The 72,089-nt window shown below is 36.4% G+C and overlaps 1 protein-coding gene across 1 annotated transcript; it reads right to left on the bottom strand.

Annotated features, from left to right (window-relative positions):
• Positions 1 to 25,582: 25,582 nt before the first annotated feature.
• LOC126022062 (alpha-2-macroglobulin-like) lies at positions 25,583 to 65,492 on the bottom strand. The gene is given in 40 exon segments (XM_049782928.1): positions 25,583 to 25,704; positions 25,898 to 25,939; positions 26,386 to 26,488; positions 27,565 to 27,633; positions 30,209 to 30,299; positions 31,570 to 31,697; positions 31,853 to 31,966; positions 31,968 to 32,006; positions 32,008 to 32,073; positions 34,082 to 34,305; positions 36,211 to 36,391; positions 37,372 to 37,446; positions 38,375 to 38,531; positions 39,842 to 39,929; positions 40,253 to 40,429; positions 40,686 to 40,769; positions 41,262 to 41,313; positions 41,686 to 41,807; positions 42,160 to 42,286; positions 43,025 to 43,253; positions 43,977 to 44,106; positions 46,587 to 46,695; positions 47,361 to 47,528; positions 48,879 to 49,028; positions 49,725 to 49,867; positions 50,624 to 50,687; positions 51,198 to 51,425; positions 51,945 to 52,031; positions 52,033 to 52,050; positions 52,052 to 52,110; positions 54,796 to 54,906; positions 55,041 to 55,155; positions 55,821 to 55,941; positions 57,477 to 57,561; positions 58,253 to 58,421; positions 58,669 to 58,689; positions 59,916 to 59,968; positions 60,146 to 60,305; positions 62,620 to 62,803; positions 65,152 to 65,492. Coding segments are annotated over 40 exon segments (4,443 nt in total). The 5' UTR covers positions 65,238 to 65,492; the 3' UTR covers positions 25,583 to 25,690.
• Positions 65,493 to 72,089: the final 6,597 nt, after the last annotated feature.

The raw sequence follows: 72,089 nt of genomic DNA, 5'->3' as shown, positions 1-72,089 counted from the left end.
CCATGACATTGAGACTAAAGGCATCTTCAGGGAGGAAACTGCACTCTCCAAGCAAGTAAAAGCAGAGATTAACAGATGAGAATATATTAAGCTGAGAAGCTTTTGCACCTCGAAGGAAATAGTGCCCAGGATACAAGAGCCACCCACTGATTGAGAGAAACTATTCACCCAATACCCATCAGATAAGGGGCTAATATTCAAAATATACACAGTAATGACAGAACTCTACAATAAAAATCATCTAACCCCATCAAAAGATGGGGAGAAGAAATGGACAGACACTTTGATAAAGAAGAAATACAAATGGCCAAAAGGCACATGAAAAATGCTCCACATCAATAATCATCAGAGATATGCAAATCAAAACAACTATGAGGTACCATCTCACACCACAGAGATTGGCTTACATCACAAAGAATGATAACAAGCAGTGTTGGCGGGGATGCAGTGAGAAAGGAACTCTTATCCACTGCTGGTGGGAATGCCTACTCATTCAACCTTTCTGGAGAGCTATATGGAGATTCCTTCAAAACCTGGAAATTGAGCTCCCATATGATCCAGCTATACTACTCCTAGGAATATACCCTAGGAAAACAAATATACAATACAAAAACCCCTTCCTTACACCTATATTTGTTGCAGCACTATATACCATAGCAAGACTCTGAAAACATCCAATATGCCCTTCAACAGATGAATGGCTAAAGAAACTGTTTTACATATACACAGTGGAATATTGCAACCATCAGGAGAGATGAAGTCATGAAATTTTCCTATACATGGATGTACATGGAATCTATTATGCTGAGTGAAATTAGTCAGAGAGAGAGAGAAACACGCAGGATGGTCTCACTCATCTATGGGTTTTAAGAAAAATGAAAGACATTTCTCAACAATTTTCAGAAACAAAAGAGAGGAGGGCTGGACATTACAGCCCACCTCATGAACCTCACCACAAAGAGTGATGAGTTTAGTTAGAGAAATAACTACATTGTGAACTATCCTAACAATGAGAATATATGAGGGAAATAGAAAGCCTGTCTAGAGTACAGGTGGGGGCAGGGAGGGGAGGAGGGATATTTGGGACATTGGTGATGCGAATGTTTCTCTGGTGATTGGAGGTGTCATCTTACATGACTGAAACCCAACCACAATCATGTTTGTAACCAAGGTGTTACAAACAAAATAATATTAAAAAAATAAATGTGATAGCTAAAGTGAGGAATAACTGAGAAATTTCCCTATAAACATAGCAATAATGGGATAAAGTAAAGGGACTTGTTTTTTACAAATGTAGAGAAGTAAGCATGGTTACCATCCAAGGAATCGCTGTGTTTACACTCCAAGTTACAGGAGAATAAAGAAAATACCAGCTCTCATAAACTCTGAAACCAACTTTGAAAATACTTAATAAGTGATCATAACACGATGTCTTTCCCCCCCCCTCTAATCTATGTTTAAGTAAAAATGGATCAATTTTGAAAAAAGAATTTTTTTCTAGAGCAGTGTCTCAGACTTCCCTCAAGACTGGGGAACAAGATTTTTAAAAAAAGAATAAAAAGATATAGAGGTCTGATGTTATCACCCAGGATGGAGCAGAAGTCTTCCATACACCACAAAAGCACCAAGGGGAGAGTAAATGAACCTGAAAGGAGTCTGTAGTTAATCCCATGACAATATACTTCAAGGGTGGAGAAACCCTGTATCTCTTAGGCCAAGGGAATTCCTTTTCAAATGACCCCAACATTTACTGTGCATCTGCAGGAGGGGGGAAAAAAGCACAAAACAATTTTTTTTATTATTATTTACTTATCTATTTTTTGTTGATTGCATTGTTGTAGTTTGGCTATTGAAGTGGATGTCTTCATTTATATTTATTTATTTATTTTCTTCTTTTCTTTTCTTATGTGCTCTGCCACATTTTTTATCTCAAAGCCATGGCTTTTATATGGTTCTTACCCTTTTGTTTTGTTTTGTTTCGTTTGTTTTTTTTTTTTTTGGAATGATCACTGGATATTTTATTTGACAGTTCTTTATGTACTGTACTGTTGTGGTGTTTCACCTTCTTTTTCCCTTTCGTCTCTCAAACCAAGGATAAAAGCCTCTAGAAGGACTCCGCCCATTTCCGGAGTATCTGATTCTTTTTTTTTCTTTTTTTCTCCAGCTTATTACTTTTCTCTTCTTCAAACAAAACCGCATAACTTGAACTATCTAGTCCCGCCTCCCAATTGGGGGAAGGGATAAGGGAGGTACCAAGACCAAATACTTTTAAGACCACTAAGTAGTAAGCTAGGCACAGAGGGGACCAGTTATTCTAGCAGCCCTGGGGGTGAGGGAAGAGGATATGGGAAGAAGGACGGGAACGGAGGTGGAGGGAGGACAATTCGGTGATGGGCATTCCCCTGATTTTATATTAATATGTACCTAAAATATTATTGTCAACGATATGTAAGCCACTATGGTTAAAATAAAATTATATTTAAAAAAAAAGAAATGCAAAAGACAATGGATATCCTGTTAAGTATCTGAATGTGAACTTGAAATGTTGATCTGAACCCCATGCAGATCCCGTAGACAGGGATGAAGGCTTTTCTTGGGGCTTTTAAGTGCAATCTCTGACCACATTTCAGACTAAGGCTAGTACCACCACAAACTAGGTTAAATTCAAGTAACATTATTTTGAGAGCTGGTTCTAGTAGTGAATTTGGTTCCACATCTAGAAGGGTTCAGGACTTATTCCTGTCTCTGTGATCAAAGTTTACTCTTAGACCTATGCTCAAAAATTAGTCCTGGCAGGGTCCAGATGGCCATTTGGGATGCCAGAGATTGAAGATGGGCTGACTGCATTCAAGGTAATCATCCTACAGCTTGTTCTATTCCTCCAGCCCTCAAATAACAGAAATTTAGAGTGTTGCTTCTGGAGGAATGAAGTCTGAAATTCAGGTTATGGCAAGGCCATACATACCCAAAAATGTCATAGGGGCATATTTTTCTTTTATCTTTTTACTCCTGGTGGTCTCAGACACTCATTCCCTGGCCAGTGACACCATAACTCCACTATCTATTTCTGCTGTCACATGATTGTCTTCCCCTGAGTCTGTGTCTTTTACCAAAGTTTTCTCTTCTTATAGAGACACTACTTGTCTTGATCTCAAATAATTCTGTTTCCAAGTATGATCAAGGTTTAAAGTACTAAAGGAAGTTAGAACTTTAGAAGGGTTGAGCTTCAAAATGTCTTTTGAAGGCACACTTAAATCCATAATAGAGTATTTAGATACTCAGATGCAGTTGTGGCTCTTAGGAGTTCAGGCTTAAAAATGAAATAAGATGGGGCCGGGCGGTGGTGCTGGAGGTAAGGTGCCTGCCTTGCCTGCGCTAGCCTAGGACGGACCGCGGTTCGATCCCCCGGTGCCCCATATGGTCCCCCAAGAAGCCAGGAGCAACTTCTGAGCGCATAGCCAGGAGTAACCCCTGAGCGTCACAGGGTGTGGCCCAAAAACCAAAAAAAAAAAATGAAATAAGATAAGAAAAAAAATCAAACAAATTGACACATCTAGCAGCTGTGTACTTCATGGAAGACAAATACTGCAGACTAGCTCAAGGAAATGCACTATACAAGCATGCAGACTAAGAAACAAAAAGCCTGAAGCAGTAATAATACATATAGGGCATCAAAATACATATACATTACACATAATGAGGATTCAAAGTTACCATTATATATATTTATAATATCTAGTTTCAAAATAAAAATTACAAGACCTAAAATAAAACAGGAGAGGACAACCTATTTAAATAGAACAGTAGATAGTTTTGACTGGCCTAGAAGTCAAAATTATTAAGTTTTTAAAAATACCTGTTATAAATATAGTAAAAAAAACCTAAAGGAAACTGTTTAAATAACTAAAAACCATGTTATAATAAAGATGATGAATACAAAATATAAATTGCAAGTTTTAATGAAAACAAATAAAAAATCTGGAGCTGAAAAATACGTCTTAAATATTAGAGGTTTAACAGTAGTTAAAAGAAACAGTAAAGTTAAAGATAAACAGGTGATTTATTATTATGACTAAACTAAAAATAATGAAAAGACATAAATAGAATCTCCAATATTTATGGGACACTGTATATGCCAACATATGCATAAGAGTAATCCCAGAGAGAAAGAGAATAAAGGAGGGGATGAAGAAGATACATTTCAAAACATAGTGGCAAAGTATCTCATATTTTATGGAAAAACATTAATTTTCAGATTCAAGAGTGTCAAGAATAAATCAAGAAATCCACACTTAGCTATAGCATAGTCACAATGTTAAAACTAAAGGCAAAAAATTAAATTTAGTGATCACTAAATCAATAAATTCCTGGCTCAGGGCATAAAGGAAGAGCACAGAAATGGAGTCTTTTGATTAGAATATAAGTAAGACACAAAAATTTAAAAAAAACCAAAATAATTAGAATTTTATTTTAGGAATAAATACAATGGAATATTTAGGAATACTTAGGAATGCATACATAACTACAGAAAATCTAAGAGTGATTATTATGACCAATTTTATGGTGTGTTCGTTGGAGGACTTAAAGCAGTTTAAAGTTAGGGGAACAAATGGAGAAGCTATTGCGATAGTGGTAAAGCACTATTCCTTGATTAGATAACATTCAATAGTGTGTTTACCCTTCAACAATAATTTGTTGATGCATGTATGTTTTGTAGCTGTGTATTATTTCATAGTAAAAAGAACCAAAGTAAAACATTTCTATTACTAAAGCCCATTTAAAAAAATCCAATATCATTTTAATATGGTTAAAATAATTTCATTTTTACTATTGTATACAATTGTCTCTTGAGATGTGTTTCTGTATTTTATCCAGTAAAGTTTGCTATCACTATAGCCCATATTTAGTAGGAGTCTATTTCTCACCTTTAATGTTCCAAAATACTCTTCAAATATTGTTCTTTGATTTTCTAATGTATTCTGGAACAAATAGTTGGTAAAAGTTTTTAGCTGCAACTTCTAACTTCTACATTTTTTGTACCATAAAATGCACCCCCACCCCAAAGTGGATCTTATGAAGCAAATGCGGCCTGGGGCTAAAGCCTGAGTGCAGAGGAGGAGAGCATCTAAAACTATGTGTGTTTTATGGTCAGATATGTCTTTTAGAGCAAAATATATGGTAAATAGTGATGTTAGACAATAAAATTTTTCTTAAATTAAGCATCAAATGACATCCTAGTGTATTGCAAATAAAACATACTTAGATTATCGATTCATAAATAGTCTATGCTCTCATGTTTAATTTACAGATCTAGTCTTAATAAACATCCTATATTATCTTGTTTTTAGTACTCAATTTAGCACAGTTCATTTATAATTATTAGAAACAAATCAATATAGAGTGCAAAAAGCCATCAATTATGAGGTTTTGTCTTTTAAGAGTTAAAAAAATACTAAGAGTATTTTAAATTCATTTCCATCTGAAAATAGAGAAAATGTGGGAACTAAAAAGAAAAGTATGTATAAGTGCTAACCAAAATAGCAAAATAATTCATCGTGTGTATGTTTGTAAACATCATGGTAGACATAAAAATTTCATGTTTTGTTTCTAGTATTTAATATACTATTTAATAAAAATATTAATAAAGGCAGCTTTGCAACATTACTTTATGGGGGAAAATACTCAATCCAGGACTGCTTGACCCATAGCAAAATCCTTTTCTGGAACATGTTTTAGGTCTTAGAAGTAAAACAAAGATGAAGACATCTTTCTATTTTTCTCTGTTGTTTCTATTGTGTTATAGAGAACTCTCAAAACAGACTTTTCTATGGTACATCTTTGTGATAATAATCAAGGTCAATAATCTTTCCACTACTGTGGTCCACAGCAAATCAAAATGAATCTCCTAAAGTCAGCTAAATTGTTGAATATTAAACCACTTTATGTCATGAACTGGCTGCAAATATTTGAAGAGGTTATGTAATATTTAATAATTTCTTGCTAGGATGAACCAGTGAGCAAGTGGAACGCTTTTTTTGGCAGTTTGTACAGCAGAAAACCTGCTTTGAAAGCAGCTTACTCATGAAGGGAAAAACCCTAGAACAAAAACTAAAGGACAAATACTGTTAATGGCTGATTGGACTTCACCAGGGCTATAGGAGAGGAATGTTTTAGAGAGGGGTTTGCTCATTTACTCATAATCAGAAAATAAAAACTTCAAGGACTAATGTACTGGTGGGAGTAAGGAGAAGGGCAAGAAGGACTGGGTTGTTGGAGGGAGAAACAATAGTGAATCTAATCTGCTCAACCTGTTTCATGCTTTGATTAAACCTACAGCCTGGTTAGAAAAGGAAAACAAAGGCCAGTTTTTGAGGAACTGAGGAAAGAGATTGGATAGCAATTGTTCATTCGATGAAGAAAGCAATTGACCATTCACTAGCTTGCTTCAAGAGTTAAATATTTCAGTATTAGCCTTTTTAAATATTAACCTTTGTGAGTTTAGCTATATTTTGAAAGTGTATATTACATAAGAATTTGGAAGCTGTATGGTGATAATTATATTGTATGGGAAGGGTCTTCTAGACAAATCAGTGCTCAAGGAGGGAGCATGCTTTGTCTTGTGTTTGAAGAACAGGAAGAGGCCAGAGGATTGAGTGAAGAAAGCAGATAATGTATGTTTATTTTGTGTGTGTTCCATGTGTTAAAAACACATGTATTGGGGGGAATTTGGGAGTTGTGGAGACAGAGAAGCAAGTAGGGTCATATCAGAGTTGAGTATAGTCAATCCTGTGGATCTTGCAGGTCATTATCAGGACTAAGCTTTTTCCCTGAGAGAAGTAAGAAGCCACAAAATGGTTTTGACTAAAACTATATCCTAAAGATTAAAGATTATATTCCTCCCTCCCTACCTCTCTCCCTCCCTCCCTCCCTCCCTTCTACCCTCCCTCCCTCCCTCCCTCCCTCCCTCCCTCCCTCCCTCCTTCCTTCCTTCCTTCCTTCCTTCCTTCCTTCCTTCCTTCCTTCCTTCCTTCCTTCCTTCCTTCCTTCCTTCCTTCCTTCCTTCCTTCCTTCCTTCCTTCCTTCCTTCCTTCCTTCCTTCCTTCCTTCCTTCCTTCCTTCCTTCCTTCCTTCCCTCCTTCCTTCCCCTTTTTTTTGGGGTCACACCTGACAGCACTTAGGACTTTCTCCTAGCTTTGAGCTTAGAAATTTATCCTAGCAGACTTGGAGTATCATATGGGGTGTTGGGGATTGAACCCAGGTCAGCCATGTGCAAAGCAAATGCCCTACCCACTTTGCTATTGCTCCAGCCCTTGTAAAATTTTTGTTTGTTTGTTTTTGGGCCACACCTGGCACTTCTCAGGGGTTACTCATGGCTCTGCCCTCAAAAACATTCCTGGTGGGCTATGGGGACCATATAGGATGCCTGGTATTGATCTTGGGTCAACTGCAGGCAAAGAAAGTGCCTTGCCCACTGTGCTATTCCTTTGGCTCCTTTTGTCATTTCTAGAATGTCTCTCATACTGAGCTGTCCTGAGCACAGTGAGAATGTTTTATATCCTTGCCACTAACATTTCCTGAAGTGATCAGATTCTGGCCACCTTATAGCATCTAGATCTGGATCTCCTCTTTCTAGCACTAAAGCATAGGGAGCATAGGACAGTTGGGCCTTCTTAGGAAAAATGGCCCTAGAATGGGAAGCAGTTGTGACTTGATACACTGAATGAAGATCTAAGCCATTAATTACCAAAATAAACTATGTCTTATTTCAAGCTAATTAAAGGACACATGAATTTGTTGAATTTATAATACCTCGTGTCTTTGGAAACTTGTCTGATGACTAAAAGACCTGATTATGCTGCCCAGCATAACAAAAATTTACATTTGGTACTCATTAAACAATAGTGTACTCTCTTCTACACTTTTTTCTTCTGAATATCAGTCTTCAAAGAATATAATTTTTAGCTGAAAGTGCAAGAATTTCTGTGAAATCACCCATGTGCTAAATTTCCAACTGCAAGTGAATGGGTCTGAAGCATTGTAGCCACAAAGAATTAATAAGCCAAGCCAGTCAGAAGAGAATCATGGAGTTGAGTTGGCTTCTCACCTCATGGTCTCTCAGCCAACCCAAACCCAAACCTTTTTATTTCCCAACCAAAAGGAGGAGGGTCAAATGAGATCAAGGTGAAGTTTTACGAGCAAGGACTTGGTGAAAAGAAAATTGGGGAACCACCTTTGTTTTGAGAAGAAACAGGGTGTGGCCTAACAATTCACCCTTTTCTGTTCAAAAAATATTTTTGACACAAGATACATAAGTTTTATTCTAATGCCACCAGATATAAAATAAATTCCCAGAGTGGCTTTTAATTTGCATAGGCACAGTGAAAGTTGGGGAAATGAAAAGAAAACAATCAGTAAATAAAGTGATAAGGAAATTTTCTAATTCCTAGAAATCACTGCTAAGAATAGACTTGGTTGTATAAAATGTCATAGTTAGATTGTATACATCATTCTCAAGACAATCAGCTTTTTTCATATTCTTGTCTTATACCTATTACCTATTACAATTTTTTCATAGACTTCTCTGAACATAAACATTAGAACCTATCTGCAGATATACTTAATTTGAAAACAAGTTCTTAAACAGTCTTATACAGAGCACTGTAAGACAAGTCTAGAGGGGCCCGGAGAGATAGAACAGCGGTGTTTGCCTTGCAAGCAGCCGATCCAGGACCAAAGGTGGTTGGTTCGAATCCCGGTGTCCCATATGGTCCCTTGTGCCTGCCAGGAGCTATTTCCGAGCAGACAGCCAGGAGTAACCCCTGAGCAACGCCGGGTGTGGCCCAAACACCAAAAAAAAAAGACAAGTCTAGAGCATATAAGTTCCTTTTACATAAACTTCTCTAAACAAAATTAAAAGAACATCTCTGCAAATATCTAAACAATTTGAAAATAAGTTTGCTAGAACATTCTTATAATGAGCACTGTAATGTGTCTATAGTATCCAAGTTCCTTTTCCATAGACTTCTGTGGACAAAGACATTAGAAAATATTTTCAGACATAATTTGGGAATAAGTTGCTAAATAATACTTATAATGAAGCATCACAGCAATTGTGAAACATTTACTAGGATAGCTGAAAACCATTAAAAATCTAACAACATTATGCATTTCCTCAGAACTATACAAACTAATATTAAACAGCTAGAGTTGGATACAAAATTATGTTTGTAGTGGGGCATAGTAAAAAGAATACTTATTAAGATCTATAAGGTAGAATACAAAGTTTAACCAGCAATATAGTGACTGATGCAAATAGGGTCAAGAGATTAACCTAGAAGAAAGTTAATTTTTTGGTGGTTCAGGATGTTCTGAAGGTAGCTTTTCCTTAGTTGGGCTTTGGCTAGGCTTGAATTAATCATTTTCACCTTCGTAAGTAGGCTATTGAGGTCACCTGGGATAGAAAGGCCTTTGGTACCTGGGCCATAATCTGGTGGAGAGACCTGTTCTCCTTGTTGTTGGTCCCCCTCCAATGGGCCTGTCTCTTTGGTTTCTAGCTTTTCAGTGTTACAAGTTGGGGGGCAGAGATAGTCACACAAAGCACCTTTGGTAGAAGAAAGATGGTGGGTATCGGCCTTTAGATGTAGGACTTGTTACCACCGGGAAAGTACTCTTCCCCTCTTAGGGCATGTATAACATTCAGAGTGAGAAATGCAGATATGTGGACAAGAGCAACATGAAACCATTCATAAGGGTGACCATGTACACTGATATTCAGTCTAGCTCAGGAGAGAGGGCATAATGGTGATTATCCACCAGAAAGTTAAGTCACTCACTATCATTGGGATCTCAGTCCTTGGGTTACTGTTCAGGCTCCAGTTGTGAAATCACCCCACACACTGTATTTCCAACCCCAGGGGAAAGGGTCTGAAGCAGGGTAGCCATGAAGAATTAATAATAATAAAAAAAAGCCAGTCAGGAAAAAAATCATGGAGTAAGGTCGGCTTCTCACCATGTGGTCTCTCTCAGTGCACACCAAGCCAAACTGAAACCCCTTTATTTCCCAACCAGGAGGTGGGAGGGTTGAGTGAGATCCAGATGGACTTCTACAAGTTAAAAGACTTGGTGACAAAAAAAGAAGTTAGGGGAACCACCTTTGTTTTGGGTAAAATCAGGGTGTGATCTAACAAAGTTTCATATTTTTTAAAATTTTAAACATTTTTAAATTTTTTATAAATAATATTTATTGTGACCAAAAGTGAATAACAAATCTTTCACAGTAATATTTAAGCTACATAGTGACAATGAACCAGGGCCATTCCCACCACCTGGCTTATCCTCCCTTCACCCCTTTTCCCAGCATGTGTCCCATATCTCCCTCCTTTGCCTCCCTCCCACCCCCGGAGTGCTAGTGTAACTGTTCCCTTCTGTGTATAGCTTGTTGTAGATAGGATATAGATTCTGTTGTTGTTGACTTTGGGTTTGGTATTTAAGTCTGATCATTTTTTTTTTATTTTCCCTCAATGTTCATATGGCTTTTTAGTCCTGGTACCATTCATTTTTATTTTCCCCCTCAATTCATGAGGCAGAACAAGATGATTCAAGTTGTATCTTATTGTCTTAGAGACTCATAATTAGTGGGTACCAATGTCTATTGAAAATTGCACCTATTATAAATGAGTAAGTAACCAGTGTGGGAAGGAAAGATGACATCAGGCGGGCAGCATGAACAAAAGGGAAGTAGGGCATTAACAGCAATGAAAGAAATTTTTGTCCTCTATTTTGATGGGGTTCATTTTGGTATAACAATAGTACAGTTTTAAAAGACAAGCTAGAGTTCAAAACAGGTCTATGGGAGAGTTTACCAGAAATGATAGACATTAGAAAAACAAACTCTAAATTGAGTGTGTCTGTTCATGTATATTCATGTATATGTGCTAGAGACAGACAGACAGCATTAGAGAAAGAGAGATAACTTGTATTTGAATACCAGTTCAGAAAGGCAACTTCTTTCTTTTTCTTCATAAAGTCAAATTTTGGAATTGATCTGACTTCAGTCATATCTTCTTTCCTGCCCACAATTAAAATTCAGAGAGATGTTGCAGAGATATCACTTAAGTTTCTGAAGAGGGTTGATTTGAATGTTTTTAAAATAATTTCTTTATTTAAGCATCGTGGCTACAAAAATGCTCATAGTTGTGTTTCAATCACTGAATGCACACCACCCTCACAGTGCAACTTTTCTGCCATCAATGTTCTCCATTTACATCCTCCCTCCTTGTCTCTCTTTAGTTAAGGCATCTATTTCTGCCTCTCACTATTAATGTTAAGTAGATTTTAGTGCAGCTCTTTCTATAACTGTGTTCACTGATCCTTGTAGTAAGCTATATATCATGGGCTGATCCTTCTGGCCTGTTATGTCTATTGTCTTTGGCTATTATTATCATATTATCTTTTATTTTTATTAAATACCACTGATGAGACAGACTATTTTGTGTCTTTTTCCCTCCCTCTGATTCATTTCCATGATCATCCATGTGTAGGGAAATGTCATGGCTTCATTTTTCCTAACAGCTGCATCACTTGTTGTTGAGCACCTGAGTTGTTTCCATATTTTGGCTATTGTAAATAGCACTGCGTTGAACATAGGTATGCAGAGGGCACTTTTGTATTGTGTTTTTGTGTTACTAGGGTGTATCTTTAGGAGTGGTAATGCTGGATCATATAGGAAGTCAATTTCCAGTTTTTTTGAGAAATATTCATATTGTTTTTCAGAAAGACTGGACTAGATGGCATTCTATCCAGCAGTGAATGAGAGAGTTCCTTTCTCCCTGCATCCATGCCAGAATTGGTTGCTCTTATTCTTTGTATGTGTGCCAGTCTCTGTGCCATGAGATGATACCTCATTGTTTTGATTTGTATCTCCCTTATGACTAATGATGTGGAGCATTATTTTTTGCCATTTGTATTTCTCCTTTGAGGAAATTTCTGTTCATTTCTTCTCCCAATTTTTTGATGGGGTTAGATGATTTTTTTTTGTTAAGTTCTTTCAGTAACTGTATATCTTAGATATTAGCCCTTTATCTTATGGGTATTGGGTGAATAGTTTTTTCCATTCCATGAGTGGCCTTTGTATTCTAGTTATTGTTGTTTTTGAGGCACAGAAGCTTCTAAACTTAATGTAGTCCCATTTGTTTATCTATGTTTGCACTTGTTTGTACAATGATGTTTTCTCCTTAAAGATGCCTTTTGGGCCCGGAGAGATAGCACAGCTGTGTTTGTCTTGCAAGCAGCAGATCCAGGACCTAAGGTGGTTGGTTCGAATCCCAGTGTCCCATATGGTCCCCCGTGCCTGCCAGGAGCTATTTCTGAGCAGACAGCCAGGAGTAACCCCTGAGCATTGCCGGGTGTGCCCCCCCCCAAAAAAAAGATGCCTTTCATCTTAATGTCATGGAGAGTTTTGTTTATGTTTTCTTCTATATGCCTTAGCAGCTAGGCAAGAAAAATATTTCAAGGGCATCCAGATAAGAAAGGAAGAAGTCAAGTTCTCACTGTTTGCAGATGACATATCATATTTAGAAAATTCTAAAGACTTTATCAAAAAGCTTCTAGAAACAATAGATTTGTATAGCAAAGTGACAGGCTACAAAATTAACATGCAAATATCAATGGCCTTCTTATACACAAATGATGATACAGAAGAAGTAGACATTAAAAATTCAATTCTGATTTTTCAGGGAGGGACTTCAGAGCATAAAAACCGGCTAACCTTTGCAAAAGCTGGCTCCCTGTGTGTGACACCAGGCGGGGAAAATCCGCGAAAGTACACCGGCCCAGTGGGGCTCAGCTGTGAAAGACTGTGAGTGTGACCTGTCTATGTCTGTCTACTGTCCTCTTGCGTGAAACTCTTGCGAGTGGGGCAAAAAGAGGCTCAGAGGAGCACGGCGGCTCCACTTCGCTACGCGGCCGTGCACTCTTTCTAAGGAAAGAACTCCATTGCAACAAGAAGGAAAAATCACACTAAGAACGGCGCTATATCACAGAAGCAAACATTTCTCTCCAGACTGTCTTCTCTACTGCGTGCTCGGGCCTAAGATTTGACCCAGTGTGAGGCTTCATCCACAGAGGACTCCCCTCCCTTAGAGGCAAGTCAGCCCATCCAGAAAGGGAGGAGCCAGAGGAGTGTGCTGCCTACATCATATAGACAATGAATACCACTACAACACGTAGAAAAACCCACAATACAAGTGTGACAATGGGGAAACAACGCAGGCCAGCATCAGACATAGAGAATGAAGATGACAATTCTGAGGACCAGATAATGACTGAACAACTAATCAACCTCTCAGATAAGGACTTTAGACTAGCAATATGGAAGGTGCTCAACAGACTCCAAGAAACCATGGATCGAGTTGAACAGAACACTAATAAGAACCAAGAAAATATGAAGGCAGAAATGACAAAACTCCAAACTGAAATAACATGTCAACTAACAGGACTGAAAAAGTCAGTAAACGAAGTGAATGACAAAATGGATAAGCTCTGGGACAGGGTATCAGAAGCTGAGAATAGACTTGGTGCTGTGGAAGATGAGATACATAACAATTCCATACAGCAGGAGAGATTGGACAAAAAACTTAAAGCAAATGAGCAGACAATGGAAAAATTAGTCAAAGAATGGGAACAGACGAAAATAGAAGTCTATGATAAGATCAACAGAAACAACTTAAGAATCATTGGAGTCCCAGAGACCCAGGAAGAAAATTTCCAGGAAGAATCAATGGTCAAGAACATCATTAAAGAGAAACTTCCAGAGCTAAAGAATATATGTGATCAAATCCTGCATGCCCGAAGAGTACCAACCAAAAGAGACCACAGAAAAACCACCCCAAGACACATCCTAGTCACAATGACAAATCCCACAGATAGAGACAGAATTCTGAAAACAGCAAGATCAAAAGGGGAAATCATGTTCAAGCAAGCTTCCCTGAGATTTACAGCAGACCTGTCACCAGAAACGCTCAATGCCAGAAAGCAGTGGTGGGATATTGTGACAAGACTGAATGAAATGAATGCTTCACCCAGAATACTATACCCAGCAAAACTCACTTTCCGGTTTGATGGAAGAATACATGGTTTCACAGACAAAAAACAGCTCAGAAACTTCACAGACACAAAACCAGTCTTAAGAGAAAAACTGAAAGACCTAATCTAAGACAAGACTACCCAAAAGACACACCAAATTTTGAAATAAAGATGGCGTTAAATCCCAGGACAATTCTTTCTCTCAACGTCAATGGACTAAATGCACCAGTTAAGAGACACAGAGTGGCTAAATGGATCAAAAAACTCAATCCAACCTTCTGCTGCCTACAAGAAACGCACCTGAATAGTCAGAACAAACATAGACTCAAAATAAAAGGCTGGAGAAAAGTTATCCAAGCAAACAACACCCATAAAAAAGCTGGAGTGGCCATACTAATATCAGATAATGCAAACTTTATACTCAGGAAGGTTGTAAGGGACAAAGACGGACATTTTATATTAATCAAGGGGTACGTAGAGCAGGAAGAATTCACTCTCCTAAACATATATGCACCGAATGAGGGGCCAGCAAAATATTTAATACAACTGTTGACAAATCTGAAAAATAATATCAACAACAACACAATAATTGTGCGGGATCTTAACACGGCTTTGTCAACACTGGACAGGTCAACCAGACTGAAACCCAACAAGAATATACTAGACCTGAGGAGAGAAATGGAAGAAAGAGGCCTAGTGGATATATATAGGACACTCCATCCCCAGAAACCTGGATACACATTCTTCTCCAATGTACATGGGACATTCTCCAGGATAGACTACATGCTGGCACATAAAACATACCTCCATAAGATCAAGAGGATAGAAATTTTGCAGACTACCTTCGCTGACCACAAGGCTCTGAAATTATTTGTGAACTCCAAAGGGACTCAGAAGAAACACTTTAACACCTGGAAGTTAAACAGCCTCATGCTCAATTACCAGTGGGTCCGAGATGAAATCAAGGAGGAAATAAAAAGGTTCCTGGAAACAAATGACAATAAAGACACAAACTCTCAGAACTTATGGGACACAGCAAAAGCAGTACTGAGAAGAAAATTTGTAGCTTTGCAAGCACACATCAGGAAGGAAGAAGGAGCTTACCTGAGTAGCTTAATGACACAGCTAATAGAACTAGAAAATGCTCAACAAAAGGACCCAAGAATAGGAAGACAGAAGGAAATAACAAAGCTGAGAGCAGAAATCAATGAAGTGGAAACTCAAAAAACAATCCGAAAGATCAACGAAAGCAGAAGTTGGTTCTTTGAAAAAATAAACAAGATTGATAGACCACTGGCAAACCTAACAAAGAAAGAGAGAGAGAGAAACTTGATAACTCGTATCAGGAATGAAAAAGGAGAGATCACTACTGATATGACAGAGATTCAAAGGGTAATCAGAAACTACTTTGAAAAACTCTACGCCACTAAAAATGAGAACGTGGAAGAAATGGATAAATTCTTGGACTCTTATAATCTTCCACGGTTGAAGGAAGAGGATGTAGCATATCTAAACACCCCCATCACCATTGATGAAATTAAAACAGTAATCAAATGTCTGCCGAAAAACAAAAGCCCAGGTCCAGATGGATTCACTAATGAATTCTATCAAACTTTCCAAGAGGAACTACTGCCAATCTTGGCAAGACTCTTTCATGAAATTGAACAAACAGAAACACTTCCAAATAGCTTTTATGAAGCCAACATCACCTTGATACCTAAACCAGACAGAACGCTACCAAAAAAGAAAATTACAGACCAATATCACTGATGAATGCAGATGCAAAGATCCTCAACAAAATCCTGGCAAATAGGATTCAATGCCTCGTTAAGAAGATCATCCACTATGATCAAGTAGGTTTCATCCCAGGAATGCAAGGCTGGTTTAACATCCGTAAATCTATCAACATAATGCACAACATCAATAACAAGAAAAATAAAAACCACATGATCATATCAATAGATGCAGAGAAAGCATTTGATAAGGTCCAACACCCATTCTTGATCAAAACTCTCAGCAAGATGGGAATGGAGGGAACCTTTCTCAATATAGTGAAGGCCATCTACCACAAGCCAGTGGCAAATATTATCCTCAATGGAGAAAAACTAAAAGCCTTCCCTCTAAATTCTGGCACAAGACAAGGCTGTCCTCTCTCACCACTCCTATTCAACATAGCACTGGAAGTACTTGCTATAGCGATTAGGCAAGAAAAGGATATCAAGGGAATCCAGATAGGAAAGGAAGAAGTCAAGCTCTCACTGTTTGCAGATGACATGATACTCTACTTAGAAAACCCTAAAGACTCTATCAAAAAGCTTCTAGAAACAATAGACTCATATAGCAAGGTGGCAGGCTACAAAATTAACACACAAAAATCAATGGCCTTTCTATATACCAATAGTAATAAGGATGAAATGGACATTAAGAAAACAACCCCATTCACAATAGCACCACACAAACTCAAATATCTTGGAATCAACTTGACTAAATATGTGAAGGACCTATACAAAGAAAACTATAAAACTCTGCTCCAAGAAATAAGAGAGGACACACGGAAATGGAAACACATACCCTGCTCATGGATTGGCAGGATTAACATCATCAAAATGTCAATACTCCCCAAGGCATTATACAGATTTAATGCCATCCCTCTAAAGATACCCATGACATTCTTCAAAGAAGTGGATCAGACACTTTTGAAATTCATTTGGAACAATAAACACCCTCGAATAGCTAAAGCAATCATTGGGAAAAAGAATATGGGAGGAATTACTTTTCCCAACTTTAAACTGTACTACAAAGCAACAGTTATCAAAACAGCATGTTATTGGAATAAGGATAGGTCCTCAGATCAGTGGAATAGGCTTGAATACTCAGAAAATGTTCCCCAAAGATACAACCATCTAATTTTTGATAAAGGAGCAGGAAATCCTAAATGGAGCAGGGAAAGCCTCTTCAACAAGTGGTGTTGGCACAATTGGATAGCCACTTGCAAAAAATTAAACTTAGACCCCCAGCTAACATCATGTACAAAGGTAAAATCCAAATGGATTAAAGACCTCGATATCAGCCCCAAAACCATAAGATATATAGAACAGCACATAGGCAAAACACTACAGGACATTACAGGCATCTTCAAGGAGGAAACTGCACTCTCCAAGCAAGTGAAAGCAGAGATTAACAGATGGGAATATATTAAGCTGAGAAGCTTCTGCACCTCAAAGGAAATAGTGCCCAGGATACAAGAGCCACCCACTGAGTGGGAGAAACTATTCACCCAATACCCATCAGATAAGGGGCTAATCTCCAAAATATACAAGACACTGACAGAACTTTACAAGAAAAAAACATCTAACCCCATCAAAAAATGGGGAGAAGAAATGAACAGACACTTTGACAAAGAAGAAATACGCATGGCCAAAAGACACATGAAAAAATGTTCCACATCACTAATCATCAGGGAGATGCAAATCAAAACAACGATGAGATACCACCTCACACCCCAGAGAATGGCACACATCACAAAGAATGAGAATAAACAGTGTTGGCGGGAATGTGGAGAGAAAGGAACTCTTATCCACTGCTGGTGGGAATGCCGTCTAGTTCAACCTTTATGGAAAGCGATATGGAGATTCCTCCAAAAACTGGAAATCGAGCTCCCATACGATCCAGCTATACCACTCCTAGGAATATACCCTAGGAACATAAAAATACAATACAAAAACCCCTTCCTTACACCTATATTCATTGCAGCTCTATTTACCATAGCAAGACTCTGGAAACAACCAAGATGCCCTTCAACAGACGAATGGCTAAAGAAACTGTGGTACATATACACAATGGAATATTATGCAGCTGTCAGGAGAGATGAAGTCATGAAATTTTCCTATACATGGATGTACATGGAATCTATTATGCTGAGTGAAATAAGTCAGAGAGAGAGAGAAAAACGCAGAATGGTCTCACTCATCTATGGGTTTTAAGAAAAATGAAAGACACCCTTGTAATAATAATTTTCAGACACAAAAGAGAAAAGAGCTGGAAGTTCCAGCTCACCTCAGGAAGCTCACCACAAAGAGTGATGAGTTTAGTTAGAGAAATAACTACATTTTGAACTGTCCTAATATTGAGAATGTATGAGGGAAATGTAGAGCCTGTTTAGGGTACAGGCGGGGGTTGGGTGGGGAGGAGGGAGATTTGGGACTTGGGTGATGGGAATGTTGCACTGTTGATGGGTGGTGTTCCTTTTATGACTGAAACCCAAACACAATCATGTATGTAATCAAGGTGTTTAAATAAAAAAAAATTAAAAAAAAAATAAAATAAAATAAAAATTCAATTCTATTCATAATTGTACCACAGAAACTCAAATACCTTGGAGTCAACTTAACTAAAGAGGTAAAGAATCATATACAAAAAATACCCTCAAAATACTGCTTTAAGAAATAAAAGAGGGGGCCAGAGAGATAGCATGGAGGTAAGGCGTTTGCCTTTCATGCAGGAGGTCATCAGTTCAAATCCCGGCACCCCATATGGTCCCCTGTGCCTGCCAGGAGCAATTTCTGAGCCTGTAGCCAGAAATAACCCCTGAGCACTGCCAGGTGTGACCCAAAATTCACAAAAAAAAAAAGAAATAAAAGAGGACACAAGGAAATGAAGACATATACCCTGTTAAGGAATTGGGAGGATTAACATAATTAAAGTTGCAATAATTCCCAAAGCACTTTACAGAGTTAATGCAATCCCTCTAAAGATACTCATGACATTCTTCAAAGAAGTGGATCAAAGACTCCTGAAATTTATTTGGAACAGTAAGTGCCCAAATAACTGAAGCAATCATTTGGAAAAAGAAGATGGGAGGCACCACTTCTCCCAACTTTAAATTTTACTACAAAGCAATAGTCATAAAAACAGCATGATATTGGAATCAAGATATACTCTTAAATCAATTGAATATACTTGAGGATGCAGAGAATGACCTTCAGACATACAATCAATTAATATTTGATAAAAGGGGCAAGAAACACAAAATGAAGCAAGGAAAACCTCTTCAACAAGTGATGTTGGGGCAACTAGTCAGTCATATGCAAAAAAGCAAACTCAGATCTGTATCTAACATGATGCACAAAGGTCAAATCAAAAGAATTAAAGACCTTGATATCATATCTAAAACTATAACTATGTTGATTAAATTATTACCTAATTTCTAAGAGAGCTATTGCTGGAAATAATCTGATTTAAAAAAGGAGACCAAGAGCTGGTAGGGGACAGCTTACTCAGTGTTCCAATCTGAATCCACCCTCAAATGATTCTTTCTCTAGCCACTTTGTCATTCTTGAGGTATTTAATGACTATGGCTCTGTGGAGAGCTTACCTGGGTATCTGTTTTTCGTGGGTAAGGCTGTCAACTATTTGAGTATGCTGTGAAGCCCCCCAAAATTTGTTTATCCTATTCCCTCACACAGTCATCTTTTCAAACCCTTTATATTTCTGTGACTTTGTTAGTGATACTCCTTCCCAGAATACTTCCCTCCCAGTCTGCTGTGCTGGTATCTACATCTGTTGCTCATCCTTCTATATGAAATTCTTTGTCCTTTCCTAGTAGAATAAACTATTTTTCTGTCTCCATAAAAACTCTTCTCTTTACTTCTTAAATTATACATCATTGTTTATATATTGGTCTCCCTATAGAGACAGAATTCTGTAGTTGACAGAATCTGTATTACTTTTTACAAACACAGTTTGGAAGGAAACCTGAAAATACTATTAGATGCATAAATTAACGATACAATAAATTAACAAATGAGAACGTACCTGCATATAGTTTTAAAAAAAATATTAAAAAGTTCCAGGGCAGAAAAATCAATGCCATTAAAGTAAAACTATGAGAAATATGAGGTAGGAGAGGGCTGGAAGCTAATATGGATTGATAGTGAATTGCAGAAAAATGCTTCATTTTACTGCCAGGGAAAGAGCTATTTGTATAATACTAAAATTAATATAATAATGATCATTATCCTCATCATTTCCAAAGCACTAGAGAGCCTCAAAATGGCTTGTGATTAAAGGGCTATGCTTCAGAAGATAACAAAAACCATTAGAGAAAGTTCTTACTTTGCATTTCACTAAAACATAAAATTCCTACTTGAAAATACCCCGTTTAATGACTCATAAGACTCCTAAACTAAAAAATTTTACATTAGTGTTAATACTGCTTTTCCTTTAATTTCCAGCACCCAACTAATTGTCTAGGCTTAGTACTATCGGGCCAGAAATATCTCTTGAATCTAACAGCTACTGGTCCAGCACACTGAATCCTGGTAAGAAAGTCATCCTTCCTCACTGAGATGTTTTTGACATAATCCTTAACTAGCCTGGCCTAAATCCTTCCATTCCAATCTATCACCCATAGCCAAATTATCCTGCCTAAGCAAAAGTGGCCATAAAATACAGATGTATTTTGACACTCCCCAAGTGAAAACTTTGACTTGTCTAAAATAATGAAGCCCAAATTCCCTGGAATTACAACAAAGAACTCTTATGACCTAGACTTTGCCACAGCTTTACCTCATTCCTCACGACTAATAGCAATGCTGGATATTAGCCCCAGTCTTAGCCTTTCCAACTGGATCTATTTCCTTTTAAAAAGACTCAAACTTTTCCATGATTGGAAGCATATAAACTGTTAATATAAACTCCACTTAGAGGTCAAATTAGAGTCCTTTCAGACCCAACTCTGAGAAGTGACTATATTGATTTCTGTTTCACTGCCATGTCCTGTTGTATATTATTTATTTTCTTATTCCTGCTTTTTCCAAATTTCTTTTATAAACATTAATAGGTTCTATTGAAATTATCTTGATCTATGCTATATTGATTAATAGTAACTTAAAGAGGGTCTAAATTTATGGCATCTTGGTAATCTTCCTTCCTGGTATAGAAATAAAATAAAGCGAATGTTTAAAGCATGCCAATAAAATTATTGCATAAATACTGAAAATTAATGGAAAAATAGTAACATAAAAGGAGTTAGGTTTTACTAATCTCTGAAGTTCAAGTTAGCTATTGCTTACTATTTTTTTTAATTTCCCAGTGATTTTTATTTGTATAAAATAGTATAAAAGGGGCTGTGGGTAGAATGTTTGCCTTACACACCCAGGTTAAATTCCCAGCATTCCATATGGTCCCCAGAGCCTGCAAGGAGTAATTTCTGAATACATAACTTGGAGTATCCCTTGGTTGCAGACAGGTATGTCCCTAAAACAAAAAAGTACAAAAACTCTTCAAGTACCTTTTAGCATGATTTACCAACTATTAACATTTTGTTTGGGGGGCACATTGGGCGGTTCTCAGAAGTCACTCCTGGCTCTGTGCTCAGAAATTACTTATAGCAGGCTCAGGAAACATATGGAATGTTAGAAATAGAACCCAGGTGGGCCTAGTGCAAGGCAAATGTGCTACCCACTGTACTACTGTTCCCCAAATACTGGTAACTTTTACACAACTCTCCATCTTTGTTCTTTTGAAGTTTATATTTTAGTGAGTGAAAGAAAGTCACAAATATATAAATACAAAGTGTTTGAACTTTAAGGATAATAAAAGTGAGTGATAAAACAGTTTATATATCTTTCAGAATTTGTATTTCAAATAATTAAACTTTGCAAGAGGGATGAATTAACCACAACTAATTTTAAAATTCACTGTAAAGTCTAATGAAATAGGTTTTGGTCAAGCTTATCAAGAAATTCCAGAGCCACAATGAAAAATAGTGTGATAAGTTTGGAGATTCCAGTACCATATTTTAATGTAGCAATATAGACACGGCCTACTTTCATTACATTCAGCCTTAGAACTAGGGTGGAATAAATCAAACTAGGGAGTTTCATTTTCAGACTATTATACATGGAGAAGATTATTGAAAGATTGAGAAGTATCCTTAAGAAAGGAGAAGGCATTCATTGAAACCTGATTAAATTTTATGACTTTCATTTCAGCTTTTGTATTCAAGTTTTCCTTTCCTGCCAACTTGAATACTTGAGTATGTATAAATTAAATTAAAAAAATCCTTTAAAAAGTCTATGTTTTTAACAATCCGCATTGGAATATTAACTTTAGGTCACCAACTTTATATAGCAAGATGCAAAAGAAAACATGTGCAAAGCATAGGAAAAGAGAATATATGATCCAACATCCCAAAACTAAAAACCCCATTATATACCCAATTATCTCTTCTTTACATCTTCCATTTCTCGTCTTTGTTGGTATTTTGTGTGTGTGTGTGTGTGTGTGTGTGTGTGTGTGTGTGTGTGTGTGGTGGTAGTGGGTACACTTGTCAATGCTCAGAGATAACTCCTGGCTCTGCAGTCAGGAATTATTCATATCAGGCTCTGGGGACTCGATGGGATGCAGGAATTAAATCTGCATGCAAGCAAACTCCCTACCTGCTGTACCATTCTCCCAGCTCCTCTTGGTTGTTTTTTGATAGTTCTTATCTGCTATCTCACTGTCTCTCAGAACTGACAGGTATATAGATAGCAGATGGAATTTATATAATAATTTACTTTCCTCAAGCTCTTCAGAGTCACAGACCATAATGGTACAGTCAGAGCACTCAGTGGTTATTTTTTAAATTGAAATCAAACATGGGGTCATGTATGGAATAGGTCAATTTTTATTTTTATTCCAATGACTCATTTAACTCTATTTTGCTCATAAATGCAAACTCCATATTACATTTCAATTATGATTCAGTTGATAAAATTTCTTTTACACACACTATGTGAGTTAACAATAATAGCCTGTATCTATAGTTTTTAATTATAATCTGACTCTATCTTAAAATCACTTGAGAATCTTTCAGACCCCACAACGCCCCAGGAACATACTAATATGATGCATAAAGAATATTTGGAGGTGCAAGTCAACACCAACTTTTTAAACCTTTCCAGAAACTTCTATTACACCTTCAAAATTTGAGAGACACTTTCAATCAGAACTTTTGTGTTTACATTCGGAAGAGAAACACTTCCCTATTAACTCTTTATCCACAAGCATCCTTCTTGTAGGAATCTGGCATACAGGCCTCCCAATTTCCACAAGTCTTTGAGGGAGTCAGTGTCCCCTTGAGAAGATGGAAGTTGGATGGCACAAGGGTGACATCTAGTGGTATAAATACATTTATTTTTCAAACCATTGTTTTATACATGTTAAAATTGGAGAGTTAGAGATTCAGGCTAGGTCCAAGCCGCTAGGATCAACAGTCATTCATTTTGTGACTGACTGGGATTACTTAGTGGCATTCAGCTTGGCTGAGCTGAGATGGGGAGAAATGTTGACCAACAAGTTCAAATCATCTTCTTTGTCATCATTTTTAAAATACCATAGTTTATAAACCTGTAGCTTAGGGCAACATGGTTACAGTAGTGTTAGCTTTCTTGGTGTATAATGTAAAATTTACTTACCAACAAAGTGCTCCTGACCAGTACTGCTATCCTCAAGTCACTTCTCATCTATCTTTTCCTCTCTTTCCTCAACTCTTCCATAATATTTTGTGATTTCCTGACCACATATTTGTCACATCACTTGTGACTGTTTATTCCCTTATTTTATTTCTCCAGGTATGACAGATGTATGAGATCATTTAGTGTTTGGTTTTCTCCCGCCGTCCTGATTCAGCTGCATGCAAGGCAAATGCCTTACCACTGTGCTATCTCTCCGGCCCTACGAACAGAATTTATTAAGTTTTGACAAATGTATCTACTTGTGAATTCTCACCATAACCATAGTATATTAAATTTCCATTAAGGAAATTTGATGTCTTTTGCCATTCCATTCTTCCTCTCTTGACTGTACCTATTCCCTAATCCTCATATACTTTCCAATTCATTTTCTGTCTCTTAGAAGTGTTATCATCTTTGAAGCTAAAGAGATAGTACAGCAGGTAGGGATACTTGCCTTTACCCAGTATATCTGGGTTTAATTCCCAGCACCATATTTGATCTCTGAAGCCTGCCAGGAGTAGTCCCTGAGCACAGAACAGAAGTAGGCCCTGACCACCACCAGGTATGTTCCCTAAACCAAAATAAATAAATGGGCAAAATGTTTAAAAGTTTTATTGTCACTTAGCTTGAACTTTACCTCCTCCTTTGATTCAGTTTAGTAATTTTGAAATTCATCTATGTTATTGTGTGTACCAACAATTTGCTCCTTTTTATTGACATTGTTTTTTTATATCAATATGCTACAGTTTTCATTCATTCATTTGTTAGGTATTTAGGCTGTTGAAATTAAAGCTGGTACATGCATTTAGTTATAGATTTTCATAGATTATATATTGTGTATTGTATATTATATGTACAAGAAACAGTTAAAATTTAAAAAAATGTTAGACATTGTGGCTTCATAATGTTAAATTAATGTTAAACCATTAATGGTAAGATTTCATACATAGAATATTTCAGTATACCTTACACCAATGTGTCAGCTCCACTTCCCTCAACCATTGTCCTAGCACCTGTGCCGTGTAAGCTTCCATCTGAGGACCAATTCTCAGTTCCATCTGGGCATTTGTATCCCAACTATGTTTCTTTACATTCTGTTTATGCGAGAGATCATTTTGTGCCTGTACTTCTTTTTTTGACTAACTTCACTCAGCATGATACTCTCCAGATTCATCCATTAGCTGAAAATTACATGATTTTATCTTTTCTTACAGTATTCCAATGTGTATATATGTACCATAGTTTCAAAGTCCTTTTGCATTCTTTACTTTTATCATGCTGGCTGTTGCCAGATAAACTCAATGAACATTGAGACTTTTAAAATAGTCTATAGACTGTCTTGATATATTTCTGAAGGTACTATCACTCTCTCTATTCAACAGATAATTTCAAGATAGTATAAAAACTCTAAGTTCTGTAGTTGACTGTTTCCTATCGCTTATGTTTTATCCTTTGACTTTGGTGCAGAGTTGTAGAAAAAAATAGATGTTCCAATCTAACATTTTGTTTCAGTGTTTAATTTCTTCATGAGAACTGTACATTATTACCCATTCTCTTACATATTCAGTTTATCAGCCTTTATTGAACCTTGGTTAATTAATCAAGTGTTCTGTTCAGTCAGTGATAGATTTGGTTCTGAGGACACATTTCAGGACAAGTACTAATTAATTATGTGATCCCCCAGTGTAACCTATTCAACTGTGAGTTTTCCCTTTAATGTGGAAAGTCTTTTATAGTCAAGTCAGGTTTTAATTTTGACATATATTTCACTCATTTTTTCCTTGGAGCTTTCCCATAACAAAACATATTACAGTCTCCTAGCACATAATATAATTATTTCTTTCTCCTGAAAATCACAGGACACTTACTCAGATTAATATAACTAAGATATTTTTCATTTCTAAATTCTATTATCTATTGATTGTGATAAATTTTATGTAAACCATTGAAAAACATATGGAAATATAACATTTTTTGTTAACTGAATGAAGAAATGGTAATAGAGATTAGCCAAAAATGATTTATTCATGAAAAATTCAGAGATACAAAAAATCTCTTCTGTGAAGTTCTGAATTTGTGGCACAAAGACTCCAGGTACGCCATGGCCTTTAAGCATTTCCATCTGTGGGAATGGAAAGAAAATAAAATTTTTATTAATTTTAGTGCTGTTTACTATAGCCAAAATGTGAAAACAATTCAAGTGTCCAGAGATAATGGAGTGGATAAAGAAAATGTAGTATCTATACACAATGGAATACTATTCAGCTCTAATGAATGAATTATCAATGCAGTTGGGAGAAGTATAGATTGCTTACCTTTGCTGCAAGGAACACTGTACTCGGCAACTGCAAACTCATCTGCATAAAAAATCAGAACGTTTTCATTAGGAAAGAAACATCTTTGGGATATAGGTCAGTGAAATAATATTATAGGAAGAATTGTATTAGACACATCAGCATCACTCACTTTGTGTGTTTCTTGCTTATATTATCTTTTCTAGTTCATAAAATGTATCTTAAATATTTGAAATACATTTCAGATGTTATGCTTAATTACATTCCACTGTTGTACAGTTGACTATATGAAGACAAGGGAGCTAAAGATTCTATGAGTGCTTTTGATTAGTACTTGATACATTTATACAAACTATAGGTGGCTTCTATATTGAGTGTATGAAACATAGAACAGATTCAGAAGGAGACAAAATGAAGTAAAAACAATAGTTAGACAAATAGCCCCTGAACATTCTCTAAATTTCTGCAGGTACGAATTTTATTTTTTTGGTGAAGTTGCTCACACTCACCTGTCTCATAGTAATCATAAACTTTCACGATGGCTGGTTTCAGATCTCTGACTGGAATGTCTTGCACAACGGTGAAGGAAAAGCTTAGCGTCTGATTAGTTACCTGAATAATAAAGGCAAATAAAATGACCCTCCAGAGTCAATTTCTGTCTTTTGTCTTTCTTTAATTAAATCCAAGAATTCATGCTGTTAGGTTTTATTCTTTTTTTAATTTTCATAAGATCAACTACAAGGGTTCTAATTTATTTAGAAAGATCTCAGAATGGATGGAAATGCCCCCAAATATTAAATAAACTAAAACAGTTCACAGACTTTTCTTATAAAGGCCAGTACATGGTCTTTTTATGAGGTATGTTTGGTATATAAACTTTTTGGAGTTAATGAGCAACTAGATCTCTTTTTTATTCTGATTTATAATAAATTTCAAATGTATAATATTTTAAATATAAAATTTATACTTTATAAATTTGTATGTTATATTTATATTTTATAAATATAATATTTATATTGGAAGTACTCATGCCACTAGTTTAGTACCAAGGTTATGGTGCTGGTGGCCATATGATGCTAGTGATTTAACTCAGTGATTCAATTAAACATGACAGGTATGGGTTCTTCATAAATATGTGTATCTGGAAATGTGATGAAGTCTTATTTCTCTGCTGCCGAGTAAATTTGTGTTTACTTAGATAGCAACATAAACGATTGATCATCACATCCTGTATCCTGTTTGTTTTGTAAAGTTTATAAACAATAACACCCATAATGTGTAAGTGAATAAAATATTAGTGGGATGATTTTCTATTGTATGGTCAAAATCCTTTTTGAGATGTTTGTAGATTGTGGGTATGATTTTGACAGAACAATAGACTAGTGTTATTGCTCACTTCCATATATTATTCGATACTCTCAAAATAGCTTGTGGACTTCGTACATACTTTTTGAGAAGAAATATTCCATTGGGGAAGGGGTTTCTAGAAATACTACTATTTCAGTATTTCAATAAGCTCTTTCCTTAGTTCCAGATGAAATAAAGGGAAAAAGAACATTTACTAACATAAAATTGAAATTTTCATTTTCCAAGCATGGTCATATCACTAAAATGCTTTCATTAATTTTCAACACAGTTATCTTAAATAATAAACTTGACTTATGAAAGCTCCAGTGACAAGTTCTTACCTTATCAAGGTAAATTAGAACATGATTGTTGCTGATTTCTGTTCGGCTCACGTGACTAGATCTTTCAAGCTGAAGAAAATGAAGACATCACAAACATTAATTAACAGATTAACTCCCTTATAGAAACCAGAGAAAAAAATCTTTATTTTATTTTAAGATAAATTTGAATGCTATTACCAAATAAAGCCTGAGATTAACTTTTTTTCAGATGCTTCTTGAAAATAAGACAATAATGTGGTAAATAAAAATGGAAAGACAAGTAGGATGCAGAGTTTAATACTCGGTGACATGGGATCTTATGTATAAATTGATTTTCATTGGAAAAGACTCAGGTGCATTGGTGGAGTAAAAAGAGACAGAATTAAATATCCAAGCCAAAATCAACAACAATGAAATCAAGAGACCCAAGCATTAACCATCTAAACTTAAAATGGGCCTGCTGTACTGGCAGGCTAAGGGGTAAGGGATAATGGTATGAAATGTACTCTGGGAACATTGGTGGAAGGAGGTCGACACTAATGGTGGGATTGCTCTGATTCATTGTATATCTAAACACCAATCACGAAGAACTTTGTAAATCATAATGGTTTCGATAAAATAATTTTTTTAGAAAAAAAAAGAAGGAAGTTAATTCTTAAACTTGGAACTGCCATATTTTCATCTTGAGCTCACATTCAATTCCTTCATAATTAAAGTAGGTTTTCATTCTAACCTTTTCTGTTTTGCTTGTTTTTACAATAAGTTCATTTTTTTTTAGAACTTTAATATCTATTGTCTAAAAAACAGTCATTTTCATGTCTTTTGTGATCTAATTTTGGGGGGGTTGGGTCACACCTTTCAGCACTCAGGGTTACTCCTGGCTGTGTGCTCAGAAATTGCTCCTGGCAGGCTAGGGACCATATGAAATAACAGGAATCAAACCGGGGTCCATCCAGGGGTGATCACATGCAAGGCAAGTGCCCTACCGCTGTACTATCACTCTGGCCCCTGTCCTCTCTCATTTTTATCTCGAGTCTAAAAGATCCATGACCATAAGAACTGTTGATGCCTTTCTCTGGTAGGACAATATCCTAAAGGAAGGTTGGTTATCTAGCACAGGAAACAAAAGGCTGCTGGAGTTGCTGGAGTGGCCAGTAGTCAGTTTATAAAGCTCGAAAAGCTAAATGACTATTATCCTCCAGACCTGCTCTCCAGTATTAAAAAGTAGTGGAAGAACCATTTCAGAACTGTAGATCTCAATCAGACATCTAAGTTTAGTACTAAGAATGAGAAAGGTAACAATCATAAAACTTTTTGAAAAGAAAGACGTTTTGTAGACCACTCACTTTTGGATGTAGCGATTAGCTCTTATAATAGGTTTGAGTTTTTGGTTTTGTTTTTGGCCATACCCAGAAGTGCTCAGGGATCACAACTTGTAGTATTCAAGAGACCATATGTGATCCAGGAATTGAAACAGAGGCAGCCATGTGTAAGGCAAATGCTTTAACTACAGTAATCTCTGATTTTTATAATGAGTATGTTTTGTGTGTATTTTCTGAGGCCACCCACAGTGATGGTCAAGGATTCCTTTATACTCTGCACTCAGAGACCCATGGACCACTTCTGGTAAAACTTGAAGGACCATATGGAGTGCCTGAGATTGAATCCTGGGCTGACAATGTGCAATGCAAGTACCTCAGTCAATACTATCTTTCTGTTACTTGACACAAGGACTGGAATATGCCATATAGATACTCACTACTTGAGTCATATCTATGGGTCATATCTGAGCCATATCTTCGGGTCTGTGGTTTCATATGGTAACCTTGATCTCAGCGTGTGATAAGCATCTCTAGTATTTTTTGTTTGTTTTGTTTGGGGGCCACATCTGGTGACACTCAGGGGATACTCCTGACTATGTGCTCAGAAATTGCTCCTGGATTGGGGAACCATATGGGACGCCGAGGATCGAACCAGGTCCTTCCTGGATCAGTTGTGTGCAAGGCAAATGCCCTACTGCTGTGCTATCACTCGGGCCCCATCTCTAGTATTTTTTTTTTTTTTTGGTTTTTATGTCAAAGAACTTTAAGACCTTTTGTGACAAAGTTTAATGAGAAGGAGGAAAAAGTTGAGTCTGGAGAATGTACAGATATTCTTAGACTATATGGTAATTTAGTTTATGAGTCTTTTTGACTGTATATGGTGTGAAAGGTGGACACATTGAGGAAAAATACTTCTGAATTAGGTTTTCAAACTTTTTCTGGGATAGTAATATAGAGAAAAAGGCACTCTTGTAAGAATGGGTGCTAGCAACTAACCTCAGAGCCCAGTAAGCCACATAATCACAAGAGAAAACAATTGGCCTGTACTTTGCCTTCACTACAGGATAAGCAAATAATATACCAATACTTCATAATAAATTACGTTTGTGCTTGGTGGTTTTACCAGACTGTAGGTTAATGAAACTGTAAAATTAAGCAAGTTGGTGTATTAAGTGAATTTTTAGTCTTTTCATCTTATGTTGGATTTGTTAGATGCAACCCTATTATAAATAAAGGAGGCTATAATAGATCTTCGGTAGAGATTGATTATAATATAGATGTTATTTCCATCTGGAGATTCATAGGCCATTGAATAAAACAGTGTGTCTTTGGCTGAAACTTACCATTTTTACTGTTGGCTTTAGTGGAATAAAGCCAGAGACCATCTTCACATCAGCGATTGCCATATTGGAGGCAGGACGGCTCCCTGTGTAACTGAAGATCAAGAAAAGAAATAAATTTTTTTATTATTATTAACTACTCTCTTTATTCATGTTCACAGAAAACTTTCAACAGCTCTGAAAGGTACACAATACTCCTCCTATATATACTACCCAGTAGTAGCATTAGTATTGTTAGGGAGCTTATTAAATCCAGAGAGACCAGGTCAACTGTAATCAGATGAAACAGAATTCCTCTGATCTATATTTTAAGAAAGTTTTATGCATAAATACTTAACTGGACTTGAAACCTCAAATGCGATCAGTTACTTTTACACATATTTTTTCTTTTTTGTTTTTTGTTTTTTTTTTGTTTGCTTGTTTTTTGGGTCACACCCGGCAACGCTCAGGGGTTACTCCTGGCTCTATGCTCAGAAATATCTCCTGGCAGGCTCGGGAGACCATACAGGATGCTGGGATTTGAACCAATGACCTTCTGCATGAAAGGCAAACGCCTTACCTCCATGCTATCTCTCTGGCCCCCACATACTTTTTCTTAACTTTATTCCTGACTAGAAGCCCCAACTAGGTTATAACATTCCTGTGTACAGGAATGGTAAGCTCTTAGCTATTAAGTTTTGTTTCCCAAAATTATTTTATATATACTATGAGATTGTTTATTGGTTTTGGGCTTCTAACTAGAGAGATACTATTTCCTTTACATCATACTTTTCTTTTTTTTTTATTTTATTTTATTTTTTTTTTTTTTGGTTTTTTGGGCCACACCCGGTAATGCTCAGGGATTACTCCTGGCTATGCGCTCAGAAGTTGCTCCTGGCTTGGGGGACCATATGGGACACCGGGGGATCGAACCGCGGTCCGTCCAAGGTTAGCGCAGGCAAGGCAGGCACCTTACCTGTAGCGCCACCGCCCGGCCCCTACATCATACTTTTCAATAATTCTTCATCTTTATTCTGGGCAGAGCAAAAAATGATATGCAGGATTTCAATACAACAGAATGAAATAAAGATTAATTATTTTATTAGAAATTTAGGCCAGAGACTGGGGAGTAAATGTAATTTTTATCAATTATTATTAAGGGGGATGAAGAATACTTAAATAATAAAACTTGATAATAATGGATTCTAGAGGCAGAGAATGTACAATGTAAGACCCAACTTTAATAAATTGTTTCAACATAAGAACACATTGCTTTCTCATTAAATGTGTAATCAAATATTACTGTTACATTCCTCAACGTAAGAATTTCCTGTAATAAGATTAGTTTCTGTACTAAAATTAGTTGATATAGTCAGAGATCTTACCTGACATTCACTGATATCTGGAAGTTGGAATGGGCCTTGGATCCATCACAAGTTTTGGGCAGAGTATTTACCTCCAGATCAAATGGGAAATTTTCCTTCTCTGGGAGAGTATTGTATTTTAAGGATGTCTGTGGAAAAGCAAAGATAATAAGGATAATAAGGATATCTGTGTTTCTCTTACTTCAGTTCTTTTTAAGATTTGCTTGTTTGAGACATGGAGGTTTTTTCAGTGAGAATGGTTACACATAGAAACTCTGACCCCCTCTAGTTTTGGCAGTCTCACCTTAAGATAGACACATCTTTCTCCTGTGACAGTCATGCTGTATTCTTCAGGCACTTTTGGCAATGAAATCTGCTGTAGTAATAAGCGGTTGTCGTTGTCCACTTGGAACTTTGTGAGAAAATGCCTTTGAAGATTGAATAGTCACTTGTGCAGACCTTCCCTGTCCTGGTGAAAGTGGCAGTGCCATATTTGGACAGAGCCTGAAGAGCAACCACTGTGTCCTGAAGTAAGCAAGTGAGAGAAACTGTTAGGTATAATAAGTCTCACAAGACTTACGTTAACTGCCACAAATGGGCACTGGTCCCTCAATACTTAAAATAACGAAGTTCTATAAGTGTATAGCATCTATGATCAGAAAAGCAGTACTTCTCTCTCAATATATGTTGAAATGGCAGTAAATATGGAAATATTTATCAATAGGGATCATTTATTAGCATTAGTTTCTTGCTTAAGATGTTTTACCTTGACAAACTGTGCTTGTATCTGCCACCACCCTACCTAAATTTTATCTGGCGCTCTAAAAGCTAAGTTCTTTTCTGCTAAAATCAGAAATTCAAGAGTCCTCCTTTTACCAATGCTTCAATATCTCCTGAGGAAATTAGGCCAAAAATATAATATCTTTTGTATTTAGCCCTCCCCTTTACATTGGAAGTCTGGATTTCCCCTGATACAAGGCATAGCCACAAATTTCACCAACACTGAATCCAGATAAAAATCTCTTAAAATTAGATCTCTAAAACAATAAATACTAAATACCTGATCAAAATTATGTTTTCTATTTATATGGAAATGATGAGATTCATACAATAGAAAAAGGACAGGATGTCATTTTGCTCTCGTTTTATCTTCTCTTCGAGTGTATATGCTAATTTCTAAAATTTGGACAATGAATCTTCCTGCTGTACACAGATTAGCAAACTGTTAGATTTCAGATAATTGAGTTAGGATCTGGAGATGGGGTGAATTAAGAAAGTTCCTTCTATTCCAAATGAATAAATGCTTTTGTTTGAAAAAGCGGAGAAAGGAAATAATATTAATTTTAAAAGAAATCAGATGAAGGGGACTCAAGAACTTAAAATTTGTGTAGTGCTTTTAGGAACAGTCTAAAAGGAACTTCAGAATTTCCAGAAGAACAGCAGATGTCAAAGTTCATTCTGTTGAGGGCAATGAATTTCTTTTGTGTCCATGCCTGGAGTGTGTGTGGTAGAATTGTCACAGGGATTAAATGTAAGTCACATTTATTTATTTATTTATTTTTGGTTGTTTTAGATTTTAATTTTCCTTCATATTTTTGTGAAACTCTCCAAGAAGGATTGAGGACCGAGGGGCCACTTCAAGTGGGCTCTAGTCAGCCAGAATGGTAGGGAAGGCATGAGGCATTAGGGATCACTCCAAGGATCCTGTGCACACAAAGCATATGCTTTAATTCTTTTAGCAATCTCCCTTCCTGTTGGCTACCGTGACTGACTCAGTGGTTACTTTTGCAAAAACTCCCTGCCATTTTTTCAGTGCTAAGTGCTGTTTGCTATAAGCCCATATACCAAACAGTAAAAAGGCAACCTTCAAGTAATAAGTAACTTCTCAGCCTAGGGAGGAAGACACTGCCTGATACCATGGAGCCAAGTCTCCCCCTTAAACTTACATTCCTGAGTTAAAAGCTAAAAGCAACATAAGCTTGCCCCACCATCAAACTGCTGAGAGTTCCGGAAAGTGAGCTACAGACCCTACTTTAGGTCATAGGCAATTCCTTGAAAGCTGCTGACTTGGAATGATTGTAAGAATTGTCACTGCTTCTCCCTCCCCTCTGGAAGATGATTTACTGCCTTTGTCTCATGGCTTTCGCGCCAAAGTGTATGATTGACACCAACTTTTGCCTGCCCCTTTTTCCTCCTCTATATAAGAGATGCTGGACCCCAATAAAGACACCTTAGACCGGTCTGATCGCCTAAGGTCATTATTATTAACCTCTCTTAGATTTTTTACAGGTGTGGTTGTTCTTCTAGCCCTGCTAAATAAAGGTGCGGTTGTCCGTGAGCCTCTCAGCTGATTCCCGCTGGCCGGGCCCCTCCGGGGGGCTTGCAGGACCCCGCACCTTCCTAATTTCAAACCCTCTCTGTCTGCTGCTAATACTTTCCCTCAGTTCAAGTTATTTTCATCTTTTTCATGTACATGTTTTAGATGTCTTGTTCAAACATTTTTGTCAGCTAAACGTTCTGGCAATCCACCAACCTGAGTAGAGGAGAAGCCCCCTTGGGAATTCTGTTGCTTTGTGATCCAATTCACGATGTGGCTTGCAGTTGTCAGCTCTTCTGGGGTGGGGGCAGGTTGGGCTGTGAGGTAAGCCTGGAGCACATAGGAAGTCATCTCCACCTCAGCTGAAGGAGCCTGGGGTTGGTAAAACTGATCCATTTGTACCTTGGGTTTCTCAGGTCGTTCCCAGTGGATAGAGTTGTCTACAGATCAGAAAAGATTTATACATGATAATATATTTATGTTCAATTTTAAGTGAAAATACTAAAGTCAGCAGTGAAATATAGATTACAAATATATATATAATATATATTAACATTTTTCCACACGATGTAACCCAAGATGATTCCTGTGTTCAGGCTGACCCCTGGCATTACTTGAAGGTCCTACTTGGTACTGGGGACTTGAAGTAGTGTCTGAAGCACATACTTGAGGTATTTTCCTCCTGTAATATTTATCTAGACCTCAATGATATTGTCTTGTTATTATTTGGTTTGTTTCTGTCAGGCTAAGGCAGATAATGTTTCTGGATTTAGAAGATGACTTTTCAAATGACTACTGTAGTTGAATAATGGGGAAGGAGAAACAACACAGCAAATTCTCTGATGGCTTGTGGGAATCTGTTATATTTGATGTTATCCAGACTTTATCTAGGGTCTGTGAAAGTATCTGAAGAATTTTCTCTTAGAGATTTCTTGAGAAGAATACAGAAGAGTGAGATCATGGGTTTATTTTCATTATATATGAAAAACAGAATCATCCTTAAAATTTCAAAAACTTGCAATGGTATGAAATGATGGAAAGTGATTTGACAGTGTTGTGGGTAGAAAACTGCTTAGTGGAGAGGAATTTGGTAATATCTCATCAGCAATTATACTTCTCCAAGTGTATAACTTAGACACACTTGCACATTCACATGCCATGGGGATGCAGATATTACTATTCACCAAAGTTGGTTTGCAATAGCAAAACATCCAAAAGATCCACAAAGAAAGACATCACATAAAGGAAAACATATTTATATATTATAAAATGCAGTGAACAGTTCTCAACTGAAACTCTTGGCACCTATGTAGGTAATTCAAATCAAGATGGAGAAATTATCAAAGTATTATATTGTTTATCTAAAGATGAAAATATGCATTAGAGTATTCTTTAGGGATACATATGCAGTTAAAATACAAAGAATTCAAATTCTTGGCCATATTTGTGATAAATTAAGGATAATGATTATTTTGGGGTGATAGGAGTGATACAAAGGAATTTTTTTGCATTAATGCTATTTTCATGCATCCATGAGAGGTATAAATTGATTGTTAATTCATTTTTTGAATATTAATATATTTATTTCCCAGTACATATTGAGGATAAATAACAGAAGATACTGCCAAGTTAGAAGACAGAAAATGCCTTAGTGGACATATTATTACCATTTGTATTTTTTTTCTAGGCCTGTAACTCTTGGATATGTGGAATAAGTGTGTGAATAAGAAAAGGCAGATCAGGGATGGGTTGTGGACATTGTATGGTTAAAAGTCAATAATGAACAATTTTGTAACTGTGCATCTCGTGATGATTCAATTAAAGAATTTATTTTATAAAAATATAGGCAAAAAGAAGAGGAAGGTGAATATTATCAGTCTCATAAAAATAAGACATAAAATATCAGAATTTATTCACATAATTATTTTCTTTAGTTTTCTTTTACCTTTCTGATTATATGATAATATACCAGATAAATATTAGATATATATTAAGAATTGTTATCTTAATCACACTAGCTAGTGTTTATAGTATAATATAAAAATAAAAATTATTGAATAATGAAAAGAATTTTTTAAAATTATTTTGGCTTTTGAACCACACCTGGAAGTGATCAGGCTCTAATCCTGGCTCTTTTTTCATGGATCACTACTGATAGGGTTTTGGGGACCATTTGGAGAGGTGGGGATCAAATTCAGATTGGTTATGTGCAATCTGTACACTCTACCCATTGCATTGTTTGACCCACTTTATTTATCTACTGGGAATTAGATATTATTTACTATCAGGTAGATACTATTATTATCCCTACAGGCACTTTTAGGATATCTTGAGTATGCTCTCACCTGCCTTCACAGCTTCTGATTCAAGTGATGTGAGAACTTCTTTCTTCTTGTCCTGGTTACCTGCCAGGGCAAATGCATAGGCCAGTAGTGCCTTGGTGTAGACATGACTTCCATGGGACCCTTCCTTTGTTGATTTCCAGGCTGAATCCAGACAGAACAGGGCATTACGAACAACAGGGTGCTGTGAAGGGAGTGTAAAAAAGGGACTGAGTTTTGGGAACAGTTGAAACTGACATCCAAAGGCAGCACAAATCCCATAACACAGTAGGTAAAAAAGTTTTGCAAATCCATTCATCCAACTATGCTCAATTGTATATGAAAATAGTAATGTTATTTGATGCTATTATCTGTAATATTGTGTGTATAGTTATGTGTGTTATGAATAAATAACCTAGGCATACTACTGAGGAAACAAAAATTTTCCTTAATAGATTTACAAAAAAAAATCTCTATTTATATGCAAAGTATTGATTTTATACAGAAGGATGGCTGAAGGCCAGATAGATAGTACAGTGTGAAATCACCCTCATGTGCCATATATCCAAATCCTGGGAATGGGTCTAAATCAGGGTAGCCATAAAGAATTAACAAACCAAGCCAGTCAGGAGAGAATCATGGAGTTGGTTGGCTTTTTGCCTCAGGGTCCCACTCTGCCCACCAAGCCAAACTGAAACCTCTTTATTAGCCAATCAGGAGGGGGAGGGTCAAGTGAGATCTAGATTCTTTTTAAAAGTCAAAGGGCTTGGTGAAAAGGAAGAGGAAGCTAGGGGAATGATTTTGTTTTGGGTAAAAGCAGGGTGCGACCTAAAGTACAGGAGTCTAAGCACTTGATATGCATATGCCCAAACCAGTTGCTGCTCAATTCCATATGGTTTCTGGAAAATGAATGTTACTTGGTATAGCTCTGAAAGCCCTTGAGTCCCTATCTGGTAACCCTCTAACACAGTTTCTGAGCTATACACACCCTGGGCCCTGGCATTGCATCATAGCATTGCTTGGCCAAGAATCACCAGGATGAGTTCTAAGAACTGCTTGGGAGCTCTCACCCTGGCAACAAAAGCTGACCTTATCTGGGTCTTACTGTGGATTATTTCAAACAAAAGGCAGCAGAGTCACTGCGAACAGAGTTGTATCTCCATAAGGGACTGAGATGATACTTACAGTGACTGGAAGAGGAATCTCCAGGAGGGCGATGGCAATATAAGCAGAAAGTGTCACTTCATCATCTACTCCTCCCTGTAAGAAAGCAGAGGGGAGAGGAAAAGAAGGTGAGATTGAGGGGCAGTTGAGAGAGAGGGAGAGAGCAAGAGAGGAAGAGTAGAAACAGAGAAAGAGAAGCTTTGTAGTTTCTGGAACCATTCCATTCTGAATTCTGCTATCACAGGATTTATCCTTATTCATATTCATCCCATGTGACAAAGTATCATAACCAACCTAAGATTCATGCTCCCTTCCTTACTACTATCCAAATTTTATTTTCTTCTGATACTATCAGGTACAATTATCACTTATAAAAATTTAGAGAGCTTTAGTTATTTGATATCAAATGCATATATTACATAAATGTCATGCCTCTTAAAATAGATCATCACACTGCATCCACCACTAAGCTGCCAGTAAGTTCTCTCCCATAGTCACAAAATATCTCTTTTACTCTAGTAACCATAACTCCAGGTTTGAGTCCACATTTTTATTTCCTTTTTATTGTCTGTTCACATTGATGTTTTGTTTCTCTATAGCCGTCATTATGAGTGAGATCATCTAATACTTTCTTTCTCATTCAGACTTACTTTACTTAACATGACCCTCTCCAGTCATATGTTGTCACAAATGAGTAATTTAATTTTATTCTGATGGTTGTTTAAATCTATTATGCATATATACACTACATTTTCTTTATCTGCTCACTTATTATTTGGTACTTGGCTTGATTACTGTGAAAAGTGCCTTAGTGAATATGAGTGTATATATTTTCTTTTAAATCTAGTGTTTTTGTGACTTTTGAACAGGTACTTTGGAAATGTTGGATTATATGAATACCACATTTAAAAATACCTTAAGCGTTTACCACACAATTTTATCTGATGTTAGATCAATCAATTTCTCTATTTTCTTGCAGATAATGCAATGAACAATTCAAAACTAACTCCCAAGAGCATTTTACCTTAATGGCATTGTTGAGCAGTGATCCAGAACTTCTGAAACAGCCATTGTCTTTCTGCTTCTGGGAGAGCCAGGTAAGTGCTTGGTTAATGTGTACTTCATCGATGAAAATGTAAGTTCGAGCTTGGGCAAAAGTCTTCAACACAAAGGCTGTGAGCCTGAGCAGGGGAGAAAGTGATGATATTTATATCCCTACAATGGTTTTAGGACTCCTTTCTAGCAATAAGTTTTATGTGGCATTTCTTAAATCAGTGTGAGTTATCCAACAGGTGTTCCTGTATGTTAATTAGCACTCCAATCTTCTTTAGGATATGTGAGGAGTCTGCTAGATATAGCATTTCTTTTCTGACTCATTTTATATTTGCCATAGAGATTTTTAAGCACTCTAAACTTACTTCAAATTTTTTATTTGAGTAAGATTTCAAACTTTTTTTTAAATGTTTGATCTTTCTTTGATAATATCATAAGTATCCTTGTAGGGATTACATTAAGTCTATACAATGCTTTAGGGAGTATTACCATTTTGATTTTTTTTATAATTTCTTTATTTAAACACCTTGATTACAAACGTGTTCATAGTTGGGTTTCAGTCATAAAAAGTACATAAAAGTACACCCCCCTTCACCAGTGCAAACTTTTCTTTAGTAATTTTCTTCTGAACAAGAGATTTTTTAAAAAATATATTTACATAAAATAATGTTCTAAAGGAGCTTTTTTTGGCGATTTAAAGCATTCTATTTTATAAGGGTTTTGTTATTTTTATTGTTTTGGGGGCCACAATCAGAGATAATCAGAGCTAACTCCTAGCTCTGCGGTCAGAAATCACTCCTAGCAGGCTCAGATGATCATAAAAGAAGCTGCAGATTGAATCTGATGCAACAAGTACTTTGTCCACTGAACTATCTCTCTAGTCTCTTCAAGACATTTTTTAATAAACTGCTCTTATTTCTTTACTTCTATCACTGAATTTATTTTTTGCCCAAATGAACATCATCTAAAGTAGTTTTGGTCAACCTTTGCGTATTTGTGGACTGGAACCTGTCAACATACTGGATCACAGAGCAGCAGTTACTGTGGTAGACCATTTGCTTTCAACCTTTCTTCACCTGTGTACAAGCCTTTATCCCTGGACTGGTGGTTAAAGATAACTGATCTAAAACCCACTTTTATGGTTTCTCTAGGCATTATATATGTCCACAGGTCATCTCATTAAAAAAGACATGGTTCAGAAGACACTTAGAAAAAGGTAAATATTTTAGAAAAAGTGCCTGGGTATATAATTCTAGGAAAACTTTTGGGGCTAAAACTAACTTATGTGTGTTAGAATCTCAATTTTTTTCTGCTTGTTATCTTGATTATCTCAACCCGGTTTAGTAATGCTTATGTGTTAGAGTTTCTGGAACGCTAACTATATATCAAAAAAGCTGGCAAAAAAGAATAGGAGCTCCCCAAAGTGCCCTTCCCTTACCAGGTGTTTCCCACACTTCTGGTGTGTTGGAGTCCAAAGGTGCTGTAGGAACCATCAAAATGCTTGTAGTTTAGTTGTCTCTGGTAACCTGGAATTCAAAGTTCATGAAACAGCATGGCAAAGTATTTTTGAGACTGCCAGAGAGATAGATGCCTACATTATCTTGTTGTTTCTTGTGGTATTTCCTAATCTATGTTGCCTTATGTTAGACTATTAAATGAACTAAGTCTTACATGATTTATTGAAGGTTAGAGACTGAACAATTTCCATTGAAATAACTGTCACAATGTCCTCATCATAGTAACTATCATGGCAGGATAAGCTAATGTATCATAGAATTGAGAGTTAATTCAAGTCCCCTTCGAAACCTGATCTGTTCTTAAAATAACATTTAAGTTTTCTGTCACTCACCAGTGTTGAGGTAGCCAATGGCCTTGGACTTGACCTCTGGAGTCAGCTGCTGTGTTTCATTTAGATAATTTAGAACATAGATGTTAGGAGCAAAGAGGACCATATTCTGTTCTCCACAGCCAAAGGGCATTTTGAGGAGATTTTGTGTGTTCTGCATGGCAGAGCCCAGGATATCCCCTAGAGAACAGAGAGATGGGAAGTCAGAAAAACTGGTCTTATTCAAATTATTAAGAAGAAATGAATAATCAGCTGAAGTAAAGAATTGAGAATATTGGAGAAGGGTAAGTTTTCCAGGAATAGACATATGTTTGGAACCAATAACCAAATAAAGAGAAAAAAATTGAAATCAGTTACTATTCTGAGTGTTCATGGAACATAAATATACTATAAACTGTCAATAGAGTAGAATGTTGAACTAGGACAGGACACTCACCCAAAACTGAAAAAGAGGCTCTAGCAGAGTCTTCTACCACATTTTGAGGCAACTTTAGAGCTAATTTTTCAGACACTTCGGCACCTAGAAGAAGACACAAATGCTTATACAAAATGTTATTTCTCGATATCTTTCTGAGGATATCAAAGACCCAGAAGTCATAACTAACATTGAATCTAAAGCTTTTCTAAAAATGTGTCCCTCTTAATGCTCCATATTTTTAAAGCATAGGCTTAAGAAAATCAAATAAATTTTGGGTTCTTAGGAATTTGTCTTACAGGGAAAGTATAGGATTAAATAAAAAAATCAGTTTGAGGGGCCAGAGCAATAGCACAGCGGTAAGGCATTTGCCATGCAGGCAGCTGATACAGGACGAACCTGGGTTCAGTCATCAGGAGTCCCATATGCTTCCTTCAACCAGGAGCAATTTCTGAGCCCATAGCCAGGAGTAATCCCTGAGCATTACTGGGTGTGGCCCAAAACCAAAAACCAAAAACAAACAAACAGAAAAAAAAAGTTTGAGCTTCAAACGTTTGAACAAAATTTAGTTCTGTGTTAATTTAGGTAATCACTTACCTGATGTACAGAGCAGGGAGTTAAATGTTGTTTCTCTCTCTAGACCTTCAGGCTTAGATGGAAAGAAAAAAATGTGGTTAGAAGGAGAATGGACTGACTTCTAACACATGAAGACTGACAGGGTAACCACACACTTCTAATAGTTGAGAGAATTGGAACTGATTTCCCAGTGTATTGAGTAAAGATTCTATGGATCAAGCAGTAAGACAAAGGTGGAAAATGAGAAAGTGAGGGGACAATTAAAAAGAGAGAGAAAGATAGTGACAGGGATTGATATTGTGAAACATTTGTTCATCATATTATTTAACTTTCCTATCAATAACTTGTCTGGATCTATCAGGGTATTTTTTGTTTTGTCTTTTTTGTTTGTTTGTTTGTTTGTTTGTTTACTTACTTCAATCTATCAAATGCATAGATTGCTTACCTCAACCAGCAGGGGCTTGACAATTGTATCTTTATGCCCATATTCGGGGACTACAGCCTCTTCAGTCCCACATGGTTGTTCAGACTTTATGGCCTCTGCACTCACAGTGAAATTCACACTTCCTGAAAAAAAAAAAAAAAAAAAAAGACCCAAGAGATGAGCACCATTCCTCTTTCCTCTCTGCCACGGGGATCCCAACATTTATAGATGATCCATGTTCTGTAGCTTGTATTTCTCGTTCTTGAAAAATGTATGGGATTAGTTATGGGGCAGTTTAAACTAGAAGCTAATGCAACTGAATATCTAAGATGGAAAAGAAGGGAATGAATGAAGGCATAACCTTCTGGAATTTCTGAAACAAAAATCTTGCCATCTGAGGGGATCTTGGCCTAAGGAAGTGGCACTGTTCATAAGGGTCCCACAGACATAGAGAATATTTAAATTGAGAACTGTTCCCAAGAGTATGTGCCCCACCTAATAATTTTGGGGTTACCGCCCAGGACACGGTTTGCCGGCCATTTGCACAGATGCAGTCAGACTCTTGCTCCTTCTCATTCAGAACGGCGAGGAATGCAGGGGAATCCTGTAGTTGCACGCTGACCTAAAACCAGGCATAGGGCAGAGAGATCAGGGGGAAGGGTCCAAGAGAAGAGTGGATTGAAATAAAGTACAATGGAGGATTGATTAGATTACAGGTTGCTGGATATTGAAGGTGGTATAAGCAAAAACTGATCAAGTTTGGGCTCACGACTTCTATGAGTGCCATAAAAGCTGATTTACATGTTATCTATTGGTATGGTTTCAGTGGAGAATATAATAACCTAAATAAGGCTTTTTATAATCAGTGATCAATGAAAAGTTAAATATATGAAAATGTTGAAGACACTACATGTGAGAATAAGGTGTATTGACTTTTGATTTATTTTAGAAACTTTTCACACAACACAAGCTTCCTAACCTTTAAGGGAAGAATGTGTCAGCAATTTGTTTTATCTTATTTTTTGTTTTTGTTTGTGAAGCCACACCTGGTAGTGCTCAGGGGTTATTCCTAGCTCTGCACTCAGAAGTTACTCCTGGCAAACTCAGGGGACTGGGATATCACGGATTGAATCCAGGTTGGCTGCATGCAAGTCAAATGCCTTATCCACTGTGCTATGGCTACAGCCCCCAGAAACTTGTTTTAAATTGCGATCTGGTATATGGAAATAACATCGACAAAAGCTTATATAACATATTAGCATCTTTAACAGTGTATCTTATACATCAAGAATTTATATTCCTAGGAATACAAATTTTGCTTTATTCATTTATACTTAATTTAGGAAATTGAGATTCTTACCCTGATGCAATTGGGAAGGTAGTTTAGGACAGTGGCCTTGAGAGTGAAGGCCTCACCACGGACCACTGAGTAAGGCATTGTGAGTTCCACAAAGAAGGGTTGGAAGGCTTTCATAGTGGCTGGGAGGGAGATACCAAGTCCAGTATCCTGGGAAAGGCAGAGGGCACCTGCCTTCCACTCAGTGATGGTGTCAGGCACTGTTAGTCCTACTTCAGCTACTCCTGATGAGCTAGGGAAAGAAGCAATATAAAAAACAAACAGTAATCAAGTAAATAAATTCTTCCAGGTACGGAAAGCCTCAATATTTTGATGCTAACGTGTGCCACTGGTGATTCATACTTAAATGTGGCATAGTTAACAGCTCAATTCAAGATCTGCAGCACTAGTGTCAGTGGGCTCAACATTCTGTCCTTATGAATTGAGTGCATGTGCAGAAAGAGTATAAAGGCATGAGATGAAAAAATATGTCCCTTGCTTTTAACTCTCTCCTCAATTCTAGTTTATATTGCATCTCTTATACATACAATGTAATTATTACCTATATAGTTATAACCCATATAAATGATTGAAAATGGTTGTAACAACTTCCTCTCGGTGCTTCTTTGAGGACAGAGCACAGTTTTCAGTTTTAATACTGTATATAGTTGGCTTTACTTTATTTGTTATTTACTCATGAAGTGATGAATCATTTTTATAAGTATTGGTCTGTGCATTATTTGATTATATTTAGTTCTTAGGCCCATTTTCTGAAAATATTATCATTATATTTTGAAAATTATTTTTAGTCATGATGCAATTAGAATATTGACTTCATAACTTAAGTTTTTTATGTTAAAGTCCCCCTGAATGCAGCATTGTGTCTAAAAGAAACACTTAGATACTGAAAAATTATATAAGAATTAAAACTACAGAAAAAAACATGTTGATTTTTATGTATAAGGGAAGTACTTACTCTACCATCACCAAGTCCCAGATCATCGTCTCAGGAAAATACTTTCGTATTGTCTCCTTGGGAGGCTCTGAATCATTTTCAAGATTCATGACAGCATGGCCTCTCCGAAGTTCAGCAGTCACTTCAGTGGGTAAGGGTGGAGGCAGAAACAAAGATAAAGCTTATAGCAACTATAATATGTGATACAAAATGAATAGCCAGAATATAACATAGAACTCAGGAGAAGACTCTTGGATATATTAGGAGGACTCTTATTTCTTTGGAGTTGATATTTTAGGTTAAGTATGAAGAATTAAATAAACTTTGAATGATCTGGAGGAAGACTCAGAAGCAGAGGACACTGAGTTCAGAGGCAGAAGGGGAGGGAGGCAGATAAGAGAATTCCGCAGTTTCTGTGCATAATTCTCAGTGGAGAGGGCTCTATCATGGGGCTGTGGGGAAGGCAGGAATCAAAATTCCATTTAGTGTGTTCCAATGAGGAAACTAAAAAAACTTGTTCAGACATTATGAAGCAGACATTAAGAGCAGAGTTAGGGTCTCTAACTCTAAATGTCCTTTGCCCATTGTGTACTAGTAAATATTTAGCAATTAGCTCTTTGAAAAAAATGTGCATGTATATAATTCTTCATATGTCCATTTACTATGAATCTATTAATAGAGATTATGGAACATAATTTATAAATAACAATACAAATATAATAAGTAAATTCCATATAACCAGTTGATTCTCACTGAATATTTTTCTTAGTTGTTCACAGATATTTTATTACATATATTCTTTCTTGTTTTGACAGTATCAGGCTTGAACTAAATGCTTGTTTACTATCGGGTTCACATATATTCATTCTTGTTTTGACATATATTCATTCAACTGATTCACAAAGAAATAACCTCTAATGGGGCTCGAGCGGTGGTGCAAGCGGTAAGGTGTCTGCCTTGCCCTTGCTAGCCTAGGACGGATTGCAATTTGATCCCCCTGCATCCCATATGGTCCCCCAAGCCAGGAGCGATTTCTGAGCACATAGCCAGGAGTAACCCCTGAGAGTCACCGGGTGTAGCCCAGAAACAAAACAAAACAAAACAAAAGCCTCCAATAGGGTCAGAGAGATACTACAACAGCTAGAGCATTTATTTGCCTTGGAAGTGGCCTATCTGGGTTCAGTTCTTGACACCTCATACAGTCCTCTGAGCATGGCCTAGTGATCCCTGAGCACAGGAGTATTGCCTGAGCATAACCAGGGTTGGCTTCAAAACCAGAATAAATAAATTAATTTTAAAAATGAAATGGCCCATCTATGGATATATTTGATTTCAACTTGATCATTGGCTGATGTTCTTGGGAAGTTAAATAACTTCTTTACTTAATTTGTGAGATTGTTTGCATGACTTTGACCATTGTCATTTCTGTTACATTGATTAAGTACACCAAAATTTTCTTTACAAATACTACTGTCTCTTCAACTAGTAATATCTTCTTCACTAGAAAAAGCTTCTTTATGAATGAATTATCTCATTTTCTGCATAGATTTATATATATACATATATGTATATATATATCTTCATATATATCTTCTAACACTTCACCCCATCTACCTTGTTTTTTCCCCCTGCTTTGTTGTTATAGGAGTCGACACAATTGGGATCTTCGGTTTGGCACAGTTGGGATCTTTTGTATTACTATGTCTCCTAGAGGAAGATATTTATATACCTGAAACTCAGGTATTTTTTCTTTTTTTTAATCACATTTTATCTTTAAAATATTCTTTTAGTAGCTAGAAATTGAACTTTCCTATGACCAGCAATACTACTTCTAGGGATATACCCCAGAAAAACAAAAACACATTACAAAAATGACTCTGCACTCCTATGCTCAGTGCAACACTATTTATATTAGCCAGAATCTGGAAACAACCAAGGTACTTGACAACAGATGAGTTGCTAAAGAAAATGTAATACACGTATACAATGGAATACTATGCAGCCATAAGAAAAAATGAATTTTTTTTATAAAATCATTTAGGAAGTCATGAAATTTCTTATACATGGATGGACATGGAGACTATTATGCTGAGTGAAATGAGCCAGAGGGAAATGCAGAGACATAGGCTAATCTCACTTATTTGTGGGATAGAAAAAAAAAAAACAAGAAATAGTATGATAATAACACCCAGAGACATAGAGACAAAGATCAGGAGGTCCAGCCCCAGATAGAAAGCTCACCACAAAGAGCGGTGAGTGTAGCTAGAGTAGAGAAGGGTCTACTCACACAAAGACACAAAGATAGTTGGAACTGATTTCTCTAGACAAGTACTCTGCACTCAAAGTGGAAAAAACTAATAGGCAAGGCACCCCTCCATTAACAATAGTGCATGAAAACCAGAGTGTCAAAAAGGAAAGACCAAGAAAGAGACAGAGAGAATATAGAAAGAGAGAGAGAGAAGTAATTTGCCTGCCCTAGAGCAAGGCAGGGATGGGGAGTGGGAGGGAAAAGGGAGACGTTGAAACCAACAATGAGCAATTTTGTAAGCATGGTATGTAAATAAAGAGAGTAAAATTTTCTTTTAACTAGTGCAAAGTGATTAACTAGATGATGATGAATTTTACCTGGAGAAGCATACATTCTTGCAGGTTCCTGACCATGATAGTACTGAGGCTGAATTTGTGCACATACTTGGGGTTTACGAATCTTTGAGTTGGTGAATACTTTCAAACCCATATCCTGTGAAAAAAAATTTTAATTAATTAGTACATCACTGCTCAAAGCAGCAAGATTAAAAAGGACAATTCCATTCAAAGGAGCATCCTTAACAGATCTGATTCGTACATAACTGTTATAAAATAAATATTGTCACATATTTCTTTCATTGAAGTTAATAAACAAATCATTTATCTTAAAATTTAAAAATTTTTTTGTTCCTTTCTTAGCCACAGCTTGCATTTCTCAGTAGCTATTTCTGGCTGCCTGTTCAGGAGTGACCTCTGGTATTGCTCAGGAGACCAAATGCTGTGCAAGGGATCAAACTCGTGTGAGGTAAGCACCTTACCACCTGCACTTACTCCTTAATATTAAACTTCTAATGCTCATATAGTAGGGAGATATTGGCATACTTGTTAAAGTAAAACCACAAAATAATGATTTTATTAATGTCATATCATATTACGTAGCAAGAAATTTTGGTAAAATGAAGAAAAGTTCATTAGTGCCTCCAAAAGTTCCACTCTTGGCTCTGTTGCTATTAGAAGTTTTGCAACTATAATGAAATCACTTTATTTTTCTGTCACCTATTATTCTTATGTGCTATAAAAACATTAAAATAAATCATTTTTTCATATAGGATATTTTGTGGACTTTAAGAACTACCACCTACAACAGTAAGGATTTACCTGTAGGAAGTCATACATATCTTTTTCATTTGTATTTGATACTGGAGAATACATGATGCCATTAATAAAGACATTATGGGGATCAATGCAGTCTTCATTGTCTTCTTCCTGCTGATTTATACTATAAGGGAAGCCATCCAGGTCTTTTACTGGTAATAGCTTATAAACCTGACAAATGTAAAGAACAAAAGGTCATACTTACTTATGGTCTATTTTCTTAACTACAAAGAAAAAAATAATCATTAGCCTCTTCCTCTTAGCGCCTTTGTTTTATAGAATTTCAGAGAAAAAATAATTTTAAGATGTAATATTTCCTTAGAATTATTCACAGGACAAAATGCTTCCAATTTTTTTCAATACTTACAATTAAATAACTAAAGTTTAGGGATACAATATTTGCAATCACGCTCTGCACCCACAATCAAAGTGACAACATTTTTCATCACTGTTTTGCTTAGTCTTTACAGTTATTTTGAGGGCCATCTCTAGTGCTTCTCACTAGTAGTCCTAACATAGTTATAACATAGGTTACTGTAGTGATACTTGAGGACCATGTGTTACTTGAGATGATACCTAAGCCTCCTAGATGCAAAGCACATGCACTAGCCTTTTGAGCTAGAGCTCTAATTCTATTCTGTACACTCTAAGTATCTATAAATTATTTTTCTTTTCTTTTTTTTTAATTAGTTTTTGATTTTGGGGTCACACCCGGGGGCTCTCAGGGGTTACTCCTGGCTCTACACTCAGAAATCACCTCTGGCAGGCTCTGGGGACCATATGGGATGCCTGGAATAGAACCGGGGTCTGTCCTATGTTGGTTGCGTGCAAGGCAACTATACTATCATCTCTCCTGCCCCTCCCTTTATTTTTCTTAAGACATTAAGCTACTTTGAAAACCCCTAGTATTGGTTTCATAGACTCCAGGATTTCTAGAACTTTGGCTAATGCATAATTATTTCATATATACACATGCCCTCTGTTATGCTATTTAAAAATAAGATGTTCCTATAAAACATTCATGCAAAATGATAGGAGTTAAAAAGTAATTCATATTAATTTGTAAGAAAAGTGTTTTGAACATTCAGATTCCTAAAATGAACTAACCAAATATCACGCAAAAGTGAAAATACACAGCTTATAAGTATTCCCTGGGGAAGAAACCTGGCTGTGCCACTGTCTCTGCTCACAGTCCCACTGCCTCCTAAAAGGTTACTACCAAGAAATTGCTGAATGCTCTTTTTTTGTTTGTTTTTCTTTCTATTTTTTTCTTTTCACAAATTGCTGTAAAGAGAAACACTTCTTCTGTTTCATTGACTTGTCCTTAACAAGTACTATGTAGATCTTTCACAAAAGTAAAGTTGTATAATGAAAGCTTTCGAAAAGTGGGGGGCACCCATACCTATGTAAAATATTTATTACCCCCAAATACACATGAAAGAGCTCAAAAGTATTTACTCTTAGAGACCTTCTCCTGCTTTGAGCGCCTCTGGTCTGGCTTCAGAGGTTGGTGGGACTCACCGAGTTTGGGGAAAGCTCTGCCTCGGGTTTCAGAAGCAGGACACTCTGGTCTACAGCATGCAGGGCACAGAGGGACTGAGGAGAAGCTGAGACCTGAAGGTGGGCCTGGGAAGCTGGGAGACTTTGTGACGGGCGAAAGCTCAAGTTTATCTGTGAGAAATGGAGAGGAAGATGAAAAAATAAACTCTCTAGTTTACCATGCTCTCTGAGTAGACCTCACTTTCAACTCATAATTGCTTTGTTTGACATTGTGAGATTGACATCATGAATTATGGAAGGCATTCTGTTCCTGTCCCATCACTCTCAATCTCAAGAATCAACTCAATCAATAGATTTCATTATTCTTTTTTTATTTTGGTTTTTCGAGCCACACCCGTTTGATGCTCAGGGGTTACTCCTGGCTAAGCGCTCAGAAATTGCCCCTGGCTTGGGGGACCATATGGGACACCGAGGGATAGAACCGCGGTCCTTTCTTGGCTAGCGCTTGCAAGGCAGACACCTTACCTCTAGTGCCACCTCGCCGGCCCCATTTCATTATTCTTATAAGGAATTAAATTTAAATCACTGTTTTGACTGTTGAAACATGGTGTGAGACTCATTAATTATGCTTGCAAAGGTTCTAGATAATTCTTGGCTCTTAATAATACCTAGAACTTGAGATATGCACAAGAATTTTTTAATAAAAGTCAAGGGATATGGTCTCTTAGTGTGATATTGCCCATTACTTTGCTGAAAAATTACTGGGTAATTTTATTTATTTCTTTTGGCTCTAATACTTCTAGAAAAAAACTATCAATAGCAACTTATAGTTGTAATGCTGAAAATTGCACGATATAAAATACCCACCTTGTTGGACAGACATTTTTCAACCTCATATTTTGCGGAATCTCCAATCACTTCGCCATCAGGTAAAACGGAGTATATGAGTAAGCGAGCTATTGGAGCAATATCTGGGTCCACAGAGAATGATACAGGAAAATGGCCTGTCACTGCACACAGAGAGAATTTGTAAGTGACATGGGGTAAATATCCTCCAGGACTGAAATTGATATTGTTTTTAACCTATGCACCAACAATTATTTTTATAAACTGTTCACTATGCTCTTTTAGGAGGTATTTTGTGACAACTGTATAGAATTTTTAGAATCTGTAATAAGCTTATATTGTCTATTATGATGCTTTTATGTTGTCTGAAAGGTAACAAAAGAGAAATTAACTGATAATTTTCTAAAAAGTGATAATTAAGATTCCTTAGAATAGGAAAAACTTTTAAAGATTTATAATAATCTACATCTGTTCATTAAGCAATTCAATTTAATTTAATTCAAATACCCAATTGAACTCTTTAAACATGAAAAGAAAAATATGATCTAAAGATACATGACAACATAAAACCTAGTAAATAAAAGGTATTTCAAAATTTTACCTTCCTTTTACTTGTCAAAAATAGTATTATATTATTATTTTGATTAGAAGAACCAGGAATATTTGTAGTTTAAAATGTTGGAATAAACACATAATGAAATAATGGCATAAGTAATATAAACAATCAGAATAGAATGTGCTGAAGGAAAATAAATAGTTAACAATAAATGAACTAAATAAAAGGTATTCACTTTACCCAAACTTATTTATTGGGACTACAAGTTAGGTTCTTTCTATTTGAAACTATTTATGTTACTTCCACAATGCAAGGCTGACTGTATTGGAATACAGTGCTAAATTAGAACTATGGAAATACTCACTCTCTCCCTGCTCCACAGGTAATACATGAGTCCCAGTTTTGACAATGCCTCCCTTTGCCATTATCTGCAAAATAAGAAAATGAAAAGGAATTTAATGTGTCTAATAGAGCTTACCCTAAGTCTTTCCTCTATGTGATATGCCTATTTTATTCAGCGCTTGCATGGCAATGTTCAGCTCTGAGAGAAACTAAACTTTTAATAGGAACATAAATGAGATGGAGTTGAGTTGGGGACATTGGTGGAGTATATGATGCTGGAATTATGCACGAAACACTATTGTTATTATTATTATGTTTTTAATTTTTGAGCCATACCTGGTGATGCTCAAGGATTACTCCTGACTCTATGCTCAGGAATTACTACTGACTGTGCTAGGGGAATCATCTAGGATTCCAGGGATTGAACCCAGTAAGGCTATGGACAAGGAAAATACCCTGTCCTCTGTACCTTCTTTGGCCCCCAAACCCTATTATTAGCAGTATAGTAAATCAAAGTCCTTAGTGATGTCTAAGGAGTTTTATAATTTCTTGCTCCCAGATTTTGCCTCCTGATCTGTAGAGCACTTCCTTCTTACCAAATAGTAGAACGTAAGATCTTTCTCATCCTGCAAGGCCTTTTCATTCAGAATATAATGTGCTTGAACTGTCTGAGTTTGGCCACAGGGTAATTCACCAGCTACTGGCTCAAGGTGGACAAAGCTCTTGCTTATAGAAAATACATGATTAGCTGTGTGGAAAGCTTCTTCATTTTCTTCTGATAGCCAATGATAGCCATAACAGCCACTGTGATCCTTATGTTTTACCTAATGGATTAGAAGAAACATTATTCTATAGGCAATAAAATATAAAGAATCAATGATACATAAATAGATTAACTGTCTTCCATAACTAATACTAAAAATTTTTACCCACAGCAAAATTGTTGGAAAGAACATTGCTTTAGTTTATCTGTTTTGTAGGCATAGATTGTGCCCTTACACTGCCGAATCTCCTTGGATGACATTTTTTGAATAGCAGAAAGGAAACATTTTTTGCTTTCTAACATTTCTGATTAGTTTACTTGATTAGTTCACTTTTGGTGGTGGTGGTGACGGTTTGGGGGCACACCCAATTGTGCTCAAGGCTTGTTCCTGGCTCTGTAGTTGGGGTCACCCTTAGCAGTGCTCTGTGGACTATAAATGAAGACAGGGATTGAATAGGGATTAACTGCATGCAAGGCAAGCATCTTAACCTGAGCCATCTCTTTAGCCACTACTTGGCATTTGTTTGGTCACTCGATATATGCAAAAACACAGGCGCTATAAAGACTTATTGAAAACTTACCCGAATGTTAAGGAACAGATCCTACAACTTTGGTGGGTGTTGATTGAGAACTGCACCAGGCCATGTTCATCAGTGGTTGCATTGGAGGTTATGTTTAGCTTCATCTGGCTGTGATAAAGACGAGCTTATTTGGCATGGGATCACCTTTCTCATCCACTAGGCGCAACCTAAAGATTAAAGGCTGTTGATCAGTTTTATGACTAATATCACAAACACATTCATTTCTATCAAATTTATAGAGTTTGTTGGACATGATTCCAGACATTGAAACTACTCATAGGCAGTGAGCAAAGCAAAGTCCTCCTGCCCCCTGACCAAGCTTGCAACTTAGTAAAAGAGATAAATATTATATATATATATCTATATATATTTATATATATATTTACTAATACATACTATACATATTATATATATACATCAACACAGGAGAAAAACTAAAGCAGAAAAATAAAAGGAGAGATGAACAATGATTGTAAAGATATGACTTAAAAAGGAATGTGATTATTTTGACAATAGCTAGGTAATATATAATGCCCTCACGAAAAGTCCAGAATATCATAAATCTACATAATAATAAAATATTTTTAATTCAATATCCAAATGTAATTGAGTTCTAAAGATATTTTTTGCAGACTATTTTTTTTCTTGGGTAAGTCTTCTAAAGTAACTATGCAAGGAACTGTTAATGCATTGACCTGATAATTTTCTAGTTGTTCTATAAATAATATTTGCTTTTCAACCAGATTTTCAACACGTGAAAGGCAGAAGGTCATCGGTTCGAATCCCGGCGTCCCATATGTTCCCCCATGCATGCCAGGAGCAATTTCTGAGCAAGGAGCCAGGAAAAAAACCCTGAGCACTGCCGGGTGTGACCCAAAACACACACACACACACACACACACAACACACACACACACACACACACACACACACAAACTAAAGTCAAATTTACTATTTACTATCTCAATTTAGCAGTTAAAATCAAACAGATAGTGCTTATTTTTCAGGATAAACAGATTTTAGTAAGAGAACAACACAAGTAATGACTGAAATCAGTATTTTAATTAATTAATAAAATCAACTGAAATATATGCTGACATGTATAAAGACAAAAAGCAAGAAAAGGAAAGGAAAATTATTCTGATTTTTTTCCTTTGGGTCAGAATCTTGTAAATCATGAAACTATAATTAAGTAGGAACAAAATATCAAAAAATACAATGTAGAATATATTTTAAAAAGGATTTTAAATTTCAATTTTAAGTTTTTAATTATTAAGTTTTAATTGGACTTTATATGTGACAATAGATTCTGCTTATTTTCAAAACTACTAAAACAGTTTACAATGTGCTTACCAGTAATTAGACATTGTTCTACATTTAACTATTTTCTCAGCTATATGGAGTAGGTTCTATTTGAATATCTGCTTAAGACAGAGGAGGTTGTTTTATTTAGATCAGTGAAAAATTTTATATTTTTAAAATGTGGTCACTATAATAACAATACTGTTTTAAAGATGTAGTTTATTTCTTTTGGTTTTGGGGCCATACTTGCATATGCACAGGAATAACTCTGACTCTGCACTCATAAATCACTCTTAGGAGGCTCAGGTAACCATATGGGCTTCTGGGAATCCAATCAGGATAGACATCATTCAAGACATATGCCCTATATTTGTGCAATTGTTCTGGTCTCTATAGTTATAGATTTTTTTTTTGTTTGTTTTTGGGCCACACCCTGTGACGCTCAGGGGTTACTCCTGGCCTATCGCACTCAGAAGTTGCTCCTGGCTTCTTGGGGGACCATATGGGACGCCGGGGGATCGAACCGCGGTCCGTCCTAGGCTAGCGCAGGCGAGGCAGGCACCTTACCTCCAGCGCCACCGCCCGGCCCCGTAGTTATAGATTTTAAACTATATTTACTACCATAAAATAATGTAAGTCTTCTATACTCCTTTTAGATTTTTTATACTTTCAAATAAAACATGAAGTAATCTATTTAATCCAATATAAAATTAATTTTAAAAGAATAATAATCTGTACTATCAAGATCAGGATATTTCTGTGAGAAGATACAAAATATGAGGCTACCTACTAAAATATGCAAAAAAAAAGAATGAGGGCTACACATAATACTGCTCCAAAATTGAAAAGAAAACATACATTTTTGAGATTAAAAAACAGGTTTTATTTGGAGGTATTGAGGAAAGGAGGGGGAGGATAAAAGAGAGAAAGAGAGAGAGAGGAAACAGAGAGGTAGAGAGAAAAAGAGGGGGGAAATAATGAGAAACATGCTTAAGAGAGAGTAGGCCCATGAGAGCCCCTGGTATACACCCAGCATAACAGTAACAAAGTCCATATCTCAAGAGAGGAGGTATAGGCTACATGTGCTTAGGTGCCATGTGCCCAGGCAGCACATCTGTGTCAAAATATTCTAATTTTGATAGTTTTTTTCCCCTGGGTTTTTTGGGGCACACCCAGTAGCCACTCAGGATTACTCCTGATTCGGTGCTCAGAAATAGCTCCTGGCAGTCTCAGGGACCCATCTGGGGTGTCAGAGATAGAAACTAGATTGTCCTAGGGTCAGTCCTGGTCAGCCGTGTGCAAGCCAAACATCCTACTACTCACCACTATGCTATTACTCAGGCCCACCAATTCTGATAGTTCTTTAAAATTATTTGTAGAGTTCATATACATGTTTAAGGAATATATTTATTTTATGTGGTTTTATACCTTTGTTTATATTAGGTAACAAATAATGACAACCACATATGCTTTAATGGACTATTTCTGTGTTTAAGCAACTTTTGAATTAAAACACAGTTTGATTGTGTGAATTTAAAAAATACTCCACCTGTGCAAAGAAGGGGATCCCTTGTCTAAAGTAGGGGTCCACTTTCACAAATGAAAGTGTGCTTGAAGTCCTTGTTATTTCAGTAGACGCTTTTCCAGTGAATTCCACCTCTGAAAGAAGAAATATACATGTTGATTAGAAATACATTTCTTATTCTGAATCTTTTCTTGAAATTATTTATTTAAGGATTTAAATTAATATTCACTGAGCTTTTCCCCCTTCCATATTCTTGTTATTCACAAACCTGTTCCTTCTTCTTGTATCTTGGCCTCCACTTCAAGTCTCATCTCATACCCTTGTCGTTTCATTTGGAAAATCTTGGTTTTTATTTGCTGAGAGAAGCAACCTTGGCTATTTAGCTAGAAAGGAATAAGATAAAATCTAGAAAAACAGTACTTTCACAAATCAGTGGTCAACAAAATGAATAGGATGTTTTGTGGGATGCACATAACCTTGTTATTTTCTATGAGTAAAACATGGTAATTTTTACAAATTAATGTCTATTGCCTTTCACAGAAACATTAGGTTTATAACTGAGAAGTATGTTCTTTAGTATGCCATAGAATAAAGATAATAGCCAGGGGTGATCTTACTGTAGCAGACAACTGACCCTTCAACTATGTCCATCTTTTCATTCAGGGTAAAATGGAGGCTTTCTTCACCCGTAATCACTGATATGTGGAGCTTGTGACAATAAAATAGTTCAAAATAGATATCCTTCCTAGTCAAGATGGCTGGTGAAGGGATCTGTTTTTTTTTTTTTTTCTTCCCTCCTTCATAGGAGTTAAGGCTGTGAGTGTGGCTCAGTTTCCATCACTTGGAATGTATCTATCACACCCCCAATGGAAAATGAACAAGTACAACAAATAACCCCCACTGACCAAAGATACAGAGTGTTCACATAATACAATAACTAGCATTGTGACAGGTTGCTCATGTTCTGTTGTTATCTCCATGTTGTATCTCACTGCTTCTAAACAATGATCCTATTGTTAGTCTCTGAATGGAATTGTCTTCCACCTACCTGGTGACTAAATCTCTCACAGACAGCCTGTGACTCTCCACCAAAGCAGTTTGAAGGGTTACTATACTTTCTGCACACGCTCATAGTCACATGTCCCGGGACAGGCTTTCCATATGTGTACCTGTCAGAGGAACATTTCAGATGAATCAAAGCAGACAATGAATACCTCCCCCTTCTACCTATTTCTATTTATCCTTACCTGCACTATATTTACTTCCTGTCCCTCCCTCTAATCTTCGCAAGACTCACAGTGCTGAGGGCAAGTAAACTAAGTATTCTATTTAGGAGAACTTCAGTGAAGCATGCTGAAATTCAATATAATATTGTCTTATTTTCTCTTTAATTTCTAATTCAACATAGTATTTTAACAAATATCATTCTCCCTGGGGAAGTTGTTCCATTGTACAGCACATGTTTTTTCACAGATTAGGACCCAAGTTCATTCCCTAGTACTCTTCCCAAAATATTTCTCAGGATCAAAGTTCTTACCAAAGTTTTCTTCAGAGAAAATGCATTATCACACAACAAAAGAAAGACAAACTCGGGGCCGGGCGGTGGCGCTAAAGGTAAGGTGCCTGCCTTGCCTGCGCTAGCCTTGGACGGACCTCGGTTCGATCCCCCGGTGTCCCATATGGTCCCCCAAGCCAGGAGCAACTTCTGAGCGCATAGCCAGGAGTAACCCCTGAGCGTTACCGGGTGTGGCCCAAAAAAAAACCAAAAAAAAAAAAAAAAAAAAAGACAAACTCAAACTATGTTTGAGTACTAAAACACTAAATGTGTTCTATCTTCCACATGTATCCAGATCTCTTTACATGAACTTTTATTTGTTTATCTTTTACAAAATAAGATTCTGCTATAAATATGCCATTACCATGTTTTCTAGGATATTTGAATTATTATATATTTAAAATATGCTTCATAATTCTATTTTCTGGAGTACTGGCTATCAGTTATGTGGCACCGAATCTTGGTGGCTATTACTCTGAAACTGCACTGAGGCGGGAACCTTGTAGGATAGTGGTTGCATGACTTATATTGTCTTTATACAACTCTGGTTTATTCACTTTGCCTATTACTCTGTCTGCAGGTCTGGAGATGGAGACATGAGTTTTTAAAGTTGAAAAGGACCATACTAAGAGATTACATCTATGTTCATTAGTAATAAAGACAATGGAAACAACTGTTGACAAATATTTTATATTATTGGTAGACCAATGAGTTGTTGATAAGATGTTAGTACTATAACTATCTCTAAGAATTCTGTACTTAAGCTACTTTCACAGGATGTTAAAAAAGTCAATAAATTATTTAGAGATGATTAAATTTTCTTTATAACCTATGAAAGAGAAAGTCACTATACTGTGTTCAACACCATTATATATATATGTGTGTGTGTATGTGTGTGTGTGTGCCCTTGTTGCTTTCAGAATCAATCCTATATCTAGTAATAATTATAATGATGTTAGTATGAACATGAAAGGAACTGTGAAAAAATCGAAAAGTAACAAGAGGAAAAATGACTATATGTGGAAACTTACAAGGTATTAAAACTATTTGCTCTAGTTCTGTTCATAGACAAAACTAGTCAAAATATTCCAGATTTTAGTTCTTATTTAATAAATTTTTTATTTTATTTTTTAAAAAATATGAACTTACACGGCACATACTGAGACGTTCATTTCTTCTTCCAAGATAGTGATTATCTTTGGAACTTTGACTTGCACTTCAAACTTGGGGAGCACTATTTATTGAAGATAAAGGAAATTGGTGACTGGTTTTCAACTTTAGGGGAATTGTATCTTTAGGTTCTCTATAACAATTCCCAAATAATTGATGCTGGAACATTGTATGTCTAAAACTAAACTGTTAGTAACTTAATAAATCATGATGCCTTAATAAAATGAAAAAAGGAGGCAAATAAACAACTTTTTAAATAATAATATAACTGTAGTTAGCTATTATTAATTATAGTTTAAGTAATACCATCACAGTTGTGTTAACATTTGTGGCTTTAATGTGCAATATTGCTACCACCAAAGTGTCCAGTGTTCTCCATCACTGTCTATGTTATCTCTAGATAATGTTTTCAAGTTCTTATAAAGTAGCTCCAATTTCCAATATATTCATTTGAGTTTCAAATGAAGATAATGTTTCAAGTATGATGACAGATCATAGTTACCTTAACAAAGCACGAAAGATGCCACTAAAATAAGTTTTTATATTTGGATTCACATTTTCTTTTAAAATGACAAAGCTGTATTGACTTCTATTCACAAACCATTGATTGTCCTAATTAGAGTTAGATGTCATTGGTTCTGCTTCAAACCTAATCTCACCCATGAGAAATGGATGGGTTCCAAATAAATTTAAACTACCAATTCTAGCTGTCTAAACATAAAGAAATATGTTACATGACTTTACATAATCCATACCAAATTCCTCCACAGTAAAAGGGTGCTTTATGCTTCCACCCGACTGCTTCTGTACCACTACTTTGTAGGAACCCTGAAAGGGCTCTGATGAGAGAGGAAAGGTCAATTGCTTGAGTCCACTTTCTAACTTGAGATTCTGCCATTGCATGATGCGATTTCTTTTGGGATCCTATGGATACATGTATTAGAATTTACAATAGATCTCACGATATTGTGGACAATAAAGCAGATGTTTAAAAACTGTTATTATACATAAAGAAGACAGCATGAAGTCCACAAAAAAGACAACATGAGATTGGGGAGGGGGCTAGATCTCTCATTTAACGACAGGGTTCTGGGAGCTTTATTTCAAATACGAATATTTTCTTTAAATTGATCATTTTATAACTAATTGTGGAATATCTCTTTTTACTTACCTCAATATAGATTAGTGGAATCTGTAAGACAAAGGAGAAAGAAGGGAATTTAGATTGTTCTCAGTTCTGATTCATAAATAGGTTTTATGTATAATAGTTATATATAGTAAAAGAGAAAATTTAAATTAAATTTCATTTTTGGTCACACCTGGCAGTGTTCAGGGGTTACTCTTAGTTCTATGCTCAGAAATCACTCCTGGCAGGCTAGGGGGACCATATGGGATGCCGGGATTTGAATCACCATCCTTCTGCGCCTAAGGCAAATGCCTTACCGCTGTGCTCTCTTCGGCCCCTAAGTTAAATTTGATAGAACTTTAATTCAATGAAAGAAATTAATAAATAATGTTGAGAATTAACTGAGACTTCTGAAACAAACATATGTAAATTTCTATTCATTGGAAATAAGTTTAATTAACATTGCTTAAATCTTATGTGTTATAGCATCTCACTGAAGAGCATTCTGAACTTTTTCAGATTGAAAAATAAACACTAGTGAAATAAAAAGCATATATGCTAATATATAAATCTTAAGATGGGTCACAGAATTCTTGTGTAGTTACAGGAAAATACTTTTTCATAGAAAAGATTCAGTTCTAAGGTAAATATTAATTTTTATAATTTTAGATTTATTACATGCTTTTCAATGCTATAATTCTATGTGCTTGAAATAAAGCAATGCATATGAGAGTAATATATGTGTGTTTATAAAGCTTAATTTATAATAGGAGTGGACACATAAGGGTTTTACACATATATGCCTATGTATTGATATGTATATATATCTATATATGCATTTAGATATCAGGTACTGAGGTAATAAGTGGCAAGAAAAAGATAAAGCATGGCTAATTTTGTTTTGTTTTTGTTTTTTTTTGGGTCACACTTGGCAGTGCTCAGGGGTTACTCCTGGCTCTATGCTCAGAAATCGCTCCTGGCAGGCTTGGGGGACCATATAAGATGCCGGGTTTCAAACCACTGACTCTCTGAATGAAAGACAAACACCTTACCTCCGTGCTATCTCTCCAGCTTCAGCATGGCTAATTTTTGACTTTTTTATTTTGAGTCACATCCTCAACCCCTCAGGATTATATTTTAAATGAGGATCTTGCACTATTGCAATGCCAAAAATCACTGTTCTGAATACTAGATACTTCCTCTTCCTCCTCTCCAATACTAAAACAGATGTCAGTCTATCTCTACAAGTACACAAATAAACAATGACCTGGCACAGACAGTATAAAACTTACCAACTCATTCAAGGGGTGAAAATTTTCATCCAATACAACCACACGAAACTTCACTGAAATAGAAATATTTTTCATGAATCCCAGAAACTTTGTTTAAACCATGTCTATCTATCTAGTCACTGATGATACAAAATATTGACGAACAAATGTTGTAAAGCCTTTGAATAGGAAACTTGTGGGGATGCAATGATCTTTCTTTCTGAAGTTTACCTGACTTAGCTTTGACTTACCATCCTGCCCTGGTTTGTAGATGGGTTTGTCTGTCTGGACAAAGACCAGACTCTCATGGTTTTTAATCAACACTGTGGTCCGCTTCTTGAATTCTTGGGTTGGTCCTTTCACTTGGACACTGATGAACATTACCTCCTCATTGGAGGAAGAAACTGGGAGCTGAAATATAGGAGATATTCTTAGAAACCATTTAGACTCATCTCAAAGGAAATAATGCCTAAAATACAAAAGCCACCCACAAAATGGGAGAAGCTATTCACCCAATACCCATTAGATAAGGGGCTAAAATCTAAGCTATACAAGGTACTGAAGAAACTTAACAAGAAAAAAAAAATCTAATCCCATCATAAAATGGAGAGATGAAGTGAACAATTTCTCAAAGAAGAAATGCAAATGGCCAAAAGGCACATGAAAAATGCTCCACATTACTAATCATCAGGGAGATGCAAATCAAAACAACAATGAGGTACCATCTCACACCACAGAGACTGGCACACATCACAAAGAACAAGAACAAAGAACAAGAACAATTAGTGCTGGTGGGGATGTGGGGAGAAAGGAACTTTCATCATTGCTGATGGGAATGCCATCTAGTCCAGTCCTTATGAAAAACAATGAGATTTCCTCAAAAAATTGGAAATTGAGCTCCCATATTATCCAGCTATACCACTCCTAGGGATATATTCTAGGAACACAAAAATGCAATACAAAAATTCCTTCCTCATACCTATATTCATTGCAGTACTTTTTACAATAGCCAGACTCTGGAGGCATTGGTGATGGGAAAGTTGCAAGGTAAAGGGGGGTGTTCTTGTTATGACTGAAAGCCAACTATAATTATGTTTGTAATCAGTGTTTAAATAAAAAATGTTTTATAAAATGAAACCATTTAGACTCAAATTTCCTCCTCCAATCACTTCTTCCTAGAGACAGATTCCTACTGGAATCAGATAGATCTATATTAACTTCACTTTCATTCTCATCAGCAAAAGTTGGCTAAGCAGGAAATACTGTCATTTTTACAAAGGAGGAGACAGAAGAAGAAGTAGGAGTGACAACAGTAAGAGAATTCATAAATGAGACTTGTATTTTCTCAGTGGTCAGCCAGTAGTCTAGATTCAATGACACTATGTGCTTATAGCTTTTATATAATTATATCTAAAATTTAATTCAAAGTTGTTACATGCAAAAAGACCATGATTAAAACATCTTAAGACAATAAGAAAGAAAACTACATTTGATTAGCTGTAAATAGTCTAATATTTTGTAAGCATATTACTTATGGTCATGTCTCAAGGGATAATGAAGACATTGCTCAGAGATATTTCTATTGCTTTCACTTTTAGAAAGATTATGTTGGTCTGTGTTCTAGTCAGTCACCCTGGAAACTTATATTGACTATTTGTCTAGTCGATTTTAAATGAAAGACATTCTTGCAATAATAATTTTCAGACACAAAAGAGAAAAGAGCTAGAAGTTCCAGCTCACCTCAGGAAGCTCACCACAAAGAGTGAGGAGTTTAGTTAGAGAAATAACTACATTTTGAACTGTCCTAATAATGAGAAGGTATTAAGGAAATGGAGAGCCTGTTTAGAGTACAGGCAGGGGTCGGGTGGGGAGGAGGGAGATTTGGGACATTGGTGATGGGAATGTTGCACTGGTGATGGGTAGTGTTCTTTACATGACTGAAACCCAAACACAATCATGTATGTAATCAAGGTGTTTAAATAAATAAATAAAAAGAATGCTATTATATTTTAATGTTAAGATTAAGTCACATTTTTCTCTTTGTCTAGTGCACACTACTTCCTTACTCTTTTTTTTGTTTTGTTTTGTTTTTTTGTTTTTTTTTGGGCCACACCCGGTGACGCTCAGGTGTTACTCCTGGCTATGCACTCAGAAGTCGCTCCTGGCTTGGGGGACCATATGGGACGCCGGGGGATCGAACCGCGGTCCATCCTAGGCTAGCGCAGGCAAGGCAGGCACCTTACCTCTTGCGCCACCGCCCGGCCCCTACTTCCTTACTCTTCTAGTTAAAATAATTTTTTGTTTATTAAATTGAACCTTATTTTTTGTTTTCATTTTTTTTTAACACACTCAGTAATACTCAGGAATTACTCATGGATCTTCACTCAGGAATTGCTCCTCATAGTTGGAAATTTTATTTTTTCTTGATCTCTAACTTAATTGTAACATATAGATTAATTTCTATGGGGGAGGGAATTGGGATACTTCTGGAGGTACATAGGTACTTTTCCAAGTTTCATGAATGACCTTGGGCCGTGCTTCAGGGACTCTATGTACTGCTGTGGAAAGAATTAGAGTTAACTGGATTCAAGAGATAAGCCTTGTAATATGTACCCAGATTAGTTCCTTAAGTTCTTGTCAACCTCTCAAAGCCTTGCTTCCAATGCATACTGGATTCCATGATTCCTTATAACAGAGCTAAGCAAATTCAGTCAGTCATACTCACAATGAAGGAGACACAGTGGAAGGTGTCTTTCTCCACTACCAGGTCGGTGAAGAGACTCTTGTTTTCCCTTTGAGACTCCAAGATGGCACTCACAGTCACTGTCTCATTCAAGTGACTTAGCATAACGCAGCCTTTCTCAGGAGTCCCAGTGTGAAGCAGGGAAGGGACAAGCACCATATACTGTCTGGAAACAAGAAATCAAGTAGAGGGGAATGTAGGAGGAGAGATATTTGGTATCATCAACATTGCCCTGCAGCACAATTATTAGTAGTAAATTAGTTCTATTCCAAGACCATGATTTCATTGAAAGAATGAAACATCTATTGTTAAGGGGTACATATGAAAGTTATTCTTTCTACCATGTGCCGTGACAGTGATGATTTTTTGTAATGAGCCTTAAATAGATTAAGGTATGCACCCCTGTCTTGGTTTCAAGAGTCCAAGTCCAAGAACAAAGTAAAACTATTTTATTTTGTGTTTATACATGTTGTAAAAATCTATTTTACTTTTAAATTGCTGTAAAATCCAAGAAAATTCTCAGATGAGATAATATCACAATCAATTTTCATTATATTTTGACTATGAGAAAATGGTCTGGGAAATGCTTGCTTCCACTTACAGATACAGAATGTGTGGCCTCTAAAAAGGGGATCATTAGTCTCAAAGTAAGAGGATGAAAGTCTCAACTATGGGAAACAACTAATGAAATCTCAGTATTACCTAATCCTGATGTTTGCATTTTAAATATTTGCCTTACAGCTCATGGTTAGACAATATCTTCATCCAAAAATTTCTCACAGGTATTGATTTTGTGGCATTGGTAACTCTTGAAAAAGATAGAAATGGTCCATGCATTTCATACACAGTTTTATGAGCCTGGTAGTTTTCAGACACTTCTGATCACAGGATTTCTAAAGTGATTTTTTTTGACACAAGTTTAGAAAGTAGATATTATATATGATGTTTATGAAGTTAAGGCTAATATTATTTATTCCTATAAACTCTTAAACTTCAGAATAAGTGACCTAATATGCTCTATTAAAAATATATCAGTACAGTAAATTGACTTCTTTCCCTATTTCTTCCCTGGACTTTAATGACACTAAATTACTTAATACTCCAAAATGTTTTTATGCTACTCTTGCTTATTATTAGCAAACATATTTGAATATATATGTATATATGAAAATAGAAAAGTTTCTTTAAGTCTTTATTTAAGTTCAAAAATATATATATGAAAGTATAAATGTTAAATCTTAAAACATTTTTTTGATAACACACAGCAATGCTCAGGGCTATTCCTGCCTCTGTGCTTAGGAATCCCTCCTATAGTGCTCTGAAGACCTGGAAGTGTTAGTGGTTGAAATTGGGTCAGTCACATTTTAAGTATATCCTCTGTATTGGGTTAATCTCATGTCTCTCTTGTAGGAAACTGATCAAACAAAATAAAAATGAGTAAGTTTTAAATTCAGATTCATAAATATTAGCTATAAAATAAAAATACTTTTGAAATACTTCTATAGAGAGAAAGGCAGACTGTTTTAAATGCATACATGGCTAAATATTCCTTATTGCAAGTATTAAACAAAAGGTCCCAACAGGGTGGCACTATTGTTGGTTTGTGTAGATGTATGTATCTCTAGTTATTAATATCAAACTAAAGAAGTGATTTAGAATATCAACAGTTACCAGTTCTTTCAACTCTTCGTGAATTATCTGCCCAAAAAAACTCTACCCACTCTCTATTCTCAAGACTTGCTTCCAGTTCAGCTGGTATTTCCTTTTAATCCTCCTTCAATTTCATTGAAACAAAATATTTGTCGCCACATAATTTGCAAAACACAATTCTCTCCCCAACTCCTATTCCCACTTCCTTCCTTCCTTTCTCCATATCAACACCAGCATTTCACCCACTTTTAGCTGGCACTATAGAGATTTTTATATACTAAACTAATACCACAGAGTAACCTCTGATTGAGGGAAAAATTAGGCTTTCTCTATAAAGTAGAAAATGGTCAAAGGAAGTAAGGAAGATGTGAGCAGATGGATGGAGCTAGTGCACAAGGCCCTAAGATTGATCTGTGATGTGACCCTAATGAATGGTGTGACCCTAATGAATTCACAACACTGCGTAGTAGATTTGATGGTTCCCAAACCTCCAGGTCTGAGCAGCATGATGACATCACTGAGCCCTGAGCATGGAACCATCAGACATGCACCTTCATGCCTCAATCATTGTTAGGAGCAATATCTATAATCCCTCTCCATAATTCTTCCCCCAAAAGAAGAAGGAGCAAGAAAAATAAAGAATAGATAGTATGGGGTCTCTTGAGGAGATCCCACATAAATGGTATAGAGTAGAAGAAAAATAAAAGAAAAATGGTTCAGAACAAGCAAAGAATGAATAGAACAAGCATATAAACTTTCTTTTCTAGAAAAGCTTTTAAAGGCCCCCAAAAGGTGCAGTTTAGGGGGTAGCAGAAAGGAGGTTGTGCAATTAATTAGTTGCTATTTAATTAAAAAAAAACTCACGGTATTCCAGAGACCAGGGCATCTTGAGGCAGGAGAACCAGAAGGAAGAAAATAAAACTAGGATGAAGGAGTTTCTTCTTCCCCATGCTGCAAGGAGCCCAGACAGATTGTGCCCTAGTCCCTGTAATTGCTCTTGTCCCAGACAAGCCTCAGAGCCACTAGGTTTTATGCTGCTTTCTGTGTAAACAGGAAGTTCCACCCACACAAGGTGTCTAAACAGAGAAAGCTCTGGACATGCCCTGAAAGGGTCATTGCTCTCATAAACTAATTACAGCCAAGGTTAATTCCTGGTGGGCTTAACAGAATTCCTGGATGGATGAAACCTGTAAGGGCTGTTTCTCTGAGTTTTACTGTAATGCAGCTGATCGACTTTCAGCCCCTTCTCCCTCTCCCTCCCTTTCTCCCCCCTCCCTCCACTTCCTTACAGGGCCTTTTATGGCACTCCTCACATCTCTTGCATGAATAGTTGGCAGGGAAGGGAGGTTACGAGTTAAGCAACTCTGACCAGACTCAAAATAGAGATTTCACTACAAGGCAGTGTGCCTGCAAATCTTCCTTTTGATAGACCTACCTTAAATGTTGAAGCAGCTTCTGAGTTCAATAGCCCTCTATGCAACTAAAATCAGAATAAACTAGTAAGCACAGTTATGAATGCATTGCTAATGAATAGCCAGAATATAGAAGCTTGACAAAAAGGATATATTTTGGGTTTGGAAGAAAGGGAAAATATGAGAGGGTAAATAGCAGAATATCAAACACAAGTTTTGACCTACAGTGCCTAACAGATCCCATCTGCCTTTCCCACCTGCTATACAAGTTTCACTACTGCCTTCTAAATATGTTGTTCCTTTTTTAGAGAGTTTTAAATCATATAAACAATTTTCATGCATTCATCGACCCACATATTATTTTTCATCTTCCATGTTGCTTTTTTTTTTTTTTGCTTTGTGTTGAGGGACACATCCTGTAGTGTTCAGGAGCTACTTCTAAACTCACTCTCTTGTATCACTCCTGGTGATAATTGTGGGATTTCTCTGGGTGCCTCCCTTGGTGCCAAGGATTGAACCTAAGCCTTCTAAATGCTGAACATGCATTCCAGTGAATTGAGCCAGTTCTCTGGTTCTATTTCTCTATTTTTTTTTAATTTTATTTTATTTTATTTTGGTTTTGGGGCCACACATGGTGACTCTCAGGAGTTACTCCTGGCTTTGTGCTCAGAAATTAGTCCTGGCTAGGGGGACAATATATGGGATGCCAGGGATCGAACCTGTGTCCGTCCTAGGTCAGCTGTGTACTGTTGGGTTCGAGCTAACAACCCAGTAATAGGAAAAAGAGACCACTCGGCAGGCAATGCAAGTCACAAACAGGAGTTTTATTTGCTTAGCTAGCTAAGGGTCCAAGACTTCCTCCTGGGAAGGCTTCCAGACATTCCAGGCAAGGACCCCAAGTTACTTTTCCACTCTGGTTATATAGATGTACAGCATCAATCTAGACCCACCAGTTCCTTGCCTATTGGCACCTGCTACACTTCAAAGAATACATCTTACATTCCATTGGGTCCCACTTAATGTTACAATTCAGACAACCTGCTTCCATAGTAACAGATAATGATGTAAGTGTCCCCTTTTCCTATCTCTCCTTACACCCACAGGAAAACATCCCAGCCAGCTGGTCTCCTTTGTCGCCCTTTGTCACCAACTCTTATCTGAAGGCCACATTCCCACAACCTAACAAACTAACAAAGGGAGTATACAGAAGCTAAAGAGCAGTTTTAAGCATTTTTAGCAAAAGAAAAAACTTTCATGAGGAAAGTGGAAATCTCAGTACTAGGCAAATGCCCTACCACTGTGCTATCGTTCTGGCCCCTCTATTTCTCTATTTTACAAGGATTCATTGAGATGAGCAGAATTTGATAACATAAAAACATGTTAATAGATGGTAATATGAATGTTTAGAGCAGGGGTCCAGACATCTAAGGCATTTATATTAATATAAAAAATAATTCCTGATATTTGTTTGTGATACTTGTGTATTTTAGAATATGGCGGTCCAAAATAAAACAGAAATTCAATTGCTTTCACTTTTTTTGGTCATACCAAGATGAGTTCCTTTCTCTGTGCTCAAGGATCACTTCTGGTGGACTCAAGGGACCATATTCGATGCCAGGGACTGAACCTGGGTCTACAGGGTAAAATCAAATATTCTGCCCTCTGTACTATCTCTCTGGCTCTTAATTCTCAATTTGTTTTAAAGGAACAATTAAAAACTGAATATTTATTTGTAAGATGAATCACTTTAAGTGGAAGAGATGAGTGCTAATAGTATTGATTTGATAATTCATTATAAGTTAAATGGTCTGTAAGGAATGCTGATGCTCTAGCCTTGGCTATTTACATCAAATATCATTGTGAAATCAATTGTATTCACCACACTACCATCATTACTGGATTTAGGACTAAGAAGAATATTGGAATTCAGTTACTTTAGTGTTTGTAGCACAGAAGGCTGGTGGTAGCTTGTGAAAGAAGTGGGCAATGTAGGAATTTCAGTCCATTTCCTAGAAACAAAATGGCAGACAGTACTGGCAGAGATATTGAATTGGGAGGAAGAATTCTTCGTGAGACTTGGACACATTTGAGGTGAACTATTGCTTTTGTAGAAACAGAGTGTGAGGTGAGAATGTGAGATGAGAGGCCCAATGTTTCAGGGTGAGGACAATAGCTCCAAGAGAGAGGAAGAACAAAGGATGGGCAAAGGACAATGAGAATAGTTCTTGAAAGAACTATGGGAATAGAAGTGGGAATAGTTCTTGAGAAAGCCATGACAGTGTCATCATAGTTAAAGAGGAAATTGGATCTCAGATATATTCTTAACTGGCACCATAGAGTTTTCTTTGACAGAAGGAAATTGAGCTGGAAAGAAAAAGAATAAATTGGCTGGATCACTTGTCAGGATAAATGGGGTAAGTGAGTCCTTGTTCTCATTCACCCATGAAAATGCTGAGCCTCCTTGCCAGTGTTCAAACAGGGAATAGTTTTATGCAATATATTGTGTAGCTCTCTGAAATGGTAAAACTCCTAAAAATTTCTATTTTGTATCTCAGTGATAAAGAAGGGATGAATTTCATAACCGTTCTGGGCTTTGATAGAGGTATGATGTTTGATTACCCAGGAACAACTTTTAGATAACAAACAGCACACAACTTGGACAAGTTCTGCACACATTTGAAGTCTGTAGAAAAAGTTTTACTTTTAGTAAAGGGTAAGAGAAAAGAAACTTTGAGAGAAAAGAAAGATATATGAGGAGGAAAGGAAGGAAAGAAAAATTGGAGAATGTATGCCATTAAGAACAGAGGAGAAATATCTGGAAATTTATAAGTAGGATTTAGAGGTCCATAAAGTTTCATAAAAATAGAGAAGTAGGGATAGCATGGAGGTAGGGCATTTGCCTTTCATGCAGAAGGATGGTGGTTCGAATCCCGCATCTCATATGGTCCCCCCGAGCCTGCATGGGCGATTTCTGAGCATAGAGCTAGGAGTGACCCTTGAGTGCTGCAGGGTGTGACCCAAAAACCAAAAATAAATAATTTAAAAAATAGGGAAGTACTTTTCTTGCTTGTACAGAGTGTCAGGGACAGAATGTAGTGTTTCTGAAAGGCACCAGTTGTTACCATGTTTTTTTTTTTTTAACCTGACAGAACAGTGCTTTATGTGTAGTGCTTGCTAGAAACTACACTGAAAGACATTTCAGCCGGTTACACATTAACAACTTAAAAACCAGAAAGGGCGATCCATATTCATTCCTTAGGTGGTGGGTGCTATGCCTTTGGACAAGGATTTTTGAGGAAACTTGGAGCTTGATAGTCAGTGTGTGTTCAGAGATGTTCTCAGGGTCAGAGTTAATGCCATTTGTTAATGGCATTAATCCCTTTCTGTTTTCAGGGAGAAACACTGTGTTTATGTATACATTTGAAAGTATAAGACAATAGCTTAATAAATCCTCAGATGGTTTATTTTTATTAAAAACAGAATCACCCTGAGATATAATTACAAAGTTGTTTGTGATTGATTTAAGTCATACAGTATCAGATAACCATCCCTTCACCCTGCACATGTCCCACCACCAATGTCAATTTAAAAAGTCAATCTTTTCTTTTAAACTAAAATCAACTTAATTCAAATTGCTAAAAAGTGCTGATATTTACAAACAATCAATTTGGGGAATGGCTGACATAGTTAGTGCTCAGGGGTTACTTCTGGATCTGCATCAGAAATTATTCCTGGGCCCAGAGAGATAGCACAGCGGCGTTTGCCTTGCAAGCAGCCGATCCAGGACCTAAGGTGGTTGGTTCGAATCCCGGTGTCCCATATGGTCCCCGTGCCTGCCAGGAGCTATTTCTGAGCAGACAACCAGGAGTAACCCCTGAGCAACGCCGGGTGTGCCCCCCCCCCCAAAAAAGAAATTATTCCTGACAGTGTCGGGGATCATATGGGATGCTGGTGATCAAACTCTGTCAGGCCTCATGCGAGGCAAAATACTCTATCTACTATACAATAGTTCTAGCCTCCTGATAATCATTTTTACTAGAACCCACAAGACCTTACATATTCAATATTTCTAGTACTTTTGGGCAAAGTACAAGTACACTTTTGAATTTTGTTTTAAGGACACATCTGTGATCAGGGATTACTCCTGGTTCTTATTCAGGGATCACTCCTAGCAGTGCTCAGAGGACCATATGGGTTCAGGGGATCCAACCCAGGTTGACCACATGCAAGGCAAGTGCCCTACTGACTGGACTATCTCTCTGCCACAAATACTTCTTTTGTGTCACGGATCTAGACTGTGCATTGTCTGAGCCAGATTCTATGCATATGAAACTTTTATTGATTTATTTGTTCGTTTATTTATTTTGTGAAGTAGGACCCACTAGGTGCTGCTCAAGAGGTCCAGGGGTTCCAAAGGTGATCTTTGCTAAATTTATATCTTTGGTATACTGTTAAGTACCTAAGAATGCAGTAATTCAGTGCTGCACGGGTCCTGTAGTGCTGGGATTACCTGGCCCTTGCTGGTGATGCTGTGGACCTGTTGTACTTGAGGATTTACAGAACTGAGAGTATCTCTCCCAACCCCTGAATTTATAGAGATTTTTTAGTTTCTACCTCTAAGTAGATCAGTGTTTTGGTGGCTATCTTATTTCATTTAGCATAAGTATCCTCATAGTTTATCTGTTGAAACATAGTACAGGTTTGCTTGTTGTTTTCTTAAATTGGAATTGCTTTTATTTGATGTCTGCAACATTTGGCTTGTTTTTACCTGTCAGTAGATATTTAGATTGAGTCTACCTTTTGATTCTTTTGATGAGTGCTGCTCTAAGCATAACATGGTATGCAGCTATTTTGGGGATGAGGAGCAATTGTTTCAATTCTTTCAGATATCTACCCAGAGGTGAGGCTGATAGATAACATGGTAGCTATTATTTTAAATTTTTGAAAAATTACCATATTGTTTCCTACAGAAGTTGTACTGTTTTACAATCCCTCCAGTTTCACACAAAGTTCTATGTATCCATATCCTATTATTTTAACCAAAAATCTAATTGGTTAGAGGCGATATATAATTATAGTTTTGTTCTGCATTTCCCTTGTGATTAGCTAATTAATACTAATTGATAAATGGCCAATAAACACATTAGCATATTTTATAAGCCATTTGTATATCATCTTTGGAGGAGTGTTTGTTTAATCCTTCACTCAAAAGATTATTTGATTTTTTTGTGTTGTAATTATTTATTATAGATTATATCAGATACATGTTTGTATTTTCTCTATTTCCAAGATTGTCTTTTTAATGTAATCAATTTTATTTATTAGGCAATGATTACTTGTTTAGATTTTATGACTACACTATTATTAGCATTCATGATATTTTTTACTGTGTTTATCACACACCTCACCACCAAAGGGCCAAAGACCCTCTATAATGTTTTTATGTCACTTATAGTTTGCCTCTTACTTCCACCACCTTGGTAATCTGGGTCTCATTATAAAATGCCAAGACTTTGTCATCATTCCATACTGATTTTTCTTTTTTATTTCTCAATATTCCACAGAGGAGTGGAATATCCAGTTGATTTTTGTCCATTTTTTTTGTTCCTTCACTTAAAACAATATCCTCAATTCTAGCCAAATTTCAGCAAACTGTAAAATTGTATCTTTATAATAGTTATTTTTTTAAATTCCACTGTTTGTCTATGCCATAATATTTTTACCGATTCATCTGTCATTGAGGTTGTTTCCATATTGTAGGTTAATTAATCTTTTCTATCTGTTAGTTATGTCTTTGATACAGAAAAGTATCAAGAGACTTACTGTAGTCCTGATTATTTAAATTTTGTTAGCTGTGCTTTTGGTAGCTATTTAAAAAAAATCATTGCTATGTTCAATGTTATGAAGATTTTATTTTATGCTTTCTTCCATGAGTTCTATAAATTTCAGTCTTACATTCATATTTAACCTATAATAATCATAGTAAAGAATATAAATGTTCTTTCCATGTGAAAAATATCCAGTTTTTCCAACATTATATTGAAGGCCTCTTCTTTTGTCTGTGAGTGGTTTTGGCATGTTAAAGATATTTTTATTGTTTGGCATGTTTTATTGTTTTGGCATGTTAAAGATATTGGATGTTAAAGATATTTTTATTGTATATATTAGGGGTTGCTTCTAGATTTTTTTAATTTGCTTTCGTTAATCTATTTTTCTATCGTATATTAGTATACACTATTCTGATTACTTTTGCTTTATGTTATGATTTGATTTTTCCAAGTTCATCCATTTTCAGAGTGAAACCACAGTGTTATTCAACATCCCTTGAGATTAGTTATACATTTAAAATTAGATTAAATTCAATTACATTTAAATTAGATTATACATTTT

This window comes from Suncus etruscus, chromosome 11 (assembly GCF_024139225.1).
Source record: "Suncus etruscus isolate mSunEtr1 chromosome 11, mSunEtr1.pri.cur, whole genome shotgun sequence".
Taxonomy (NCBI): domain Eukaryota; kingdom Metazoa; phylum Chordata; class Mammalia; order Eulipotyphla; family Soricidae; genus Suncus; species Suncus etruscus.
The sequence above is the reverse complement of the archived record's forward strand: the minus strand, read 5'-3'. Positions and strand labels throughout refer to the sequence as shown.